At 34.2% G+C, this 72,089-nt stretch overlaps 2 protein-coding genes, 1 long non-coding RNA gene and 1 pseudogene across 3 annotated transcripts; all 4 read left to right on the top strand.

Moving 5' to 3' along the window:
- The first annotated feature begins 12,456 nt into the window (after positions 1–12,456).
- LOC125666267 (uncharacterized) lies at positions 12,457–24,099 on the top strand. The gene is made up of 6 exons (XR_008799102.1): positions 12,457–12,500; positions 13,373–13,426; positions 21,503–21,598; positions 21,709–21,765; positions 23,505–23,549; positions 24,066–24,099. It is a non-coding gene; the product is annotated as an uncharacterized LOC125666267 (long non-coding RNA).
- Positions 24,100–24,324: 225 nt separating this feature from the next.
- Positions 24,325–37,264, top strand: LOC130046309 (uncharacterized). Its single transcript, XM_048899473.2, has 5 exons — positions 24,325–24,496; positions 25,058–25,180; positions 25,317–25,391; positions 36,669–36,794; positions 36,977–37,264. Exons 1-5 carry the CDS (start codon positions 24,430–24,432, stop codon positions 36,988–36,990), a joined length of 405 nt encoding a protein of 134 aa, XP_048755430.2. The 5' UTR covers positions 24,325–24,429; the 3' UTR covers positions 36,991–37,264.
- On the top strand, positions 30,236–34,048 carry LOC125666258 (uncharacterized; annotated as a pseudogene).
- Positions 37,265–40,840: 3,576 nt separating the features above from the next.
- LOC125666255 (uncharacterized) lies at positions 40,841–47,884 on the top strand. Its single transcript, XM_056150970.1, has 4 exons — positions 40,841–41,163; positions 41,292–41,985; positions 42,217–42,340; positions 47,659–47,884. Exons 1-4 carry the CDS (start codon positions 40,841–40,843, stop codon positions 47,721–47,723), a joined length of 1,206 nt encoding a protein of 401 aa, XP_056006945.1. The 3' UTR covers positions 47,724–47,884.
- Positions 47,885–72,089: the final 24,205 nt, after the last annotated feature.

Genomic DNA, 72,089 nt, shown 5'->3' with positions numbered 1-72,089 from the left:
AAAATTCTGACGGTATCGCTTTAAACTATGTAAAACACTATTTTAATTCTCTAACAAGACGACTAAAGGGAATAAGCAAGTAAATATGCGCAGATATTGAGGTACCTCCCAAACTTCACCAAGTGAACGTTTGTTCCGTGACGGTCATTTTGAAAGTGGCGAATAATTATATCCTATGAATGTAATTTCCTAAATTCTAAAATAGGTATGGCGCTGCATAACCACAATTAATATGTAATTACTTCATTTGTTGGAATTCAAGACATTACGGAGACCGGTTGGTGCTTGATGATAAAAACATTTTAAGTGGCCACCACCAGATTATCCTGCATGGAATCATATGACGGCCGCAACATAAATATCTGGGGGCTGCCGCCAGATAAGATGTTTCCCATCTGGCATCGTAAGAACAGGACAGTGCTAATTATTTTTAAATTCCAGACGTCATTGAAGCTATTTAAATTTACAATTCATTGGAATTTAAATAACGACTTTGTAAAAACAGGGACATAATTACAAAGCTTGAGACTGGACGGTATCTGTGAACTAGACAACAATAAGAATCCATTGCCCATGACTTAGACAGGAATCAAATAATGCAGCGAGTCTGCAGTGTGTTTATCCTTAAAGTAGTTTTCTTCTGGACATTTCATTGGGTAAGTTGTATTCTGTTTCCTCTTCTTTGATTGAACCAAATCGCTAGAAAACAAGCTCTTTTCTATCCTATATAGAAGCAGGACAAAAAAGATCCAAACGGTATATATTAATTGAGGGGATACACATTTCAGCTGTGCTTTTATCTTGATTTGAAGAGGTATTTTTTTCTCGAAAGATCGCACTTAATAACATCACACAATTAAGTCCACCTTATACAAATGCACACAGGACCTTTTAGTTTTTTTTACCATGACTGTTTTAATCACATAAATCGGTTTAATACGATTTTAACAATATTTTGTAACTTTGAAATCAACCGCAAACACATAATGCCTTATTAAAAATGATAACCTACGCGCTTTGAATAAAACTCAGGTTTTATAAGTCAGTGGTGATTTTTTTAGATAAACGTATACTCCCACAATAAATAAAGCTATAGAAATACATTTTAGCACCTTTTATACAGTTTTCTTAACTTCATGCATACTCTCTAGCCCTTCGGGGTATGCTCTTTCCGCAAAGGAGGACAGTATACACATACAATATAACATACCTACTGTATGATCTATATGACAGTGTGTTTTAAATCAGGATCAACATGTTGGATGCCCTGTTATTATTGTTGGCAATTGTACGATATTCAATTTTACTAGGTTACCACGCAAACACCACGGAGTGATCTTGCGTGGATTGTATATGAAAGGTTCTGTGTTGGCTAATTTACTCCTGTAATTATATTAAACATCCGCCGTGTAAGTTTCCGTATCAATTTGATTTTGATAATTGGATTGGAAAAGAATGTTACTATTTCTATTCTGTTCATTTTGTGTGCTAGATTTAGATTTAGATTTTATTGATATAGGAACTGTCGTGACACCCAAACTTCATAGCATCGTCTGACGCGTAGTGAACAGTATATAGAAGTAGTTACAATTTAATTATTTTGTTTTTTTTTTCTTCAAAAGATTAAATGCTATTCTGTAGATTTCCTTATCTTTAGTCTCAAAGGCGATTAAAAATAAACAATGAAATATAGTTTTACTTGAGATTGACTTAAGATCCTCTGATGCTTTTATACGTTATAATAACGTGTGTACACCCCGAGAAAGAAGATAATTATACGTCTTTAGTGTAGTATATGTGGTTCATCAATCTTATTAGTACTCTTATTATTTGTACAGAGACGTCCTGGCATTGAAATTTTTTTCCGTGTGATCTTTTTTGTAAGTAAACCCGATTCAGTCAAAGATGCATTATTCATTTTTAAATCAAGCTAATGACAAAGACATGGCCAATCTTATTTCATCATATAAACAATACATTGAATTTTTTAAAAGAATTAACACACTGATTTTTTGATATGACGATTAAAGGTCCAAATAATTATGTGTTAGGTTGAATGCAATCATTGTATAGGGACACTGGTGTAGTCTTGCAAGGAGTTGACAATCATTTAAAAACATGACACCAAGGTATCATTCTTTTTAGAGATGCGTATGACAAGTGTAATGATTTAAAGGGGTATTGTAACCATTCCCAACACAATGCCACAACAATTGAGCAGATGTTTCATATGAATTTGAACGTGAAAATGCGAGGCTTCCTTTCCCGGGCATTACAAACTGTGCCATTGTGTTATACACAGTGACGGATTTAGAGGTTTTTTTTCAAATTTTCAAATGTAAGGTAAATCGCGGTATCTTATTTCGGAAAATGTACTAAACTATAAAAGAAGCAATAATTTCTTCCACTCCCGGAAAAATAAATGACAAAATCTTTTGATTTCTTGAATTACTTCATTGGGAGAACTTAATTTTTTCCAAAAAACCCTTCAAATTTGGGTCATTTTATTAATTTCACCTTATTAAAATGATAGAAAATAGTACAAATGACTTCATAGGAGAAATATTTCAAGCCCCATAAAATCTGTAAAATCCAGAATCTTCAGGGGGCTTCGCCCCCTGGACCCCCACCAGGGCTTCGCACTGGACCCACTATCTCATAAAGTGGCGACCCCGTAACCACAATTCCTGGATCCACCCCTGATACATATTGACAAGCAGTTATACATAAAAACCATTGTTCATAATTGGTTTGTGATAGGAAATCATACATCGACCGATTTATGAGAACATACGTAAATGCCCCTTTTTCGAGGACAGAACAATTATGAGCAATGGTTTTTATGTATAACTGCTTGCCAATATGTATCAGGGGCGGTTTATGGTTTCATAACAACATATGTTGAGTTAATACTTTTTTTTTACAGAATAATAAACCACACCTCGACAATTTTCTTGATATACAAGTGCCTATTTTATTGAATTCGAATTTACTAAGTAGTATTTAAACATTTTGAAATAATAAAAAAGACCAACAGAATTTTGACAAATACTTTGTTCAATTCTACTTGGGGATTTGTTCATATCTCTAAACGCTCGGCATCAGGTCTGAATGTCACGGGTCCTCGGAGATGACCTTAAAAACGGATGACCCGTGTCACAGTAGGTATGGTACGTTAAAGAACCCCCACTGCTCAATGACCGTAAGCGTCGAGCATAGACCTAAATTTGAAACTCTTCACCGGTCTTGGTGACGTCTCCATATTAGTGAAAAATTCTCCAGCGAGATAGTAAGCAAGATACAATCAATCACTCTTTAAAATTATGTTATTTAAGTCATACTGAAATTTAATAGTATTTTGTCTTTAAATATGTTTCAATGTATCAGCATTTTGAGGATCACTGTGCTTAATATTTCACAATTCAAATATAGAATACGACAAGAGTTCAAAAAAGTTCAGTCTAGTTCACAAACCATTTTTTTCAGCTACATTCTGAACTAATGATGCTGAGATTATCATTAGTAGTCGGTTTTTTTAATAACCGCAGTCATCTTCTGCACAAAGAAAGGTAAAGATAACAAAGAGTGATTGATATCATAACTCCTATAAGAATACAGAATGGAGAGTTTGACAAACATGGACCCTTGGACATGACAGAGGTAGGATCAAGTGTCTAGGATAAGTATGCATCCCTTGTCAACTGGTCACACCCACCGTGAGTCCTATATCTACGTCAAGTAAACGGAATATTCCATAGTTAATTTCAGTGTGCCACGAACGGCTGAACAATCGGTATGAAACATATCAGACAGTATTGGAATCAACGATATGTTGTACTCACAAACTAGATCGTTATATTAATGGACCATGGGATTTGCGAACAGCTGACTTTAAACGAGATTATTTAAACGTCTACACCATCAACTTGTTTTTCAGTAGCCTGTCTTGATTTGAAAACTGATCATACGCAGAACCGTTTCTTGTGTACTGAATCGGTTCAGATGTATACCCACATTATGCAGTTGATAATGGAATATTGCTACATAAATATCGAAGATTGACAATAGAGAAGCTAAAATCATTCCGTTTGTCATAAAGTTGAGTTGTTAGTTTGTTGTTGGTATCTATTTTCAATAAAATATCTAAGTGTGAAACAAAAATGGACGATTGTGTGATGCCATTTAGTTCGAGTTCACAGAGATTTATAAAATCATCATATGAATTGAAATCGTAATTGTTGATAGATAAAACATCGTAGATATATCAAAATATTGAACAGAATGCCACTGTGACAGTAAGATGGGGTTTTATTTTTGTCTTCTCGCGTAAAATGTTTTGAATGAATTCTGCTTCATAATAATATTAAAACAGGTCAGCAAACAATGGGATACAGTTCACGTCCACAGGAATTCTAGCGGACCCAGCTTAGTTTTTATTTCAACTTCAGAGTACTTGTGCGTACAGCCAGAGTTGTGTTTAACAAAGTAATTTTTTGATGACTGATCACTAGATATCAATATTTCCGATTTACGTTTTTGTTGAAGAAGCCACTGTCTATGATATTAAAAGTCTAGTCTTTAATTCATCGTAAGGAATGGTCGTGTAAAGTGTTGAAAGGTTTTGATGTTATTGATTTGCGAAAAGTTTTGCGATTTCAAGTTTACTAAAAGTTCTTTAGAATTTTTTTTAGAATTTACATTTGATTAACTGGCATGTGTGGTCGCACAGTAGGTTTAAAGCTTTTAATATTTTCGGGAGGAGGAAAGATAGGGGTTTAGTAGAGCACTTACTGGATCCAGCAATGTATCTTTCTTTGAAAGGGTTTTTATGTAGTTTAGGAATCCAGTATAGATACGGTATCTCATATTCATTCGACCCATTGGCTGGGATATTAAATGTGTCAAAAACTGAAGCATGGGTTTGAAGAATTTCATCTTTTGAAAGGGCAGTTGGAGCATAAATACAATTACCAAAAGTGGAATTAATACTAAATTTATTCTAAAATACAGTTGTAATAATGAGCCATACAAAGACAATGTAACCTATCTAATTCTTTTATCACGTCCGATTTACTAAAAGAGAAGGATATATGGTACGCACTTTTGTTTTAATATGACTAATGCGGGATTTTGATATTCCTCTTATGCTTTTAAACCATTCTGACAATGTATCAAGCTCTTCTTTTTCATATTTAACCCATCATCTGGCATAATCTTCGAAAAAAAATCATAATAGAGAGGAAGTTATGTCGCCAATTGAAAGAAAGAAGTTTTCTATATTTAGGTTTTTTTTAGAATAATTGATTTGAGGTCCTCAATTCAAACTATATAATATGTAAGAGTTCCTAATTGACAATATCTTCTTGGTCTTTGGTGATCGGGTCTTCCAACAGTCTGTTGGAAATCCCATGGTCACGAATTGTGCTCCTTTGTTAGTTTCTATTTTCATAGGAAGCAGAATTTATTCACAAACGTCTACGTGACAGGAAAACATCTCTTTGTGTGGCCTTCAACTCCAGATTTAGATAAATCGACGACGTTTTATCTATTAACAGTAATAACTTTCATCCATACGTCGATTCAATATATCCTTGTGAGCTCGAAATAAAAGACAACACAGACTCATCAACTTCTGTTCCATACTTAGTTATTTCATTGAAAGTAGACATGAATGGCAAATTGAAAACTCAACTCTATGACAAACAGGAGGATTTCAGCTTCTTCATCGTCAACTTCCCATATTTATGCAGCAATATTCCACTATCACCTGAATGTGGTGTTTATATATCTAAACTGATTCAATGCGCTAGAGCTTGTTCTGCGTATGGTAAGTTTTTAAATCGAGGCCAGCTACTGACAAACAAGTTGATGGTACATGGGTTACAACACTCAATTGAAGTCAGCATTTCGCAAACTTTATGATCGTTATAGCGATCTAGTACGTCAATACAACCTATCTGCTGTCTGAGTGACGTGTTTCATACCGGTAGTTAGGCCGTTCTTGTCACACTGATTTTGACGGATAACTTCGTTTATCTAATCAGGATATAGGGATAACGGTGGGTGTGACCGGTTGACAGGGGATGCTTACTCCTCCTAGGCACCTGATTCCACTCTGGTGTGTCAAGGGGTCCGTGTTTGCCCAACTATCTATTTTGTATTGCTTATAGGAGTTATGAGATTGATCGCTGTTCGTTATCCTCACCTTTACTCTCCTATGATTCACAATTGTAGGTTGGTTATGATGTTATTTTATTGTTAGGCTGAAGACAAGGTGTGTGTATGTTCTAAAGTTAGCTTGAGTTGGTTTGGTTATAAACTGTATTTTCTAACGTAAATGATGAGAAAATTAAAGTGTGGAGTGTTGTTATGTCGTGCAATAATGCTATGGAGACTTATACTGCAGGAATGTATGAGGAAACAATATTTCCGTCAACCATGTTTTGTCCCGTAACGTAAATGATGAATAAAGGATTTTTATTTGACTAAATACATAATACTTTTGCGCACAAGTATATGAGGTAGTGTTGTTGTGCTTCCGAAAATAAGTATTAAAAAACTGAAGTGTTATGTCGCATAATAATGCAATGCTTACATGACTGCGGTTGCTATACTTTATCAGTCCATGTGTATAAGCTAGTAACGAGACCATGTTTTGTTTCCTAATGGAAATGATGATAAACTTGATGTTTGAGGCGGTATTACCTCAAGAATAACACAACGTGAATGTCGTATTGATGTTGCGGTATATCGAGTGATTACATGAAAGGTGAAGATAACGAGCAATGATCAATTTCATAACTCCCACAAGTAATACAACATAGAGAGTTGGGCAAACACGGACCCTGGATAATAATGATTTTAAAAAATGTTGGGACATTGTTATAGTAATTAATTACAAAATGTTTACTCATCTCAGGGTGTGGTATTTTTTGCACATATATACTAAATAGTGGTGTAGCTATGAAATGCTTCCTAATATAAATCCTTTAAAACCTAAAGTGTGATAGGTTGCATAATATCGCTATAATTGGATGGCTGTGGTTTTGATGCTTGTTTCCCTGTTGTAAATGATCCGCATAAATTCATTCCAATTTCTTCCCAAGATCCGTGTGGCGGTTTCGCCATTTTTACAGTTCGATCCAGTTTTCATTTGCATACTAACTGGAGTGAGTGCTATGTTATCCCAAATCATTATAGGGTATCTATTGTTATGAGATTGATTATATTTGATTTATCTATGAGTTCGTTATCTTTACCTCTACCTCTTGGTATCTGGTGAAGAAACCTACCAATACCATTACTTGCTTTCCTGTTGTAAATTAGCCACATGAGTCCATTCAAAGGTTTTTCCCATTGTCCGTTCGGCTGTTTGCCATTTTTACGGTCCCTTGTTGATATGATTTGTATATCCACCGGCGGGAGCTGCATGTTAAGACTTTGTTTGCCACCTCTCCTTCCATTGTTTGGCATCATATGTTTTCCAATAGTAATGTTTTTGCTTGAACAACTCCTTGGTGAGTTCCATGGGCGTTTTCTGGTGTATCTGCCGACTCTGAGGTACTATAATTCGGTTCCTTTAAAACATTATTGACAATTTGCATGGATATTGCGATATGATTAAAATTGTTCTGATTTGTTCTAAGTTGCGGATATCATGTTATACCGGAATTGCTGCGGGATCTGACCTCTACTTCACTCCCCCATCATTTCCATCAGCGCCATTGCTCTAAGTACTGGATGTTCGATTAAAAACCTCATATATTCCTCGATTGTTGATTTTTCATTGTTTATGTTAACTGGGGGTTTCTATGTCTTGCGAGGACATTTGCCGCAATTAGTCTCACTGTCAGTTCGTGATTTGGTTTGAAAATTGATGTAAGTGGATTGTATTTTGTTAGATAGTAAAGTCAACTCCTTAGGCATACATTTGAAATACCTGATATGTCCAAACATTTCGACTTCGAGTTCCGTCTTGGAATGTCTCTCTTTGGTATTGTTAAGAATGCATTTTGCATAAGCAACTGATCTTAATTCTCCATCTGATTGGTTAGGGTTACGGTTACCTATTTACAATATGAAACTGTGTCCATGTGAGCTTCACTCTACTGTCAGTTTTGCTTTCGCTGCTGGTTGATAATATGATATGACTAACCTTAACCCTGTGAGAACGTTTCTGCCTTGTCATTTCTTCGTTCCCCTTTGTAGATGTGTGAGTGAGATTACGGATCGGCTCTGCTATAGTCGCTAAATATTGAATAAATACTCACAGTAATTTACAAGTTCGAGGAAAATAAATACATCTTCAACGTTCCCCAGCTGTACTGCATTTTGTAAAGGTTTGATTTTTTTTTTGGAATCAACTTTAATACCATCTATTAATATTATACATCCCATATAGTTTTGTTCTGCTTTGTAGAACTTGCATTGTTCGTGCTTACGAGTCAGATTGCTTTAAAGCAATTGTCATAATCTGATTTTGGTTTAACAGACACGATTACGAAAGACGAAGATAACGAACAGAGATCAATCTCATAACTACTACAAGGAATACAAAATAAAAAGCTGGGCAAACACGGACCTCGGGATATATCAGAGGTTCACTGGATATATATTATGCACGCAATTCAATAATGAATGGCGAAGATAACGAACAGTGATCAATCTTATAACTCCTATAAGCAATACAAAATAGAGTTCGGCAAACACGGACCCCTGGACACACATGTTATAGTTAGTCTTCGTAAGAAACAGCCTCGTTTATTATTGATTTTTTTCCACAATACATTTGTTCCTTTCTCTAAAGAAATATATCTCGGCTTTCAAGAGGTTTCTTTTATGTTATTAAGATAGTATGCCTTTGAACATTTAGACCTCTGCCACAATATGGATGTCTCTTCTCATCTTTCTCACTAGAATTTTAGATATTGCATCTCTGTCCACGAATTTGTCAATTTCATGATCACTCAAATGCTGTGAATGTATTCCTCTTCTTAGGAAATGTTGTACTTGACTTCTCAATAGATATGTTACAGGGGAAATAACAAATGCAATACTTTTATATCCTTTTAAATATATGGCACAAAACAAAAAGGATAGGATAACTATTAAACATTTCAACTTCCAATCAGGCGAGTTTTATTTGCCTTTTACTACTTTAGCGACATTTCCTATATCTTACAAAAAAGAAAAGAATTGTTTGTGTCCATTTTTACTAATGCAATGAAATTCAAGTTGTAATAAACTCTATACATACATACATACGAAAATACTTTTGGTGATTTCTTCCAATCTAAGATACAAAAAATCCAGAGGGAATTGTGTCAGGCATACAGCTTGATGTTGACCCACTATGTGTCGATCAAGAGTTTACCGGTGTGCATCTGAGAACTTTTGAACCAGCATCACAAGATGAAATCATTAAAGTCATTATGTCAGCACCTCCTAAATCCTTTGAATTTGATCCAATACCAACGTCCTTACTGAAAAAAATGCCTAGATAGCGCTCTTGCCCTAGTTACAAACATTATTAATCAATCACTCAGTCCGTCTCTGTTTCCATTATCCTTTAAACAAGCTGTTGTTCGTCCTCTCCTAAAAAAAATCTGGCCTAGATACACAGGAATTCCGGAATTACAGACCTGTTTCAAACCTCCCGTTTCTCTCCAAAAATTTTGAAAAGATTGTTGCGAAACGTTTGGATCATCACATAGAGTTGAATCATTTACACAACAATGTACAGTCAGCATACCGTGCCTGCCATTCAACGGAGACAGCTCTACTCCGTGTCCACCGCGACATTGTAGCAGCATTAGAAGGTGGTTCCAGCGTTGCATTAATCATGTTAGATCTTTCGGTGGCCTTTGATATCATTGATCATCCTAATCTGATAAGACGTTTTGAGTTTGCTTTTGGTATTTCTGGCTCGGTCCTTAATTGGATTAAGTCATATCTCTCAGAGAGGACCCAAAAGTAGCCATAGGATCTACCTTCTCCAATGATTTCCGTCTCAATTGCGGCGTACCACAAGGATCTGTCCTAGGACCTCGACTCTCTGCCATTTTCTCTAAACCTATTGGTGAAATATGTCGTAAAAACAATATTCTACATCACTGTTATGCAGATGACACACAAGCCTATCTAGTCTTCAAACTTAAACATGACTGGCAAAATACCGCTAGCCGCCTTGAGGCTTGTATGGACGAAATAAAGATGTGGATGTCCGCTAACATGTTAAAATTAAATCAGGACAAAACATAGTTCATTGTTTTTTCACCGAAAACCATAGTCACTGACTCACCATCGTACCATCTGAACTTTGCCGACACTATTATCAGTGAGACACCGTTTGTGAAGAACCTAGGTGTATGATTTGATAAGACACTTTGCATGAAAAAGCAAATCTCATCTGTGTCTCGTGCTTGCTATCATCAACTACGTAACATCGGACGAATACGGTCGCTCATAACAGAAGATGCGTGCAAGACCCTAGTATGTGCCCCCGTGACATCTCGGCTCGACTACGCCAATGCTCTTCTTTTTGGTATTAACACAACCGACTTGGCAAAACTGCAGCGGATACAGAATATGGCACCACGAATCATCACTCGTACGAAGAGAAGTGATCACATAACTCCAGTGCTCATTTCTTTACATTGGCTTCCTATTGACAGGCGCAGCCAATACAAAATTATCCTCTATGCATACAAGGTGATTCAGAAGATGGCACTAAAATACTTGGAGGAGGTGATCACTGTTTATCAACCGAATCGTTCGCTAAGATCTGAAAATTCACTGACATTAGTTAGACCTAGATGTCGAACCTCCACATTTGGAAACAGGCGCTTAGATGTGGCAGCAGCTACACTCTGGAACTCTCTGCCTGATACCCTCCGTCGTTGTCAGAATTTGAACATTTAAAAAAAAAAACATTTAAAAACGCATCTTTTTAGACTTGCATACTATTAGTATTATAGGTGGTTAGATTTTTATGGTTTCTTTACCATCATTTTAACATGACTTTTTCAAGTGTATAATTATATATTTATTTCAACTATTGTATTTTATAGCATTTGATTGTACGGCGTAAAACTTTTTTCATGCATATCATGTTTTAGATTTTAGTAATTTTACTTCACATTATTGATGTTTTTCTAGCATTGTTTTGATATTATCTGTCTTAGTATACAATTTCCTCTTACTACGTTTATAACATGCTGTATCATTTTTATTGTGCGCAGCGCTTTAAAGTGGTTATTTATAGTCATATAGGGCGCTATATAAATAAATATTATTATTATTATTATGCATCGCTTGTCAACTTACAAGTTTCAGCGACTTCTGCAGCGCTTGGCAGTAACATAATCTAACGTTATTTTCTGGTCTGAGAGGCTGTAATATCTATGCTTAATATTACAAAAAGATATAAAAGAGAGTAGATACATAAATTGATAGGAAAATTAGAGATTCGTTTTTTTTTTTATTAACTTCTATTGCAGACAAGTTTCATCCAATAGCACTCAGAATACCACAACAGAGGAAACGTTCACCGTGGATGTGAATACAACAGCATGGGTTATAGCTATAACAATATTAATTTCCGTCCTGGTTCTTCTGTCTCTAACAGCACTGGTTTATTATAAAGTCCAAACAACAAATAAAAGAACCAAACAGAGAAATGATGTTGGAGGTGAGACATCAATACTAACTTGCACCTGTACTTTGAAATGCATTGTATGTAATAGATTATTTGTGTTTAACGCATTCTATTTTTCATTTCGAAAATACAAACAGAATGGATGAAGAATAAAATAGATGTAAGAGAAATAATGCAGTTTTTTTTTATATTAATGACAAAGTTACCATCCCATGTTCATAAATACTGGGAATAATCTACATTAAATCTTATTCTACCAAGTTAGCTAGCATAAATCATAAAGTATGACTAGAAACACAGATAAAAAGATAGATACATATTGCAAAGGATTGAAAAATATCGTTTAAAGTTAGCATTTCAAATAGTATATGGGCGTTATAACACAATTTCATTAATAAATACAGTTTGTCATGAGTTTCAATATTGTCTGAGGCGTTATGTGAAGTATATGAGAATAATCGCTTTCTCCCTATATGTCCATCAATCAAAATTGCAAAAATAGTGAACAATAAACAATGATAAGGTGATAACGAACATTGATTAATTCGATACTTCCTATATAGAATACAAAATTAGGTATAGGGCAAAATAGGCCCGTGGACATATCAGAGGGGGGGGGGGGGGTCAAGTCCCTCGAAGGAGAAAACATCCCCTGCCGATCGAGCACATCCACTGAGAGCCCTATACATCAGATGAACGGAGTAATAGATAGCCAAAATCAGTATGTAAAGCGTTTAATAATTTGTATGATTTTATTTTCTCAGAAAGATTTCAATAAATGTTTCTATTGTTCAATTCATAGAAATAGACAACCTTTTGGAAGACCAAGACTTCAAGGAAATTAGTAAGTTGTACCAATCTATGGAAGAAATCCACGTACAAAACTAATAAAAGATACACTAGCACGTAACTTCCATTATTATTTTTTTATCATTTACTTGCCATTCGAGAATTTTCCCGTTCGCAGCTTTACTTTAAGTGCCACACATTTTGACTTGTGCGTGCCTTTTCAGGCCATAACAGTGAAAATATCAATCATGATCAATTGTAACACGAAGACTCCATTGTTAACGTCTAAGGCAGCAGTGACTAATTCCGGGCGAACAGTCACTACCTATGCCAAACTTTTACCTTCCCGGCGCAACCAGCGTCAAATTATTTCCTCCTGATAGCAAAGAGAATGTTCTTAGTACTTGACTAAAACAACTGTTACTTGTAGATAATACACATTTCTGGAAAAGATAATGCAACTATCTATAGATGGCATTGAAGAGTTTACCCAGATATATCATAAAGTAATTTTTGTAGAAACAGATGCATCTAATATTTCTTCCAAAACACGTCAGAGTACAACCTATGAGTATTGCATATTGATTTCTTTTCTTTTTTTTTTTGATAATTTTCTCTGCAGGGGTATTTATGTACATTCCATTCCCAACAGCTGTCTGCAACCACAACAGTTGTATTTATTTTTAGCTTCATAATTTTGATAGAGATTGCAAGAAAATGAAATCTAGTAAATAAATACACGTGTACATTCCACATTCAAGTCGTTGATTCTCACTTAATGCGAATAGAAAATCTAAACAAACTAGATCACATATAATAATCTGTGGAAACGCTAGTCTCGTTAAATGCTGGTATGGCGGTATTATTGTATTGTTATCTATCAAAGTCTCTTTCCAAAATAACCTCGTTTCTTATCTATTTTTATAGGTAGCGCGGATGAAGAGTCATCATCTTTGAATCCTGGAGACACAAGAATCACTAGTAAGATTTCATAACTTAAGTGAATACCTTAATCAGCATTTATATCCAGAAAGTGTTTAATAATTCTGACAAAATCTCTTAAAGAAACACATCAATTCTATTATGAGTGCATATAGGGCTGATAAAAGTCCCTGCAATAAAAATATGGAAAGTAACATATTGTAATCTTTCAACAGTCTCGATTGAAGTCAGCATTTCGCAAATTCTATGGTCGTTATAACGATCTAGTTCGTCAATACAATCTCGCATTGGGTTAAATGCTGTCTGACGTGTTTCATACCGATTGTTAAGCCGTTCTTGGCACACTGATTTGACTGCGGATAACTCCGTTTACCTGATCAGGATATGGGGCTCACGACGGGTGTGACCGGTCAACAGGGGATGCTTACTCTTCCTAGGCACCTGATCCCACCTCTGGTGTGTCCAGGGGTCCGTGTTTGCCCAACTATCTATTTTGTATTGCTTGTAGGATTTATGAGATTGATCACTGTTCGTTATCTTCACCTTTCTTAACAATTCTATAAACAATACAACATTCAGAGCAGGTTGAAATTAGGTGTAGTGAAAACATTGACTTCCGGAAACACGAGAGGTAGTATATGTGATTGAGTAATTATCCGCTATTGGCAGGTCACATTTTCAATACTTCCTACAATTTCCCATTTCACTAAATGTATCATCTGCAGATTAACAAATCAATACTTCACTGTTTTCTGTTTTCTAAGTTTACTAAATATAAATTTTGCAGTAAAAGAAATTGGTAGTATATGATAAGGTGTAAATATCGAACTAAAGTACGGAATGAAACCCTAACCCTAACCATGAAAGTACGGAATGAAAGGTGAAGATAACGAACAATCTTATAAGCAATGTTGAGAATTGAACAAACACGGATTCCTGAACATACCAGAGGTGGGATCAGGTGCCTAGGAGAAGTAAGCATCTTCTGTTGATCGGTCACACCCGCCGTGAGCTCTATATCTTGTAATACACATACACTCTTTGATTGTGGTTACTTGTTTGTATATTGTTTAATGCTAAGATGTTTAAAAGATTTTTCATTCTTATGGAGACGTCACCAACCTCGATGAAGGACTACAAAATTTAGGTCTTTCCTCGCGTTTACAGCCTTTGAGCAGGGACGGATCTTTATCGTGCCACACCTGCAGTGACACGGGTTTCGGTTTTTACGGTTTCATTAAAAATCAAAGTACTGAAAGACGGGGTCAAATTATTCAATGCATAACTTTCAGAAATGGTGCAGTTATGCTAATATGACAATTCACATGAAAACTCTCCAGACAAATACTTTAATCAGAGATAGGTCTTGAATTGCAAATTTACGTACAACTTTCTACTCGTGTTTTTGATATAAGAAAAGAAGTGTTAAAAATCGAAATTTCCTTGAAGTTTGTTCATTTTTATGGTTTTGAAGCCAAAACGAATATGTAAAGGAATGCTTGTATTGTGACCTCCTAGTCTTGTGGCCAGTTTTGTTTAATAACTATGATCCACAGCTCGATATTCTTGGTTATCATTTCGCCGAGATTGTTCCTTCCTTATTAAACCTCAATATTCTTGGTTTGTATCTTATAGTGAGGGTCATCATTTTAACTTGTGCACTTAGCTCTTCAGCTATTCATAGCTAAATCAGGTGCTGAACTCTTGTGAAAAAGCATGAATGCTATAATAAAGTAAATGAAAAAAAAATATAGATAAAGGTATGGAACAAAGTTTAATATGTCAACAGAACATAAAGATAGCATATGATAGGTTGACATATGACAATATATGTTTAATAGCTTATTTTTTATAGACCAACATAATGAAACCAAATGTTAAAGATAAAATTGATAATGGCATACTTTGGAATTGCATAATACAACCTGTCAATAACACATGTAAGGTTAAAATCAAATGGATATGTAAACACTCCAATTCTTTCTTTACTTAAGAAAATTTTCTAAACTACTGAAACTGTAAACAATAACATGTAAATTGTAAACATTGTAACAAAATGGTAACATAGTAATTTCAAATTTTTGACACACATTTGGGCTAGAAGTTTCCTATTCAATGAAAAATATTTACATCTACAGTCCAACATAAATAAACATGTCCACAAGCCAGAGAACCGTCTTCTCCAGTGAAACAATACAACATGAAATGCTGCAAATTCAGGCATTTTAGAATATTATGCATATACCAGTATCTGGAAATTAAAAATTGTAAACGCATTACTGTTGAATAGTAATAACATCGATACAGAACAGTGAACTATGATTGTGTAAAGAATATAATACTGTTGCAATGTGAGATTTTGAGTTAATGATACAAACTGATGCCTGGTCAGGGTTAAATCAATTGCAATGCTGGGTTGTCATCGCTATTTTCAGTATCACAGAAAAGGTTATAATTGGATGGACATGTAAACACTCCAAACTTGTATAAAGCAAGATATTTTTGTGAAAATGGGCAGGGTCACACAGGCAAATATCTTGGTACAAGTAGAAAGATCTTGTTACAAGAAATGCTCAAGTGCAATATGAAAGCTCAAATATTTACCATTTAGAAGTTATGACCTATGTCAATCATTTTAAAAGTAGGTCAAATGTCAAGGTCAAAAGTTTTAGTACCCACGGAAAGGTTTTTTCTCAAGGAATACTTAAATGAAATAGCAAAGCTTTAGTTCTTACTTTTCAAAAGTTATTGACAAAAAGTTTTCAAATGGGTCAAACTCCAAGTTCAAGGCCACAGGGTAAAATAAAAAAAATGTTGGTACAAACGGAAAGATCTTGTCATAAGGAATACTCATGTGAAATATTAAAGCTCTATCACTTCCTGTTCAAATTTTATTTGCAAAAAATGCATATGGCCGAGTTGCAGTTTGGAAAATTATGCACGCTTGCATTCACAAAGTAAAAACATGCACGTATTTTATATAGTTTATTAGTATGAAGCTTTGAATGCTCGCAATAGGTATTTAGTGTGATAATGACCTTGACCTGTGAATTTCAAAAGCATCATGAATCTTGAATGTCATCAGGATTTGAAGTATGATAAACATGCACCAGCAAGTACATGTATAAAAGTTAGAGGCAAGCTCAAATCCACAGTATATAGTGATAAAAAGATTGTGGCCTCAAAATAAATAAGACAAACGTCCAAAAGAACTCGCCTGTACAGTTGTCAGGGGTAATAGTGTGGTCTTGCATTAAAACTATTTTTAGCGTGCATAGAATAGATAACACGACAAACTTCGGATACATTCGCATATTATCGGTTTCTTCAGAAATAAAAAGGCCGGATGTAATCACAGTCAGAATATTTGCTCATGAAAACAACAATCGTTTCTGTTTGAAAGATAATTGAATGATAATTCAAATTAATCTAATAAATCAATGAAAAATAAAATGATTGGTTTTTTTTTTGTGCAAAATATTGATCTTATATTTTTCAAATCTGTGTACAAAATGATCAGCGAAATTTATGCACTCTTTTCTTCCACATAGATTGAATTCATGTGTTCTCGGTACGGCTTCCGTTTTGAGGCCTCGACTGACAGTAAACTAATAGACGGGGTCACGTGACCCCGTCTAAAACCCGTCCCAGACATTCAGTAGCCTCTTTCGACAACAATGGGTACTGTGGTCCTATTCTATCTCGGATCTTCACAGAAGAAAATAACCGAAATGGAACAGTGATATTAATATCAAAGGTAGTATAGCTCCGTATACCTATCGTAGAACACCCCTCTCTATAAAAGAAACACAAAGATCCACCTAACAATAAAATCATCAAAATCCGTTTCCATAAAATGGTATCAATGCTGACGTCATACTAACCTCACATTGCATCATGTTCAACATGCATTGCGACGCACTGTGCGTATTCAAAATATCTCATTATCACTGAAATAATCTACTTTATATTGGATGGTCAAGGCATAGATGTAATTATCATTATAATGCAAATCTGTGTTTCGAAATATTGCATGTGTAGCGATGACGATTGATGTCCTGATTAGAAAGGGGGTATAGAGTGTGTGTACTTACAGTCCTATTGTACCAGGATATTCTAGCACTCTTTGATTCTGGATCATATTGAAAGATGTTTTTTTTCCCTTAAGTTGTTGATTGATTGATGTTTTCCGCCACATTCAACAATTTTTATTTCAGTTATCTGGTCGCGCCCAGTTTTTGTTGGTGGAAGAGAGAACCCAGATACAATGTACCTGGGAAGAGACCACTGACCTTCCGAAAGTAAACTGTGAAACTTTCTCACTTACCGGCGTGAGCGGGATTCGAACCAGCGCCGACCAGAGCTGAGGGGCGGTGTGATTTTGAGCGCAATGCTCTAACCACTTATTGAATACACCGCGGAATATACATACAAACTTAAAGTATCTACACTCTGTACAACAATCAATTCAAAAACCCATCTGGCAAAGAAGGAAGTACGCTGAGCATACATGTATAAGTTTGGCCTAGTAAAATCAAGAAAAAAGTACCTTTTACCTATCAAAGTAATTTGGTGGAAGCACCCTCTCTTTCATTATACAAACGAAATGGCGCCAAAACATCTGGTAATAAAATAACACAATCCCGATTTTACCAGGATCGCTATCTTTAAACAAAAACTTTAAAATTTTACTTACATTTGTCAATATTTTGATATGTACACATACCAAGCGATGGTGATATCTGCGTGTATTAAATGAAATACTTCGATTAACAATAAAAAAACGGGCCTTGCATCAATCGCCTTCCTTGGGCACAAAGGGAAATTATAAAATTTCCGTAAAATTCCCCGCATCGCCCACATTACATATATGCGCGAAAAATCATCACCTAAGTAGTGTGTTACCTTTTTGTAGTACAGATATGATTTATGGAAGTATAATAGCCTTTTTATTAAATCATGTGATCATTATACATGTAATTCGGATTTTCAATTTCATCCGGTGTTTTAGTTGACTGTAAGATTATGGCTTGTTACATGAACTAACCTCGTGTGAAAGTGTTTGTAATACGACAAATATAATGTTTCTCGAGCAACAAACATCATATTTATATCAATAGCATGTAAAGTGTCTTCTAGATATGTATAACTAGGTGGGTGAACAGCAGTATGTGGAAGGACAGTTCAACCATTTACGGTTCTGGCCAGGCTTCGATAAACCGGGTAAAGAACCGAATTGGAACCAATACAAATCGATCATATTTCCACAAGTCATCTCAAAATTAAGTTTGATAAACTACCATGAACAGCGATGTTTTGGTGTATGTCCATATTAATGTTAGCATACCCCACATCAACGTTTACTTGTGGCATTTACGTTAAGAAAGGGGATATATACTTGGAAAAAGCATACACTAATTGCACTGTAATAAAATCAACAAAAACAATCCATATCTTTCATAATTATATAATCCCGTGGGATCCGGGTTAGAATAAGTCCTCAGTAGTCCCTTGCTTGTCGTAAGAGGCGACTAAATGGGGCGGTCCTTCGGTAGGACCCCCAAAACCGAGGTCCTGTATCACATCAGGTGTGGCACGATAAAGATTCCTCCCTGCTCAAAGCCCACAATCATCGAACATAGGCCTAAATTTTACAGCCTTTCACCAGCAGTGGTAACGTCTCCGTATGCGTGAAATATTCTCGAGCGGGACGTTAAACAATATTCAATAAAACATTCAATCAATCAATCAGAATTATAGACATCTTGAGATTCTGGAAATTGTAATATAACATTAACATACACAAGTATAATACTAATGTTCTGCTTCCTAAATAAGAATTAACCGATACTTATTTAACTATTGTTTTTCGATGTGATTTATATTTAAATGTGTAAATGCAATCAGGTTTTTTTTATTCAAATCAATTTCATATTGTTTTACTAATAAAGGTTTTTACTGTGCCAAAGCTACCCAGAACTATATTTGTAAAAATGACTTCACAAATCTGGCAAGATTGTGATTTGAATCTATGCCAAGTTGTTTTTCTTTTTTAAGTTACAATGTACTGGTCTTTATGCAATATTTACATTTTCAGCTGAGAGTGCTAAAAATTATTTGTACACACTATATTCATTACACATTATTAATCCACAAAGGTATAAATTCAACATAAATAATTAAAACGGAAACTATGAAAACACGGACGGAAAATAATTTCGTCTTAGCTCTTAATTATTAGAAAGGCAAAAGAAAAGAAAACCTAACCCGTAGAAAGGATAAAGGAATAAATTAATTTCAGGAAAAGTAACTTTAATGATAATAACTTGGTAAAGTTTAGTTCGATTTCAATGATAATTGTGTAACTGATGTTATACAAAAGGATGAAAGGTCCGGTTAACCCATCACATAGGAAATTACAAATAATAATTCATAAATGATTAAGAGGAAAAGGGGTTTTAACCATCCAAAACCCTCACCTTAAAGCTTTTAAGGTAAGGAGAAACTATGTTTACATGATATACCACTGGAGTCAGGATTTACGCGATGCTTGTCCGCAATGCTTACCTGTTATGTTGCAGAGCTTACTTTTCATCGTAGAAACATATGATTATAACGGAAGTGAGTTTTGTCGGAATTACCGGAACATATTCGATTGTGTTTTGGAGATGATTGTGTTCAATCGTTTCCATTCTTTTTAAAATTTCTTATTCAATACGCTACATATATTGCTAATTTCGATTTTTAAAAGAAATGTGTTAACTGTTTAAATATTTAAATGATTTACATTTATATCATAATTACGGATACCATAAAAACTTGTAAGCACCTTTTCTATTTACACTTCGTTGATGAAAATTTGAACAATGATAGAATATATAAATAATAGTACTTTATATAGAGAAGATAGCCCTATTAATAGAAGGCATTGTTCTTCCTCGGAGCCTTTCAAAATACAAACAATATTCATATAGCGATACCTACAATTAAACATGAGCATATCAAGATAGATTCCGTGATTATATAAAATGTATAACAAAGTGGTATTTATTACGAAAATGCATACATATATTTTCACCTGCATACACATGTATATAGAACATATATTTAAAAATAACGATGGCTAAATATATATTTTTCCCCATTTCTTTTAAAAACATTAAGAGAAGGTGAAAATTTTATATTTAATGGTAGCTCAATTATCAATACATGTACGCCCGAGTGTTGGAGAGCGTTTTTGAGCAAAAGTGTTCAATGCTTTGTAAACGAAGATTTTAATTCAAATCGGAACGCAGGGAATATGAATCACGAGTTTGATAAAAAAAAACAACTATCCGATATATACAAAGTCCATACCTTTAAAAGTTGTGTATAGTATAATACACGTGTGTTAATGAAATCACATTTAACCATCCTAACTTTTCTAACAAGGGTTATGAAGCTATGGCCATGGTTTGTTAAAAGCCACGTTATTTGTAAATAGGGTTTGATTATGATATTTCTATAATGTTCGTGAAAAAGAATTTTTGAGTGTGTGTCAATAACTTATTAAAAAATTGTCCAAAGCATTTTAATTAACAAGGTATATTGAACTATTTTTGTCAGTATAAGAATTGAGAAAACGTCATCAGACAAATAATAATGCGCGGCATTTCTATAGCGCATTATATATTTTGTAATTACTCTAAGCGCTTTAACAGTATAAAACGTAAAACATGATAAGATGAATCAGAGCATAAAATATAACATCCAAAAAAATAAAACAATTTAAACATTACGAATTCATGCGACAAACCAGCCTATACTTTAAAAAAGAATATATTACAAAATATGGTTATAAGATTTCATGAAAAGATATGTTTTGAGGTTTGTCTTAAAACTTTTGACAGTGCCACACGAACGGATGTCTATCGGTAAACTGTTCCATAGTGTGGTAGCTGTTACATCAAACCTTCGAAACAACCAAGCTGTAAATCTTGCAGTCGCAAAACATGCCAACTTATATCACAAAAATAAGCGTAAAATATGGATATAATTACTATACATGTACATAGAAAGTAGACACCCTACAGATTTTTAGGGCATAAAATTACCAACTTCTTTATCGTCTTCAAGGAAGAAGTCAGGAAGAAATAGATCATATACAATCAACAAAAGGCATAGACTGCCACACACAAAAATTCGGATTCATTGTAACTAATGACCAACTTGGTAAATATTTTTCTTAATGCTTGTTCTTATTTACCAAATACAAATGTATTTCGAGAACAGTATGAAACAGCGAACACATTTAACTATATTATTTTGTTTCTCCTTCTCAGAGATGAATAAAGAAGGAAAAAGCAATATGGCAGTGCCACCAGAAAACGTGCTAGCAGGTAAATACAAATTCAATACGTCTAGGAATTTTGCATTTGATGATGACTGAATGAATAACTGTACAGAAAATTTTGACGTGTAATGCAGAAATTACAAAGAGAACAGGAAGTCATCATTAGAATCCACTATTTCATATTATGTATTTCAAAACGGTGTATTTTATGGATGAATGTACCAACAGGTGCTTGCTTAATATTTTGCATACTAATTTTTAATAAAAATATAAATCAATCGCCTATTTTTACCATCCTTTTTCCTGGCTTTTACATACCCCCACTCCCCGATTTTGACAACATGTTGTTTCAGAAATGAGGAAAAAAAAAATAACATAAACATACTGAAAAAGACTTGAATTTTAATTGAATCACTTTCAAATTCTATTACTTTGTTCTGGCTGATTTTATGAGCCTATCCAATAAATAAAACTTGCATCCTCCCCCCGAAAACAACATTGTAAAAGATAAAATAGTTTGTTGTACAATTTCCCCAAACATCACCTTTTTAAATCAAACGTGCTTTTAATACAACTAGATATGTTGAAAATAACTGACCTTAAATTCAGTTTTGCACCTGTTACAATATACATTTATGTGTCACATCAAATTTCAAAGCGAACGAGTCCGGTATGGAAAAAAGTTTGCCTTATTTGGGATGAATCTATGTGAAAGTTCGTACATTTACCGATATGCTGTGGGAAAGTTTTGAAACTGAAGGGATACAGCAAAAAAGACAAATTTAAACAGAACAAATATAAACTAGGGTGAAGTTTACGACCCATAGTAAGAAGGATATTAACAGATTTATTTCATAACATATGAAATAGCTATTTTAAAAGTCTAACACAGAATTTATGCTTGGATGGAATTAAAATTCATCTCAATATTAATCTAAATGCTAAGCTATATAAATACATGTATTTAGTTTAGAAATGAACTACCAGAAGTCCTCCCTATTTAGGATTGAAGTGTTGTGGTCACTACTTGTTTGTTAGTCAACAAATGATAAATCAAACACAAGATGTTTGACTTCTTGACTTAATAAGATCATGAATTATCTTTGTTTTATTGATACCACGCTCCCTGTACAGACACATACTCGGTATTATACGTGAATACGTGTACATGTGCGTTAATGACGTTTTGCCACGGGGGGAGGTATGTAAACCACGTGTTTTCTTTTCATTCTCTACCCATAGGTGTCACTGCTCGCTAACACCTCTGCCAATGGCAAAATTTCAAAAATTCTTGTAAAACGCTTTGTAAATTTTTATACAAACGTATATCTTAGTTCGCTTAATCAATTTATTATGCAAAATTTTAAGAGTTGTTTTATCACTTGTAAACACTATTCAAATTGTTGATTTTAATCAAAATGAATCATGTCCCAGCGATTGTTGACGTTAATTTACCTAATCAATTTAATTCTTAAATTCCGTTCCGTTCTGTTTTCCGTTCCGTGTTTTAATAACACCCTATCCGATGGTCCGTGTTTGAGCAACTCCCTATTTTGTATTACTTATAGGAGTTATCTTCACCTTTCATATAATAAACATGGCTCATTCTGAAATACTTGATGATGCTAAATAAATCAAGTTTGTTGATTATGAAGAGCTCTGCAAATTCTGTACTGTGAAATGTGTATAGATAATTCATTAAAAAGTATCCCAATGAGATAAGGAAATGTTGAAAATGAATAAACATGGACTCTTTTTATGCATTTTTGGGTGGACGTTCTACAGGAATCGAGAAAGAAGTAACAATCCTAAATGGGAACAAGAAAGAAGGTAAGAAATTCGGTAAGACCCCTACCTTGGAGTTAGGAGTATGTCGAATACCTCTCATATATTGCTTTTTCATTCAGTAACTGATTGAGTTTGTTAAAGATAAGGTTTGTAAAGCACCAAAGAATCACAACGATCGTATCGTATCTTAGAATTATTTTTCTCATCAACGACAATGAAAATCACTTTATCTTTAATATATATTTATCATTAATATCTATTTCAAACTACATATCAAATTATAAAACTTGTTAACAATCTTATTTATTTCTAAATATTGAATTTAGCATTTGATTCAGTAAAAAAGATACATCATTTGCATTATGTATATTGTTTTTGATGCGTTTCTTACCGTTGATCTACAATTCCACATGTTGAACTGTTTGGAAACTATAATCATGTAATTACTCAATTCTAATTCTGTTTTCTGCATCAGCTGAATGATTGATTTGAAATTTGATGTTCTGTTCGTTTTTCAATTGATAATATCGCAATATTTTGAACATTTTTCTTAAAAAGGTATTTTGGATGGACGTTCTACAGGAATCAAGAAAGAAGTAACAATAGCAAATGAGGATCAGAAAGAAGGTAAACAATTTTGTAAGATCCCTACCCCGAAGTTAGAAAAACACAATGGCAAAATCCTTGATGACCAGTATATGGATTTAAGTAGATTTTTGAACGGAGAACTGTATACATTTATAATCCCCGTTTACCCATTCGTTGATGATTCTGAAAGTAATATTATTGAAATCGTACTTTTTATCAATTGATTAGCTAATATATTCTAATAACGAAACTAAGGATTATCTTTTATGAGATTCACCAATTTCTTGCTTAATGTCTTTTCATTGATACATATATTATTGGCCTTTACCTAAAGATGGAATTTCAGAGTTCGAAGGAGGAACAACTCATCAAGGAAGACGACACAGAGAAACAGGATGATGGTAGAACTTATTTAATTTAGGAATGTATAGGTCTAGTTATAAAGATGTGTTATGAGAAGTCACTGTTATTTTCACTTTTCTAAAGATATTGAGGATCTTGAAATGAGTTGACCAATCTTAATATTTCCCGAGTCTTGCCGAGGGAAATATTTAATCCCGGCAACATATCTTGAAAACGCTAAACTAATAATTGGTGGGGGTTAAGGTATATATTGACAGAAACTAACGCATGTTTGTACATGTACCAGCTCTCGGCATTGAATATGTAAATAAGTTCAATTCATAGTGAATGACAATGCAAATGTGAACGCACTGTGAACGAATAGAAAATAGAAAAATAGAACGTTTCAGGGACTGTAGTAAATTAATAAACGAACACACGAATAACTTGGGAAAATCGATGTTTCATGTAATGTACCTAGACAAAGCGTGATCTACCTTCCATTATGTTCAGAGGTACGGCTTTGTCTTATTCGCAATTTTGTACTTATTATAGGATGTATGAGATTGGTCACCGTTTTTATATCCTTTTTCCTCCTCTTAAAGTATAGTGTATTGTAGTGAGGAAAAGTGGAGATAATGAAGATGCTTCGTCCAAATCAAATACGAGACATGATATGAGTGTAGAAGAACAAATTACACGTGACAAGAGAAAGGCTACAGAAGAAGTTGACACTTTACAAGGTATTAAGATGTCAAATTGTTTCTAATTTGCTAAAATGAAAACGATGGACAAATTCATTTAAGGAGAAACGTCAGACTCATAAATTCTGAAAAACATATAAAATTTGAAATCACAAATCTTGCCTGAATTTAACAGCATCAGCACGTAGGACAGAAGAAACTATGCCTGACGGGAGAAGAACCGCAACAGAAGTAGCTGGAACTATAGAAGGTATAACACTGTAACTCTGTCGAACGCATACATTTCGTTAGAAATTTGTAACTGCTTTGATTATAATGATAAGATATTCCTTCAGATATGTAGATTCGAGGTAATATAATCCCACACAAAACAATTCTTTATCATTTTATAGACATATTATATGGTCGTTATAACGATCTAGCACTGCATGAAAAAATAACTTTACAAAACTTTACTTCGGAAGTAATTCTCCTAAAGGTGAACCAAAAATCAAGGTTACCTTTGCGTCAACTTTACTTTAATTAAAGAAGCAATGGTTATCTTTAAGTAAGTTTACGCGAAATTAAACCTATAAAGATCACCTTTAAACTCCTTTACTTTCAACATTTGGCTAAAGATGACCTTTTACGATTTACTTCGCATTAAATATATTCTTTAAGTTCCTTTACTTCTAACAAATTAAAAAAAAATGTAGCGAAAAGGGGGGGGGGGGGGGGCTCTTAATCTGCCATTGTTAGCACATTAAAAATTAGTTTTAACAAAAGGCATAGTGCTTCAGATATTGACTTTTTGTACAAACAAAAATGTTTATGGATTGGAGATCTTAAATGTTATATGTAGATATATATTGTATATATTTAACTTGAACACATCAGATCAGAAAACAATGAACAGATTTTCTCCCATGCCCCACAAAAACATATTTTGAAGTGAGATGAGATAAACACAACATAGGAGCTTGCAAATCTTTTCATCGCTTAAAGGGTTTTGTTCTAGAACTTGTGTAAATTATTATATTGTCTTCCGAGGTTGGATATCACCTATGGAGCACATTCCTTATTTACATAGTTTTCGATTATATTGTCTCCATTCAGTTTTGGCCTCATATTTTAATCGGAAGATCTAATTTCCATACTGAGGGTATATCCAAAGATTGTTTTCCTTGGTTATCACAGCAAAACCATTTGCAATTGTAAATTGAAATATAATGAATAAATTGTTCGTTCCTTGCACTTTCAAATTCATTTCATGATGTACAACACTTTTCTTTAAATTAATATACTTTTTAATTACAAAATAAATAAAAAAAAAACTGCTTCCTGTACATAATAAATACCATCCTAATGTAACACTTTACAGTCAATAAATAATAAGTACAAAAATACTTATAAGATCAGGAAAATAAACACTTCAAATTAGATTGAAAACGTATACATTGCAAGAATATTATCACCCTTCCTGAATAGTATTTGCTATGCAAACATTTTTCTGTAATGTGCAGACTAAAATGATCATAGAGTGTATGTATGTATAGATGTAGACCTATGTGTCCGGTTTCACAAGTAATATGCAGACTTATGTAATCAGATAGTGGTGTACATACATACAAATATATGTAGACCTATGTGTCCGGCTTCACACATCAGCTGCATGTGCCCGACTTCACCAGTTTTTGTAATGTGCAGACTGATGTAATCATATAGTGGATGTACATACATGTATATGTAGACCTATGTGTCCGGCTTCACACATCAGCTGCATGTGCCCGACTTCACAAGTTTTTGTAATGTGCAGACTGATGTAGTCAAATAGTGGATGTACATACATGTATATGTAGACCTATGTGTCCGGCTTCACACATCAGCTGCATGTGCCCGACTTCACAAGTTGTTGTAATGTGCAGACTGATGTAATCAAATAGTTGATGTACATACATGTATGTGTAGACCAATGCGTCCGGTTTCACACATCAGCTGCATATGCCCGACTTCACAAGTTTTTGTAATGTGCAGACTGATGTAATCAAATAGTGGATGTACATGCATGTATATGTAGACCTATGTGTCCGGCTTCACACATCAGCTGCATGTGCCCGACTTCACAAGTTTTTGTAATGTGCAGACTGATGTAGTCAAATAGTGGATGTACATGCATGTATATGTAGACCTATGTGTCCGGCTTCACACATCAGCTGCATGTGCCCGACTTCACAAGTTTTTGTAATGAGCAGACTTGGGTAGTCAAATTGTGTCTGTATATATCCAGATCAACATATGTGTCCGGCTTCATATCATGCATATCAAGGTCACAAGAATCTTTCACGTGGTATAACAACGATTGTGTTAATTCCTTGAAAGTTCTCAAAAGCATATACAAATTTGGATTTTATTCTTTGAATGGGAATAAAACTAGCAGGTCCTTCACATCCATACATATTGGCCTTCCAAACTTCAACTGGTTTACCAAAATAATTTCAAACTGTTTCGTTTACTTTGCATAACCATTTCACCCTGGCAAGGCAATGGACATGTGATTTTCCTTCAATGAGAATATTATGCAATACTATTTTTTCAACTTGACCAGGCCTGGGTTTGAGGTTCATGTTCTCAAATGAAGATATCTGTCCATTATCACGATATCAATGTGCAATTATCATGGAGGATTGGTTGCTTCGTCACTCTTTGCAGTGTTACTGCCTCTGCACTTCACAACGCATCTTGTGGAGTAGGTCTGGGTCTTCCTTATTGCTTTTGTCTTCCTCTCTAGGTGCCAGTGCTTCCAGTGGTCCAATGTAACGAAACTTGCACGGTTCACAGTTCATAGTTCACATCACAATCCTCAAGTCTTTCAACATCCTGGAAATCTAGTGCCTGTTTTGACAGTGTCTTCTCCAATTTTCGTGCATCACAGCTTTGAACTCTCTCGTACTTCTTCTTTGTTGATAAAGTTATTGATGGATCTTGTTCCACAGGTCCTAACTAAGAGAGGGTGCCCAGTCAGGTTTTAAATAGTCTTGTCATAGAGTTCAGCCTTTGTTCCTGAAACATGAATTACAATATAATGCTATATCAATCTACTTAAATGATACATATATTTCATTAAGAATATAATAGGTGACTCCCGGCCTTTAAATTGAACCTGACAGGCAGCGAAATTAAGGGGAAATACTCGCTAAATGCGAGTTAAAAATTGAAATTGCGAGTGAAAAATCACAAGCGATTGCAACTTTTTGTGAGTGAAAAAACCCGGATGATTTTTTTTCGGATTTCCTCGGTTTATTGGCTGTACTTTGAAGTTTACAATAATTTTGTCTTGTGCGTAGAAACGCTTTACAAAATGAATATACAAGTATTGAAAAGTAAACGTGGATCGAATAAATAGCTAAGGCCAAGGTCATCTCAGTCAGTGATGTCGAAGATGGCCTACTTCATGCATACTTCGGGCGTCTCAGAGACATCTGATTTAAGTAGCAAGCATGTTGATCTCGTCCGTGTTTACATGAAACAACACATGAAAGTGTTGGTGTCACCGCTTCACGCGATGTCCTTCTGTAGTCTATAGTCAAACACTTAGAGTTCGCGGTTTTTTTTTTCAACTAGAATTTTTTAGATGAAATTTCCAAACGTTTTGAACATATAGTGTGAATTGACGCAAACAGTCTTTAAGATTTCAAACCACATGATGTTGTAAATAGGTGGTAGATCTCTGGACATCGAGTTCGCTGCACAAGTGTACCCTAAGACCCTCACCATACACCGATGATACTTGTATGTTGTCTGATATTCATTAAATTTTAAATGAAAGAATTCTCAATATTATTTTTATTATTGCACTTTACAGAAGATTTTAAAAGATTTTCCCTATCTTTTGATATAGATACATGCTTGTTTTCTTAAATTCCTGTAAAACAACAATCGACTGAAAAATGCTAGTAAAAGCTCAATTTTGCTAGTTGGAAAATAATCCACTAGCTAAAATTTGCTAGTAGTGAAAAAAATTCATTTCGATCCCTGCCTGATCAAAGCATGACCATTACAAAATATGTGCATGCATGAAGCTGCGCTCGCTCAGACGGTACTAGCAGCATCAACATATTAAAATAAGACAAACAATTTTTGATTTATTATAAATTAACAAAATATATAACCTAATTAAAACTATTACCTGAAACGAAGTGATCTGAACAGACTTTAAAATGACGTTTCTCGGGTTGAAATCTGATCTGTTGATCCGCGTCAGCCAAAGTGTTCTCCTCTCAGCTGACAACTCTTCCGTCTGCTTTCCTTGATGTTTTACAATTTTAGGAATGTCATAAAAGCGTCTGTTTTCATCTCCACTCACTGACCGGTTGTTACAACCCCACACAACACAAGTATTAACCATATCCTTGCTGAAACTTGAATAACCCTCTCTTGTTTACGCTTCCACGCTTCAATCTGTTGCCCTACAATATGGCCGCCGAGTGCATTATGGGTATAATCGTGACGTCAAAGATCAACAGATCGTATTACTCCATCTCAAGGCGCGGCTAGTTTCTTTGTTTTACACAGAGTTTAAAATGGACTTGGACCCAAGGCTTTTTAACATTTGCCGATGGATTGGATTCAGAGGCGACAGATTTAGAGGTTCAGGATGAAAGTTTACATCTTCATTTTTCATCAGGAGGCGAATCAGAGCAAGAATCTGTGTTATCAGCAACACCCAAGACAAAGGTTTGATCATGTTTACATAGATTTCTTTTCTTACATAGACCTATGAATTTTTTTGTTGTTGTTGTAATTCTAGATCTAGGCCTATAGTTGTTTTATCTTTTACTTTAACAACATAACACCCCAACACCCAACACCCCCCACCTATACACTGTATCAGTCACTTTGATTAAACATTGTATTTGTGCACAGGTACATGCATGTAATATACATATACATGCGCGGATCTAGAAGGGGGAGGGGTCCGGAACCCCCCCCCCCCCCCCCTGGAATTTGCAAAGATAAAAAATATTACAATATAACGATTTATAAGAAAAATGAGTTGACTGTTATTATATTATAAATATGTTTTTGTGAAAAGGTTCGACCCCCCCCCCCCCCGGAAAAAAAATTCTGGATCCGCGCCTGCATATACATATATATGCTATATCTACTTCCTTGATCTCACTTTTTCTGAATTATTATAGTTACATGTATATGTTGGGAGGGGGGTCTGGCATCTTCTGATTGCAAACTTGAGTCGTAAAAGATGCTGACTTTTACAGTCAGTTTAATTTGTAATATATTAGTGTGATTAGAGCAGATTATTTTTTATGATTTGGCTTCCAATTTTTACTTTCAGAATTTTTAGATTAAATTCTATGGTTTGTAAATAGATATTTGGTTTTTAAAATGGATGTATTATATTTATCAAGATCCATATGTGCATTGTGTACAACTGCAACACATTCATGAGGAAATGGCATTCAATAATACAATTTTTGATATCAGATATATTAGGCAAAAACAATGAAATTGTAATTGATATATATTGCAAGTAGTGTGTCTGACTGACTGATTAAACGTGCATGTATTTATGAAGTTTGATATATCATCCATATAAAAATTGTGTAGGTTATTGTACTAACTTAAGACATTATCTTTAAGTAGTTTATTATAGGCATTAACTTTTAGTAGTTTTAGACAGAAATTTGGCTATTTTTCTGCATTTGTTTAATTTCCACATGTAATTTCCTTTTTGTACAAAGTAAGGAATCGGTTATGTTTTACACTATTGTTTTCTTCTCGTTTAGAAAAGAACAGCCACATCATTGCAATCTACAGCTTTAAGGAAATCTCCTAGAAAACCTGCCAAAGACAGGCTCTATGAAACCCTGCAGCTTTCTTGATGCGACTCTGGAGATGAAGATGAACCCCAACATGATCCTCCAGCACAAAAGGGTAAGAGTCAATTTTCAATGCAGTTCCAATGCTTTAATAAATATTATAAATTGTATGCCTTTTTGACTATAGTCTATATAATTTAATATTGTGTCTGTCCTTCCATGTGTGAAATTGTTGAAAATGTGTAAAATCACCTATACGAAACATACACATAACCAATTCCAGAGGAATATGAATTTAGAATACTCTTTCGGTTCTTTGCCAGAAAAAGAAAAGTATTGAGTGTACAACAGCAGTCTGAAGGTCTCCAAGAAAACATTTGAAGGACAAGAGTGCATCATGGATGAGGCATCTCTCCCCATCAGAATTAGATTACTCAAATTACCTCCCTGTTTCCCATATATATATATCATTATTGTTTTCTCTTTCATTCAGAGTGCAGTGAAGGACTCTTATTTAAATGGTCAACAGACGGATTTGAAATGGAACTATGATACAGCAAAAGGTATTTTTGCATACATATATAATGAGACAATATTTCTTGCAAATGTTGAATTTATAAATGCTTTGTCAGTTTTTTTGTTATTATGAATTAATGAAATTACTTGTAAGGCCATCACACACTGTGCACATGAATGCATTGGTTAGGACATTCGTGTGGGTCTCTTCACATCTTTGTTTTGTTTTGAAATAATGGATGTTCCTGAAAACATTCTCCAAACAATAAACCAGATTTGCAGTCCATAAATGTATAAATAAATCATTAACCAATGTTAATTGTGCAAATCTAGTAAACATATTTCAAAATATTAAATTAAAAAAATAACCCAGCTGAATTACTTTGAATTTTATACACTAATTAATTTTTGGGGTAAAAGTTTAACTCCCAGGAGTACATTAACTACTTTAAAGTAATTTGTAACCAAGTAACAATCTTGTTATTTTGTAGATTCATGGAATGAAAAAAATGTACCACTGACATTATTTATGAGAAACGTTGTACAAGGGATTGCGCCAGATGAAAGAATTGATGTCATAGATGGTACTAATGAAAATGTTGTTATAAATGTTGCTAAATCTAACAGATTTCAATTTATATTTAATCTGAAAAGCATTACATTATGGTTCAACAGTTATTACCAATGAGAAAGCAAACGTTGATTATAAGTTTATTTATTTGTCCTAATTTAGAATTAAAAAGAGGTACTGTGAGCAATGCTCACTAAGAATACCCCCCGCTTACCCCAATCTCCCAAAGGGTGTTGGTAATAGGTATAAACTACCTCTTTTCTGAGTGTAAAAACCAAATGGCATGACAAACCAAACCATGCATATTGCTACTTCGATGTCCAGTGCGCATGACCTTTGACCTTTTGACCCCAAAATCGACAGGGAACATCTTCATCCCATGGGTAGTCCATATGTATGATATGGTGACTGTAGGTGGAAAGGATAACACTTTAGAGCCCGGAAACCATATTGCTAGTTCGATGTCCAGTGTGCTTGACCTTTGACCCCAAAATCGATAGAGAACATCTTCATCCCATGGGTAGTCCATATATATGATATGGTGACGGTAGGTGGAAAGGATAATGCTTTAGAGCCCGGAAACCATTGCGTCTACAGACGGACGGACGGACGGACAGACAGACGGACAACCCGATTCCAGTATACCCCCACAACTTGTTGCGGGGGGTATAATTACAAAGAAATCGTAGGTTGGACTAAGGCTATAATTAGTTATTTTGAAACATATTTACATTATTTTGTGCAAGATCTTTTATTCAGCATCTTTTATTTTCTAGCTGCCATTAAAAGATAGTTTACATCCAAAAAGGAGGCAAACAATAGACACAATAAGAATAAAGAAGAGTTAAATAAAAAGAGGCAAGCAACATATGAAAGAAAGAAAGAGGTAAACTTGAAATTCAATTTAGCTCAGTAATCATACAGTATTACTTAAAGCTCATCTTAGAACATTATTATTGATTTTGATGACACTGGATGAAGATTATCGAAATGGTTTAGGTCACTTGAGGAAAGAAAAGGAAGTTGATGAAAGGGTGTCTATATGAGTACTTGATTGTGTGCCCATGTATTTAAAAATATATTCAAAACAAATGTTTCATTGAAGTGATTTGGGTAAATATGGAAGGTAACTGCAATTATTTTTTTCCTTTAATTTAAAACATATCTTTTTGGACAGAAATTGAAGAGGAGACTTGTTGCGGTAGAGAAGAAGACGGGATGGACCGAGGAGAAGAAAAAGAAAGTTAGAACATTTTTCCAGCTACCATATGCTCACAAATATATGAGCAGTGATGAGGAGGGAGATGCTGGTTTTGTGTCCCATCCATATTCCTGGGAGAGTGAGGAATTGCAGAAAGTTAAAGGAAGTCTGGACAAAAAATATTTAGAGACATGTCCTCCACGTAGCAGAAGGTTATTGTCCAAAAAAGTAGGGGGTCTCTAAGAGAAGAAGAGCCTCCTAAATTGAACATTATTCATGCATGGACTTTAAACATGTTAATTGCATGTTAAAATATGTTCTTAACATATAATATTTATTTCATTTTTTGACTATGTGATGCATATGCAATTTCTTTTTTGTAACACCACTTTTTCATTTGTACACATATTTAGTCTTTGAATCTGAAGTGCCACAGGGATCTGTATTGAGACCATTGTTGTTTATATATATATGTGTGTTAATGATATTGCAGATATACAGATTATTTGCGGATGAAAGTTCTCTGCAGCAGTCATTCAAATCTGTTAAATTTTTCGAAGACAATTTCAATTATGATCTTTAGGTTCAGAAAATGACCTTTGTAGTTCAATTCTTTTAAAACAAAATTTGATACCATTGATACAATAAGAATTGTTCAAATTAAGCATAAATTTACACAAAATTCAAGATAATGCATTCTATCATAAAATATATCAAAAATATTTTGTTATGCATCGCAGCATGTTTGAAATATCAATGATTTATTGTGTACAATTTGTTTTATATTGTTATACATGTCCATGTATATTAACCACCGTTATTGCGGTATATAATCATACATTTGTGAAAAATAGAAATTAATAAATTGACTATTGATATTTAAATATGCAGTTTTTGTTATCTCAACAGATCATTTAAAACGTGATTCTACAAGAAATGTCTTGTACTAAGATATGAACTCCTCATTCACAATATATACTTTTGTATAAAGAAATTTATTGCAATTTGATAAAATCTGAAAAGGGGAGTATACAGATTTCCATATTAATGGTAAAAATTACACACCTTTAAATTTGATTAAATATGCTCTTTATTAAAAATTACTTAAATTAAAGTCATTGGTAAATACGACCTTTTACTTTTTGTAAACATAAATTTACTCTCGTAAATATTATATTTAAGTTCTTGTAAATTCATTGAAAAAGACAACCTTTAAATTTTTGTAAAGTTGCATTTACTTGAGCAAATATGGTCTTTAATTTTTTCGTAAAGGTATTGTAAATTGGGCCATTACAAAAATTTACTTCCCAGTAAAGGTAATTAAAGACCATATTTACCATCTTTTTCTTATTTAAGTAAATGTGATTAAATACACTTAAAGCTATTGTAAATAAAGTATTTACAATATCTTTACTCCCTTTGTAAAGGCAGTTTGCCAGTACAACCTAATATGTTGTCTGACATGTTCATGCCGATTGTTAGGCCGTTCTTGGGACACTGATTTTGACTACGTATAACTCGACAGGGGATGTTTACTCCTCCTAGGCACCTGATCCGTATTTGCCCAACTCTATATTTTGTATTGCTTACAGGAGTTATGAAATTGATCATTTTTCGTTATATTCACCTTTCATGGAACAAATACCATAGTTTGTTATCTTTTACTTTTTCACTTTTTAAAAATATTTCGACATAATTGCTGCAACAGGATTTCATATTTTGAAGAAGCGTACAATGTATCCCAAACTATTTACTGACAAGACACAAAGCAAGTTACAGAGGAATATATCGGAACTTTTTTGAGAAGGAAAACAGTCATTGGTCGTGTTTTGATAGCAAATTAGGAGAAAGAAAACAGTTTCTACTGCAGTTACATTGTTTATAAATATAATAGTGATGTCAAAACAGATGAAAATGCTTTAGAAAACAATTACGCTAAAACATCATTTACATGTGTTTCTTGTATGTTTTATCCCCGAGACACAAAAAAATAAGTGTATATTACACAAGTCATGCAAAGATTCAATTTCCCCATGCTTTCTTTTGTACTGATATTGTTCTTTCTTTGTCGACGTTGACCAAGCTATTGTCGATAAGGACTCTGTAATCAGAAGCCATTTCACAAAAATAATTACCACGCATGAACCAACTTATGTTTAGATAACAAGTGGACCCAGCTTAACCTCGTGCTTACCATAACGCGGGTACGTTAATGCAGATTATAAAAATCTTGCTTTGATAAAATCCCCGAAACAATGTGACGTCACTATTGAAATAAGTATATCGACAAGTAGCGCTCTTTATATATCTAATTCCGATTTTATTTTCATGTAAGTTTATTTGTGCATAAAATAAATCATACATGCAGCTACTAAGATGATAGGATCTAAAAGAAATGTGAAATGTTATATTATGTCTGTTCAATATGACAATAAACTGATGACCTCATAACTCTTCATCAACTGACGATGACACGTGTAAAGAATTTGTTAACTGTGTCATGTAAATATATCGTCGATATGTGGAGTATTTCAAATATTATCCAAGGGATAGCAGCTGTTTTATAGACTATGTATGTTTACCGTTAACATCGCCAGTTACATAACTGATTCAGTCATGGTGTTGTGTGTTAATTTTTCATTGTTTAAGGTACATTCGTGATCTATTCATAACAAGCATGTACTGACGTCATACGGACGCGCATATTTGTTATGTTGTTATAATACAAAGTTTTCTCATGTAAACACTCAAAGTAGTTTTATAAAGTTAGTAGCTCTCTCCCTCTATGTAGGACATAATTTAGAAATTGTGCAGTTTACCTGCATTAATGGAGTATACCCTGCAGTGACATACCCGCGAACAATGATCAATCTCATAACTCCTTTTAGCAATACAATGTAGATAGTTGGGCAAACACGAACCCCTGGACACACCAGACGTGGGATAAGGTGCCTAGGAGGAGTAAGCATCCCCCTTTGAGGGTTAAAACTGATAAAACAACATCATGCAATCTCAATAAAATGATCGATCTAGATACACTGTTCGTTATCTTCACCTTGCATACACGCTATAAACACATCTTGATGACAGGGGGAACAGATGCACCCATTGCATTATATTAGTGGACACGTATTTTGATATCTAAACTGCCCTCTCCTTTTCAAGTCCTTTTCCCTGACGGAAGGTCGATGTTATCCGAAACTTTCCATTTTTTCCGTAGTGGTGTACTTGTATGTATATCGTTTGTTTAAACCCATCATAACATGTCGACTTGAAAACGAGTATTAATAACCGAAAGTTGGTGGTCAGAATGTAACATTTAAACCTAAAGTAGACAGAGACACGAGGTTTGGAGATAATATAACTTGAAACTTGACTTATAGGCGTTTTGAATTGCATAACAATTACATGCATATGTTGTAGTTGGAAATATGGATGAGGAAAGCACAAACTATAGCAGTCATAAACAACCTACACGTGACGAGAATACAGATGGGAACACAGAAGTTAAAACTACTGAAAGTGTTTGTGTTACCGGAGTCTCTGGGAGTAAGCGGAATTTTACAATGAATATATCATAATGAATACGTTATGCTGAATGTAAGTTAAAACTTCACACTATATGGACCCAGTTATCATGAAACACCCGCCATTATAAATGTAATATAGTAAGGCTTTCATTATGTAAACGATATCTACTTTCGTATTAACGGGTTATCTTCCTTTCAAAGAAAATTGGGTGTAGAAACTGATGCCAATCGTAAAATCCAAAGAACGAGGTATTGGGAAGCAGCTACGGAACAAAAATGATGTTGTGTTGAATGTCTTAGATTTCGCTGGTCAAGGTGCATATTATGCCTCACACCAGACACACATGCGCAAAGACGCAATTTATATAATTGTTTTCGACGTTTCGGGGGACTTAGCCGGGAGAAGGGGAGACGAAGAGTCTACGTTGTCTTCGGATAACAAAACACATCTTTGTGACAGACCTGATACATCATTCTCATGCTGGACTCAACAGGGCAAGTATTACATAACTTTGGCACATTTTAACATACATTTCTGTATGTTCCTAACGCAGGGAATTCATGAAAGAACATTTACTTTCTGTAGTTTGAACAAACTCCAGAACTTCCGTACAGTATACTTTGTTCTATCGGCAAATTTGTGAGAGTAGTTTTATCATAGAAGTGGGTAAGGGTAATACAACTCAACAAAGAAACAAATGAAAACGTAAACATAAAGTACAGTGATCAATCCCATAAACCTGGAAAAAATATACCACACTAACCCCAACTGATAAGTAATATCAAATTCAGTTTGCGATTTGGGCAAACAGACCCATGGGTATACCAAGTGGATCAGGTGCAAGCGCGGGAAATCGCAATACTCATAAATGATATTGCATGGAGGTTGGACTTTTAATGCATGTTTGAATTGTTGCACAAGAATTGAATAAACGGTATTTTTAATTCAAATGAATTTGAATAGATGTTTGCATAATTGCGTGTATTAGTTATATTTATTAAAATCACACACAGTAAATAAACTTGATTATTCGGAAGTCACTTGGAGCTTCAAATTAAATATTCCTTCTGTGACATAAATTATCTGTCTCCGTATTGAAAATTAGATAATGATATTTGAACAGAGACAAAGTGATCGGTCGTTCATAATTTTAGAATATGAAGCTCAATATTTTGAATATGTTTAAAATAGACGTTTTTGTTTATTGCGATACTTTCAGCGCAACTTCTGCATACACGTGGTTTCTTCTCGTGAAACGCAGCAGTCAAACCCCTAATGCACTATATCAATGTAAAACTTATACGGTACCAATTTTGATTCACCAGATGCACATTTCGACAAATAATGTATCTTCAGTGATGCTCAACCGAAATGTTTGAAATCCGAAATAACTATAAAGTTTTAGAGCTAAATATAGCCAAAAACAGCGTGCCAAAAAAGTGGAGCCAAATTCGTCCAAGGATAACAGCTATGCATGAGGGAGATAATCCTTAATTTTGAAATGAATTTCTAAATTTTATAACAGCAATTAAATATACATCCGTATTTTCAAGCTAGTAACGAAATACTTAGCTACTGGGCTGTAGAGACCCTCGGGGACTAACAGTCCACCAGCAGAGGCCTCTACCCAGGGGTCATAATGTAAAACTTATACGGTATCAATTTTGATTCACCAGATGCGCATTTCGACAAATAATGTCTCTTCAGTGATGCTCAACCGAAATGTTTGAAATCCGAAATAACAATGAAGTTATAGGGAAAACCAGTGTGCCAAAAAAGTGGAGCCAAATTCGTCTAAGGATGTACATATCAGTAATTGTTGATGCATTATTGCAAAACGTCGTAACACTGACTTCTATAATCACGGAAAAAATTAAGAACATCGAACATATATGAGTATCGTATTTAGAAATGTATCGGTGTGTCAGATCGTTGATCTTTGGAGGGGTGTCCTTCGTTGAATGAAATATATTTAAAATATTATAAATCTTCATAAAATGATAAGTATGAGTCTATTCAAAACTATTAATGTATAACTAACACTGAATACCTATACAATTGTATGGTAACCGATTTCAGCATTTATGATGCTTCCTCGTTCTGGGCGCTTTGTTCTGCAAATTTTCATAGGCTGATTCACAACTAAAATCACGGATTGAAGAAGAATCGAACAGGCATATTTTATTTATTCAACAATTATCAAAACGTACTTCTTCTGTAAGATCAAAATCAAGTATCGATAAACAATGGATTTTCTTCACATCGTATTGTTCTAAGTTGCAAATTGGCTTAGATGCGCCAAAGTGTGTCCACCATTTTACTTTCATTATTGCTATTTCAGGACAGTTTTTAGAAAACAAAGGCATGTTTTAAAGATTATATTACAGCTTACGAACCTCACCTCACATATGACACAGTATTAAATGTGTAAGCAGTAACTCTGGAACAAGCGTTTCGGAGTTTTTTGGCAAAAGTTATTGATTCATAAGTATAGATTTATGAACGTGATCACTGATCATTATCGTGACCTTCCTTTCTCACAAAGAATTCCCATCGAATATGATCATGAGTATTCAGTTGGTAATTATTGCATTGATCACTTTTTCTGGAATCTAAATGCTATTCATATTTAGAGTTTTGTATTGTTTTTCATGAGAAAATTTATACCATTAAATTATATTTAGTTTAGATGTTTATAATGAAATATTTTATGGATTTATGTTGTTTTGATTTAGATTACATTCATTACTGGTTGAATACGATTCGAGTTCACGGAGGAAACTGTGAAAACATCATTCTAGTAGGGACTCACGGAGACAAGGAAAGGTCGTATAATATATACATTCTGTAAACGTAGTAACCCTAATTCCGATACCTATTATATTTCTACTTTAGTACTTACAATATGTAAGACACTCGAAATATTCCAGTATTTTATATGAAGATTTCATTTCCTAACCACCAAATTGAGGTGGGTGCGGTACACGGTGGTGTAGAAAACTGAAGATAATGAACAGTGATTCCTAAAAGGAATACAAATTTTAAAAAACGGAAAACATTAACCCGAGGAATTTTTCTCGAGGAAGAATTCATTCAAAAACTTCGACATGAGAAAAACAATTTTCTTGTATTGAAAATAGACGTTCACAGCAAACCAATAAGTCAAATTTAGGACAAATGGGTGACTTCAACCTCGCATAGTCAACTTCCCATCGTTATATTTCTATTATGTAATACTCCATTATCACCTGCATATACATGTACACAGTGGATTTAAAGTGTCCCGGGTAAAGTAACACGTAATAAGAGCATATTAACATTTTCTTCATAGCGTCGCATATTCTAGCAAACATCATTTATCAATGCATACGCAAGCATCCTATCATGTGAGAAAATCCCTCGATTAACTACGTCATCATTGGGCTTGATGTGTCGACATTGCTATGGTAAATTTAAAAAAAAATGATACGGACAGGTACAATATCCTCTCATTTATAGCAATTTGTAGAATCTCGACTAAAATGATGGGTGTTTCCCATATTTGCTGCTAAATCTTATCCAAAACGAGGCAAAACATCCTACCTTCTCTATCAAAATCCTAAATCTGCAGCTAGTTACCTTTAGGAATATGCCTTGATCGAAACAAGATGTCGTCATCTTTCACCTGTACCCAGTCGATATGTACACATACTTTATTTTCTTTATTCTCAATGACTATGCATATCGGGACAATTTCAAGCTGAGATTGTAATTCAAAGATCACTTTAGCGTACACTTTATATAAAACAGGAGACATATATTATGAATGAAAACTGAAAAAAAAAATCATTTGATAAATATATTTACACATATACAGCTTGAACACTGGATAACGGTAATTGATAGCGAGAAAATATGACATTTTCCCCGCGATACAACTATAGACCAATACATCGTAGCGTACGTTTATATTGTGACGTCATATACTGTGATATACATATTTCAGGAGGGACTTCGAGGAAAAATACAAAGAATTACTGAAAACTATTCACGGCCTCTTACCAGAGAAGAGATGTGAAGTCATAATGGATCTGTCCAGAAAAAGTGAAGAGGAGGATTTCAAACTAAAGCACATTAAAGCGTACATTTGCAAACCAGTTTCAAGTTCAATGAGAAAATTTATTCCGGCAAAGTGGATGGAGTATGAAGAAATCTTTGAGATCATAAAATCAAAAGAGAAAACACCTGTGATTAGTATAGACGATCTTCTGGAAATGATTGATCACATGCAGACAGAAATGGTGGATGTTGAAATTCACGACATGCTGCATTATTTTCATAAAAATGGAAGCATTCTTTTCTTCAATATGGACAGATTGCGAGAAATTATCATTTTAGATATCCAGTGGTTTGTTGACTGTTTTAAGCATATAATAACTGATCGGGAACACGCCAAAGAAGAGAATGGAATCGTAAACAAAGATGTCCAGGAAAAATGGAATCTTTTTTTTTTGAAAGAGGTTTGATGGATTCCAGCCTTTATAACAATCTGTTAAACGCCAAAGCTGCCAATTTGCCACAGGGACATCGAGAAATACTGGGAGAATATCTACAGAAATTGGGAATGATGCATCACATCGAGGGATTTGAAATTTCGGAACACAAGAAGATCAATGCTTGGTACGTTCCTTGTGTAAACACCAAAACATTTACCCCAAAGAAAGAGAAATACGGGAACAGCAAGTCATCACCCATTTTATGTTTCCGATTTGAAGATTATTTGCCTATAGATTTCTTTGGAAGGATGATTGTTCTCTGCTTGGGTTCAGGAAAATGGTGTACTGTTAGTGGTCATCTCTACAAGGAAGGTGCGCACATGCTTTATCGGGAAACAGATGAAAGCAAAATCGATCCATTACAGGTTTATTTGTTCACAGCAAGAGAAATTATTACGGTCCAAGTAATCAACCGATCAACAACAAAATTACAAGGAACGGGAGTTAGAAAGGAAATCCAAAATACCATTCAAGAACTTCTAGCAAATTTCTATGCATGCTCAATGAATTGCAAAATTGGATTGTTGTGCAGTAAAAAGGAAGGTTACAAAGAATCGTCCGGGAAACATTTCATATCAATGAACTCCAAAGACAAATATTGTCATGTCTGTGAAAATGATGTCAAGCGTGAGGCGGATCAAGCATGGGGATTCTGGAATTTTTTACACAAGGAAGTAAGTAAACCGAGCAAGGACTTCCAATGTAAAAAAAACCTTTCTTATTTCCAATTTGGCGCCAAAATGGTGAATAATCTATTGAAAACAAGAAGTTAGGTACTGAAAATTATAAATATATGTCAAGGGAAAGGTAGAAGAAATATGAAGTGAGCTGAACATTTGTAGTTAGAGTTATGGTACCTTCCATTCATCGAAGTACAAAACTTAACTTAATGAATTTCATTTCAGGACTATACCTTAAATAAAATGGAATCAGTGGAAGGAGAAAGACACTGGATTATCGTTTGTTGCCAGGCCTATCGAAAGGTCCGGGGGAAAATACTCTTTGATTTCAATGCAGCAAAAGACATGGGTATATTTTCTTTTTCTCCCTGTCAGAGTTATGACATTAAATTTTCTCCTCAGATGCAATAAATCTAAAAATAATCCTTTCTCATCAAGCAGATTATTGATATATATTATATTCTTGTTAAACCATTTACGGGAAAAATTTACTTTTTTCCAATTAAGTGTTTTTATTAAACCAAATTGACTGGGATATAAAATATTCTTATGTATATAACTTCAGGTTATCTTGAATATTTTGAAAGGCAAAGAATGTGTCTATCCAAGTGGACTTTTTTCATAGCTGTATTTTTTCTTGATGTAATCTGACCTGCTTTTTAAAATCATGTCAGTATTAATACGCCGGTTTCGAGATACGTCCTAGTTAATTCTCTTGTACATAGTAAGGGGCGAAATAATTTGTTTACCTGCGGGAGTGGGACAAATATTCAATATTGCATCGGTGAATGTACTCAGTAAGTTTTTCATACGTTGTTTGATCACCCGGATTTGACTGCTACACAGACTAAGTAAATGATAAGTATTCATGGAGTAATCAAATACATGAAATTCTTATATCACGGATATTTCGTTGGTCATAAGTACCATATCTAGGGTTTTACTTGCCAATATGACATTGTGTTTATGTTTCCACTTTAGTACAGCATTTCTTTCGATAGTATTTTGCATTTCCCACATTTACATATTTAAAGAAAAGCCACTTTTAAATAATTTTATCGTCTTTCTCACTGACTGTAGGTCCACACTTGTCCACTTAGGAATTTCAATGTTCCACTAAATGCACCTCATACACAGAAATGTTCGTATCTCGAAACTGGCGTATTGATTTACTCAATAGTTCTGTTCCAATTTGCAGTTTTCACGATTCATTAATCTTTTAATCCAGGAGGATTTAAGACCTGGTATATACTTATTGATTCAATCATATTTAATCTACCAGGTGAATATTCTTGTGGGATTCCTTTCTCTTGATTTTGTCAATGATAAAATTCCAGAGATTTATACAATATATTATATTTAGATCTTTTATGAATTTAATGATGGTGTAGGTATTGAGGTAAATAAATGGTTAATTTGGGAGATGATAAGGGATTTTATTAGGGTAATCCTACCTATAGGAGTGATATGTCTTTTGTTTCACTAGTTGGTAATTTCTTTGATTTTAACTAACTTTTTATCATAATTGAATTTGAGGATGTTACTTGGGTCAACATTAAAATGGATACCTAGAAGCTTAAATTGATTTTTCCAATAAAACTTCATTTCTTGACATAAAATTTCATTGGATATTTTTATACAAATCCATACTAATTTTGCTTTCGACATATTAATTTTAAGTCCAGAGAGTGCATTGAAATTGTTCAGTTCATCTATGGTGACTTTAAGAGACTTTTCAGAGCCATCTAGAATTACTACTGCATATTGAGACATTAAGTATTCGATACCATTTATTTTAATACCATGAATGCTTTTTCTTATTTTATTTATAAGCCAACATTTCATAATAAAAATGAATAAGAAGGGTCACCATGGCGACAACCTCGATCCTATTTAACAAAAGGCCCACAGGCCTTATCGTTCACCTGAGTATTAGTGAAAAATTATCGGTACTCCCAAGGGCTATGAAATTTAGGGAAAAAAATTCCTGTTCTGGATATTTAAGCTAAATTTTAATCTTCAGCAAAAGTATAAAACAAACTTACACATAAACACTGTATACTAAGTTTGGGGTCAAAATCGTTACCCCGGGATCATGGAATTTACAATTTGGGTAGAAAACTTTCTGCTTTACATCACAATGTATTCAGTTTTTATTAACCATTTGCGAATCAATAATTTTTTTGCGTGGAAAATTTATCAATTTTGGCCAGTTTTTGTTCCGCCTCTAAGGTCCCAGGGGTGCATGAATCCTGAAATTTACAATTTATGTCCGCCTTGTTCCAAAAAGGCTTTATACCAAATTTGAAAACAATTGGTATAGTAGTTATCAAGACGAAGTTTAAAATGTCTATACTTCACACATTTAATAACTGACTATTTTGGTTTTGGCCCCACCCTAATACGAAAACTCCTACCCTTGTGATCATCAAATGTACAATTTTAATAAAGGACTACCCGTTCTTTCTAAATATCCATTTAGTTTCAATTTAGTATCAATAGTACTAAACAGGATGTTATTGAAGTGTTTTACACATAAACACTATATAGTACGTTTGTCCTCACATTGGGGTCAGTACCCCTACCCCGGGAATCGTGAATTTACATTATCTGGTAGAAGTCCTCCTACTCTACATCACCATGCATTTAGTTTTTCTTAAACAAATGTGGTTCTAGAGAAGAAGATGTTTGAAAATTGGTCAATTTTGGGTAGTTTTGCCCCACCCCAAGGCCAAAGGGATGCAGGAATCCAAAGATGCTTCAAATCAAATAAAATTGGTATAGTAGTTATCAAGAAGAAATTGAAAATGTCTATTGTACACACATTTAATAACTGACCATTTTGGCCCCACCCTGATACAAAAACTCCTACCCCTGGGATCATCAAATTTTCAACTTCGGTAAAAGACTACATTTTCTTTCGAAATGTTCATGTAGTTTCAATTTAGTATCAATAGCACTAAAGATTTTATCTAAGTGTTTTACAAAGAGACAATATATACCAAGTTTGGCCCCACAATGGGGTCAGAACCCTAACCCCGTTGATTTTGAAATTTACAATTGTGGTAGAGGCTTTCCTGCTCTACATCACCATATTGTTAGTTTTTCTTATACAAGTGCAGTTTTTGAGGAGACGGTTTTTGAAAATCGATCAATTTGGGGCAGTGTTTGCCCCGTCCCTAGTGCCCCAGCGGTGCTGGAGTTCTGAAATTTACAATGTATGCCCTAATTCTCCCAAAGATGCTCTATACTAAAGATGAAAAGCATAGACTGTTAGTTACCAAGAAGAAGTTTAGATTGTTCAAGTGTTAACGCACGACAGACGATGCACGATGCACGACGACGGACGATCAACAATTGCAATAGGTCACCTGAGTTTACACAGGTGACCTAGAAATATAAAAAGGAATCCATCTTGAGCGAGTGTAGATTCTATATGATATTGGAAAATTACAATCCATAGTTGAATGGTTGGCCCAAAGTTTAAAAATGCTAAACATTTATGAATAAATTCTCAAGAATCAGTGTCAAATGATTTCTCACAGTCAGTCATCAAGAGAACCCCGGGAATGTCATTTTCCTCTGTATGATACATAAGATCATAAATCAGACTAGTATTCTCGCCCATGTATCTGCCAAGTTTGAAGCCCGTATTACCAGGGCTGATGCTACCAAATACATATTATAATTTCTTAGCAATACATCCAGAGCCAATTTTATAAACAACATTAAGGATGTTCTTTCCTGGTTTGATTTTTTTCATTTCAAAATTAAGGTTTATCTCCCTCATGCAAAGCTCTTATCCTTAGACAAATTTTACTGCACTTTCTGGCACTCTGTTTTCCCCTAAAATAGCTCTAGCAAGTTTTTCGTTATTTCGGAATTCAATCATTTCGGTTGGGCATCACTGAAGAGACATTAATTGTCGAAATGCGCATCTGGTGCATCAAAATTGGTACCGTATAAGAGTTTTTAGATGTACTGTGCCACCATATGTGTGGTTGTGCCTGCTTGTCTGTAATTTTGGTTATCTCCCTTCTGAGAATACCGGATGCCTCCTGATTTATAACTGTCCTTTTACTTATAATGAATCGCCTGTGTATGTACTGCTTTAAAATGGACTAAATGCGACATCGTACAGTCCACGTATCTTCGAGCTCGCGTTTGTGTACAATCTAACGCCATCATGAATGTCGTAAAATGAGAGAAAAAGTAAACAATTATCATGTTTTTATTAATTTTTCTTAGTTTATTAACATTATTAACAAAAGAATCCACATGATAATGTTCTACTCTGTGCATACAAAATAAAGCAAACGCATTCCCATATTTACGACTTTAAAAAGTATGGAAACTCACTTGCGGTAAAATCATCCTTAAGTAACGTTTTTGGTCTCCAGTTTTTCAGGAAATATTTACTTTTACCCTCTTTCGGGACACAAGTGATAAATCAATAACAGCTAACAGGGAAAGTCAGAGAATTTCAAAGGAAGAAGTGAACCCTTTCATATCAAACTCTTTTATTCATCCAAAAAGGTAATAGGACTATGTATTATAACTTAAACTTGGATTAAAATATAACATCATTTTACAAACCAAAAAGGGGCAAATATCTTATTTTATCAGAATCAGATTGGGAACTATTTTTCAGTTACCTTTCATCCATACTAAGAATACCAAACTACAATGTCTACAGTATAGAATCAACCATCAACTAACAACGAATAGCCTTTTGTTTAAAAGAGGATTGAACGAAAGTAGATAATGCAAGTTTTGTAATACATATGAAGAGGCAATTTGTCATATACTTTGGGGGTGTCCTGTTGTCCAAGACTTAATAAATATATTTTATTAATATTGTCAGACAATAAGAATCATTATTCCAAGAAATCCATTAACTTTTATCTTTGGACTTAACATCGATTCTAAAACCAGTGAAACATACTTAATCTTTCTGATTTTTAAATCATACTTTTTTAAGAAGCGTTGCTTGAATGAAAACCTATCTATTGACGGATTACTTATAGATATAAATCTTATACGGTACCAATTTTGATGCACCAGATGCGTATTTCGACAAATGATGTCTCTTCAGTGATGCTCAACCGAAATGTTTCAAATCCGCAATAACATTGAACTTGTTACAGCTATTTTAAGGAAAAACAGGGTGCCAAAAGATATCAATACACACATATTAAGTTTGTAATATATGGTTCCAAAAAACTTTGAACTTGAAAATTTCAAAAAGAAATGAGAAACTTGTACCAATATCATGAACACAAAGCACTAATAGTATTTTACATCAGGTACCCTAACCCTAACCCTTACATCAAAACTTGCAGACACTGACATTTGAATTTCGGACATGAGGGATATATTTAAGATAATCACAATGCTCCCAATTATGACAACTTTATTACTTAAATGCTGCACGCATTGACAGCCTTATGTTTACTCACTCTCTCCAATCATGACAACAGTATGCTCTCTCTCTCTCTCTCTCTCTCTCTCTCTCTCTCTCTCTCTCTCTGTCTCTCTTGTATACTGTGATTTATATTGCTTGGTTTCATTTATTAACTATAATGTAAATATCAACAATAATTAAATATTTTTCACAGAAAAACAGAATAGTCGTATTGTTCTTAAATGTGTCTATGTTTTGAAAAGAATTTGGAACTTTCTACACTTCTCTGCTGAAGAAAAGGGGCTCAATTACAACTACAACCGGATAACACGCTATAGATCAAGAGACCAACATGAAAAGTCTTGACAGTTTTGTTGATATTGGTGTGAAGTTAAAACATCTTAGCGATGCTTTCTATACAAGTAAAAGGAATAAGGAAAAAAACATGGCATCCATGAAGGAAATTGCGCACACTTTGAAAAAAGTGAGTATGACAAACTTAGATTCTTCATTGCTAGCCTTGCTTATTCACCTAGCAGTTTTCCATTATCACCTGCATATGTTATACTATTTCGTATGTATGTTCTGTGTGTGATAAATTATCAAATCGAAGCAGCCTACCAACAAATAAGTTGATATTACAACGGTTTCAACAGTCTCAAATAGCATATTTTTATCTTTATTGATCTCCTTCACCAATATCATTTGTCGTTAGGTTGAATGTTATCTAATGTTTCAGACGGTTCCTTGCATACTTATTTTGACTGGGCTTCATATCAGGAGCTCACAACGGGTGGGACATATTGCACGGTATGTTTACTCCTCCTAACCACCTAATCCAATCTCTGGTATTTCCAGGGGACCGTGTATACCATAGTCTTAGTTTTGCCGTGTTTGCCGAACTATTTATTTTGTATGTTTTCCTTAGAGATTGATAAATGTTCGTTATCTTCATCTTTCTTTGGATTATTTTGGAATTTAGTACATTGATCAGCTTGTTATCTTCACCTTTATTTGTATGTATTTCCTCTCGTGCTAATGTTGTATCTAGAGCTTAGATGGCTGTTTCACAACTAAATGAATCCTTGCGCACCTTAAGTCATTTGCATGTATCGACAATTATGTAGTTTTGTCTATTTGCGATTCAGATCAAATTATCCGATATAGACAAAGGAGACATCACCATTGCCGGTGAGAGGTTGCGGCGAAACTTAATATACATAGTGTATATGTGTTAAGGTAATTCCACACATCTAGAGTGATAGATTTGAGCTTATATTGAGCTTATAATGGATTGTTGATTTTTCAACAAATATATCTTATTAAGAAATGAAAATGATAAAATAAGTATCTTGTGGTATTCATATATATTTTTTTATCAGTTATCACACATATGTTTGTTATCAACTTCAGAAAATGGCATAAAAAATCCTTCAACAGCATTATTAAAATTTCACAAAAAATGGTTAAAACGATACAATAGTATTCATAACAATTTCATGAAACTGTTTCTTTGAAAAATATACAAAATGTTTGTGAAAAACAAAGGAAATATATCGCATAATGGACTTGATAATTATTTTAATAAAAACTGCGTTATTGCTCTTGGATTCAATATTTTGAAACAGAATTGATTATTCATAACTTAGAGCTTTGAAATAGTTAATGGTCAATAAGGTTTTTACAATAACTATTTAAAAAAAATCAAAGAAAAACTTATGTTCCTGTCAGGCATAATTTACAGTTTATAAAATATAAGTTAACGTTTATAAAATATCTAAGATCTTTCATAACTTATATAAAATATTCCATAGGCTTTATAAGATATCGTGTATATTAAACAAGATATTTTATAATTATTATGGGATATCTTATAAAAAGTAGAAGATATCGTAAATTTACTCTAATAAGATGTTTGATAAAATTTAAGATATCTTAATGTTTTACGAGCTTTCTCATAACGTTTATAAGTTATCTTACAATATGCTTCATATGTTTGATGAGATATCTTGTAAAAAGTAATTTTATACATGATATATTATTAAGTTAAAAAAATATCTTATAAGAATTCATTTATGAAATATCGTGTAAGATATGAGATGCCATATAAATTTTGAGATACATTATAACACATATATCTTTAAATAATTTATAAGATATCTTAGAAAAATATATGAGACACATTGTGTAGAAAAATATCTCACATCTTGTAAAAGATATAACAAGATATTTCATAAAATTCTTAAAACGTTTATAATGTAAAACTTATACGGTGCCAATTTTGATGCACCAGATGTGCATTTCGACAAATAATGTCTCTTCACCGATGCCCAAGCCGAAAGTTTGGAAATTCGAAATAACTTGTAAGAGCTAAAAGACAAACTAGAGTGCCGAAAAACTGGAACCAAATTTGTCCAAGGATAAGAGCTATCCATGAGGGAGATCATCTTTAATATCAGATATATTACAATATTGATGAGATATCTTTAAAGAATAAATCAAAAAATGGCTTGCCATGGAAGTGTAGTAATAGTGTCTAACAATAACCTCAATTCCATTTTTTTCTGTGACGTTGAATATTTACTTATAATGTGCTATATCAGTTTGTGCAGCTTTTAGCCATCGCAATCATACTATAAGTGGAACAATCACACATTTTTCAACAAGGTTATTTCGAATTAGAAATATTCAATGTTTGAAACCAATGCTTAATATTATTAATTAAATTTGTCAAAAATTCTTGACAAGAGAAAAAACGGTTGTTTTGTCACGTCACTTGCCCACTCTTCAAAATCCTAATTCGGGATTGGAAATGTTTCTCTTGCAAGGCATAAGTTCGAAAACAATTCTTGCTTTATCAATTCAGAGGAGTTGAAAACTTACTACTAAATCTCCATTCCCCCTACCTTTCATTTCTTAATTCAGGGAGAGGTGCATTGACATACGAATTATCCTAGAATGCATGTTCCAGTTCTATCTTCACCCTAACTACCACTATAAACACAAGTGGAGGAGGACAGTCACCTCAATATCTGTGTTTGCATCTGTTATAAGCAACTGAAATGTTACTATTATTAAAAAAAATAAGGAAATATAGATCCTCCATGACTCAACAATAAAACTGAACGTCAGTTAAACTGCTTTTCATTGATATATAATTTATATATTTAATTGACTTTTTAAAAGTTCCTGAAATTTTCCTTTTGTCACAATCATCGCCTGTAATGCCGGTACCCAAATGAACTTTGTACGCACTTGTAGTGTATTGATGATACATACATATCATATAGAAAATGAATATAGCTCTGACAGATTTATTTCCGGTTTCCTTCAAACCTTTAACCTTTAATGGGTCCCGAAAAAAACCCACTTAGATCACAATAACGTTAGTAAGGATTCACAGTATTTAAATGCACAACTTATTGAGAATCAAAACGCGGTTCCATTAACACAAACCGGATTTATCTGTGATGAGAATGTGTTGTCTCTGACTAAGGGATGGGACTATACAATGAAGCCAGTCTGCAGTGTTTTGATCCTCCAAGTAATTTTTCTATGGATATTTCATTGTCACTGGGTAAGCTGTATTCTGTTTAGATTTATGAATTCATCAAAACGCTAAATAACGATCTTTAGTCTACCCATATAAGTTTGTTATGTTGTAGAAGTATTATTCTAAGATCAATGACGCTCGATGTACAGCAGTATGCATGGTGATCTATACGACAGGGTACACGTTTAGATGTGTAATACTTTGACATTCCTTGCTCTATCGTTATCTTCACTATTTGCTATACTTGTTTTATTGGTGCCTATCAATTTCATTGCGAAATACAAACAGATGCATCAACATCATAAAGATAAAAATATGTTTCCTAATTTGTTTACTTCATGCCATGAAACTGAAAGGGTGTTGTAATGTATGCCGTGTCATGTTAAACTTCCTCTATGCGTGCGCTACTCGAAATATACCTCTGTCAACGGTTGATTTACAGAAATCTTGTAAAAGTTTTAGTATTCAACATTTATGTTTTGGAATTAATATTTAATCATAGTTTGAAATGCTTTTGGTGTAATTAAATTGATGATATAAATTGTTTAAGACCGTTGTTTTCTTATCCTAAATTTAGAACTATTTCGTAATATTAGTAAGAATCTTGGGCCTTTACGTGGTGGGACTATAATGTGATTTAAACTTTAAATCAAAAGTAGGAAAGTCTGTGCAAAAATACGATACAGCTTGCAAAATAAGATATAAATACCTTAAAGGTAAAAATGTACTTATCGAAGTACCAGTGGGCTATGAAAAGAGCCTGACGTATCACATGTCAGAGATTTTAAAAGGAAAGGGAATGAGAATTATTCTTTATATCATGTGATTATAGTCACGCGATTCCAGGCGTTGTCAGATGCGTTACCTGTGTAGTGTGCTTTCTAGTGAGATAATGCATATTACACTCTGTGTGGGTGACTGTTGATAAATAGGTTGACTTATTTAAACGTTTTATTGATCTTTTTGGGATTTAAATATATTGCGTTTTAAACTTGATTTTGAAATGTTCAGGAGTAGATGATGTGAAACGCGTCGAATTACTCATATCGTAATCAGTATCTACATGTACATGACTCTCAAAAATGTTTAAGCTACAGCCAGGAATGCACGAAAGTCACCTGTTATTAGGCATTGTTTCGTAGACAAAATTACACATGCAGATCTGTTCATGATTTTGTTCATTTGATTTTCCCTGCTGGTACAGAACCTTTCTTAATGAATCGCAGCTGTATAGATTATTTTGAAAGTAGTTTTATCGTCAACAGGGAATTTAAATTTCAATCAATTTGTGCAATACGGTATGATCTGTCATTAAGAGCCAATAAGGTGTTACACATAACTTCATATATGTTTTCAAAGGTGCATTTGCGAGGAATGACACACCTGATCAATCTGATATGGATGGATGGGAAGTAGAGATATATACAATATCATTTTGAAATTAAAACATTTGTATTTGTGGAGCTTTACCTAAAGATAGCTGATGACTATTATGCATTGTTGAAAAAATTTTCGAATAAGAAATGAACTAGAATATGCAAAAAACAAAACAAACATCGACATGTGTATTTCAAATACCTTGTGATATATGCATATATAGTAGCTCATAACTGTCAGCCACCCAGGCGAACCATTGTAAATAGTGAAATGACTCTTCGGATACACGTCCACATGGTGGGCCAGCTTAAATTGCCAACACCCACCCGTTGTTTCCAGTTGATGATATTCCCAGGCCTCCATTGTGCAGATATCAAAAATGAAAGTGATCCCGACAGATGTGTTCAGTGATGACTGCTTTCTCTGTTCTGAATATGTTGTGTTCTATAGAAGTTATGAATTTGATCAATGTTCGTTATTTTCCTTTTTATGCAGGGGATAACAGAATATCGTAAAATGTAATATATGGTAAAGAGTTTGCTATACGTTGTTACTTAAGGCTTATTTGCTAATTACGCAAATGCAACGGACATCATATTTAATGGTAAACACTTGATTGAGGGTGGCACTGTCTTACCACAGCTTCTAGTTCTATTTGTTAGAATAAAAAGGTTATGCATGTTTTTAACGTTCAACACCGGTCAATGATATCCAAAGAATTGCATGCACCAATGCCGATCTTTTGTATGCGCTTACAGAGGATTTAGGCATTTAAAAGATAACATTGAGATATTGTAATTGTTATCCATGGAATAATGGCCCTGAATGATATCTAGACTTGATAGATTGTGATTTGTACGACTCCTGGGGATAATGAAAAGGCTGATCGTATGGTGATCTGTGCGACAAGGTTAGATAATGATATGTATGACAGGGTGCTCTGATGTAATTTACAAAATACCCTGGGCTATTATTTATGAAATCAATACTCTGGTACGCCTCTATATTTCTATATGTGCTTGCCTTGTCAGAAATCAATCTCACAGCAGAATGCAAACAGATTAATCATTGTGAACTTTCCAAAATATCTTTTTTTAATTCTACGTATTTTCTTATTTTACGTATTTTAGCTTTAAGGTAGCAAGTGATACCTATCCCTTAAAACATGCTCACTGAAGTGTTCTCAGTTTTATTTATTTTAATATTTGAATTTTATCCTAAACATATTGAAAAAATCAACAAAAATAATCAAGTTAATTTTAGACGACAACAAGATTGAAATCCCCTATTTTTAACCTCCAAGACCAAAAAAAAAAAAAAAAAAGTGCCGAAAGTGGGGAAAATAACACAGAAGTCAATAAAAACATATTGGCACCAGAAATACTGATTGTCAGATATAGTGATGCAAATTAAACAGACAGAGTTAAAAACTCAGCATTGATTAGAAACTCAAAATGCATCTAAGAAAACATTAGAATGATCTTGCTCTGTATTTGGTCAAATCTACTCTAAATATGGCGTTTCTCAGACACTATCAGACATACATTTTCTGACAACAACAAAACCTGCTCATAAATATTGAATGGAAAATAATATATCAAATGATGTTAAATCTGAAACAATGGCGAAGTTTGTAACTCTACCCCCCCCCCCTTCCAGAAATGAATTTTAAGAGATACTGTAGGCAGAGACAAACTACTAACCTATCTTTAACTTACATCTTTAGGCATTCCATAATTACCTCTGTGAGGTTTCAACATCACATCAGTAGACTTATCTACAGGATGTGCTCTTGTAGTTTACCCTTTCTCACTCCCTCTGATTGCATAAATATTTAGTCATTCTTCATACAATTTCTTTTAATAAATGGATACACTATTTTACCTATGCACATTATTTTGATAGAATTTTATATCAGTATACTGTGTAATACACCAAATATGTTTGAATAACAATGTTTCAATAGATAATTAATACCAACAGTCGACAGGGGGTATTACATACGAATGTGTAGGGAAATATTTAAACATGGGTCAATTTGACGTAGGTGAGCGATGTAGCCCATTGACCTCTTGTTTAATTTTATCATTGTCATGCTAGAATATATTTTTAGAGATATACATAAATTACAGATTTTTAGGTCACCTAAGTACTTCAGGTGACCCGTTGCAATTGGGGTGGGGGAAAACAGCCAAAAACTGCCCAATTTTCAACATTTTTCTACTCTGCAGCTGCACATCAGTATCAAAACTTAAATTCATTCTCAAGTAAAGCAGGGAGGCCTCTGCCAAAATTGTATATTTTATAATCAATGGGATAGAGGTTCTGTCTCCAGAGTGGGACCAAATTCGTTTTATGGTGTTTATGTGATTAATTTTATATTCCTAAACGTCCCTCGTGAAAAATTGTCACTTAATGGATACGTCATCATTGCCGGTGAAGGTATGCACACTTTAGGTCTACACTTGATACTTATGCCTTTAAGCAAGGAGGAATCTTTATACCATATGTGACAATGGGCCACAGATTCTACGGTCTCATCTGAAGGAGAACCCCATTTAGTCGCCTCATATGACAGACAAGTTGTATCGAGGACCTGATACATCTTGTTTAATAATATTGATGCTAAATTAAATATAAATAGATTTTTAGGATGAGCAGGTAGGCCTCTACCATAATTGAAATTTTCATGATCACGGGGTAGGGTTTTCAATCGGACTAAGCTCTCTGTTGTTTGAACTGCGTAGTACTATTTGAATTTTGTCTAGTTTTTATATGACACAGGTGAGCATTACTGTCTATGATAGTTTCTCTTTATAATACAATTGTTTTAAATTATGTTGATAAATGACTAATGTAGTTTGATTCACGCATATTATCTGAGTTCAGAATGTTCTCTTGTGTTTTAGCTAATTGAATGATATGTTGTGCGCTTTGACTGAATGATGCTGCTTTCAGGCAAAATTGTTGGACCCAGTGTATTCATCTTCAATTTAGAAATATGATTTTTTTTGTGTGTTATACTTGTTAGGGTGGTAATGTACTGGTAATTCAAATGTACACTAATGGGTATTATCCGAATGTTTTTGTTGGGTTATTTTTGTTAGTTTTTTTTTTGCTACAAGTTCGTTTTTTTAATAAGAATTCCTAGGTCACATGGGTGTTCCCCAGTGATCTGTCTTCTGAGTAACCCAGGTAACCATTGAACATTTTGACTTCCTGATAAATAGCCTTCCAGTATTTATTTTTTTGTCGATTTTGGTATGAAGCATTTTGGGGTAAAAACTGCCCTTCGCAAAGAAACGCTAAATGCATATTGGTGTACAACAGGAATATCTTTACCAAAATTGTAAAAATGATCCTCGGGTTACAAGTTCTGCATCAGGGCAGGGTCAATCTTGGTACAAATGTATGTAGCACCCAACTCTTCTTTAATGCTTTTAATACCGACTAGGAGTTTGGCATCAGAATGGTGCCAAAATGGTCAGTGATTGAATTTGTTAACAATTGAGCATTTTAGATATTCTTGACAACTACAAGTTGTTCCCAGGGCTTCTGCACCCCAAGGCGTTAAGGGCAGGGAAAATTGTCATACTTTGACTAATATAACATCCCCTTATATGTACAAAAACTTAATGCATAGTCAGGTAGAGGAGGAAAGTGTGTACTACAAATATAGATTTAATAATCCAAGGAGTAGGGGTTCTGACTCTAAGGTGCGATCAAACTTAATATATATAGTGTATATGTGTTAAAGACCCAACTTTAAGTTAACGCCCCCAAATTTTACCTGTGTCGTGATCATTGATAAGCCGCCGGTCAATCAAACTTTTAACAATAGAGTTCAGGTTGATTGACGTTTGCAGAGACCGTGGTCTACAGCTACCTGAGAAAGATGTTTTGATAACAATCACGGTTAATGATGACCGGCAGTCTTTAGATCTCAGGGAAAGCCCCGGTATACCTGAGTTTTGATAGCATTGACTCACACCTAGGAAATTGATCACTGCCGTCTTCCACATCGAACGAAAATGACCTCCAAAATTTCTGCAAGTCTCTCTGAGGAAAAATTAGCGGCAATCCGTGCATTATTTGCATATATGATAAATTACTCAATATTTGAATGGCTAACGTCCCCTACACAAAGCAATTTATCATTGTATTTTGTCTCTCGATCTATATACCTGTATTATAGATTATTAAACAATCAGAAATCAAACAATAATGATAAAAAAAAACAAACAAACATAAGTTATTGGAATATTGTCTATTAATGATTTATTAGGACTTGATATTTATATAAAAAAAAGGAACAATTCTTTATTGGCACAGCACATCAACATGGTTATATTGCCCATGTGTAAAACTGTTACAGTAGTAAAAAAATGCTTCTGTTCGAGATACCACATGAATTATAAATGACACAATCAGAAATCAAACAATAGTAAAAAAAAAAGAAAAAAAAAAAAGCATAAATAAGATATTTCTATTTATAATTTATCACGGAATTATATTTATAAAGAGAGAGAGAGAGAGAGAGAGAGAGAGAGAGAGAGAGAGAGAGAGAGAGAGAGAGAGATTTCTATTTATAATTTATCATGGCTTTATATTTATAGAGAGAGAGAGAGAGAGAGAGAGAGAGAGAGAGAGAGAGAGAGAGAGAGCTATTAAAAATTTATCACGGTTTTATATTTATAAAGAGAGAGAGAGAGAAAAATGTGTAAAAATGTAGCAATAATAAAGATAAATGAAATAATATGGGATGGCAATAGTGTTGCATACGTATGGCAATAATTATTCATTTAGTCAATGATTGAGAGTAAGGGAGAGATAAACGGGGGTGGGGGGTAGACTAGATATGTGTCAGCTACTGTTTGGGATACCATCATTACACAAACATTACGTCCACAGAAACCGTAAAGAGAGAGAGAGGAGGGGTGTAGACTTCGTGTCAGCTTCTGTTTGGGATACCATCATTACACAAACACTACGTCCACAGAAACCCTAATGAGAGAGAGAGGAGGGGGCTGTAGACTTCGTGTCAGCTTCTGTTTGGGATACCACCTTTACACAAACACTACAGCCACATAAACCCTACAGACGGCCCATATTAAGGGGTATCTTGATCATTCTTCATTTGGTTGTACATGTACACAATTCTATTTGGATTCATTCATTCTCTCGAAACATGGATATTTTACCTACTACACCCATGACACTGCGAACTCCCAGGACACCAGGAAGTGCCCGGAAACGCCGGGTAATATTATATTTAGGAAATTATTTATATACGATATATAACAGTTTAATTAGAAGTTTTAAAAAGCACAGGTTTAGAAATGGGCTAAACCTGTTATCTGCAATACATAAATATGACCAAGTTTGAAGGTTTACGGGAAATAGAAATGCGGTATGCATGTAGGTAGATTTTGTTTTGCACAAATCAAGACACTAAGCATAATTTTTGATAACCTGAGAAGTTTCCTGTGTATATCATAAAAATATACACAACAGCCGATCTCTTGGCCAGGTAAATTCCAGGTAAATAACATTGACCATGGATAAGCTCCGCCCACATTCAGTGATCCGTGGAGAAACCGTACGGTGTTTTTGGGGGGTCTTTAAGGTAATTCCACCCGTCTAGAGTGATAGATTGTTGATTCTTCAAAAAATATATCTTATTAAGAAATAAAAATGATAAAATAAGTATATTGCGGTATTCATATATTTCTTTTATGAGTTACCACACATATATTTGTTATCAACGTTAGAAAATTGCAACAAAAAAGAAAGAAATCCTTAAACAGCATTATCAAAATTTCACAAAAACTGGTTAAAGCGATGCAATAGTATTTATAACAATTTCATGAAACTGTTTCTTTGAAAAATATACATAATGTTTGTGAAAAACAAAGGACATCTATCGCATAATATTTATATTACAAATCGCATTTCCCTCTATGAACCAACCAATTTCAGCGCGCGACACAATCTGTTCAAATTGACTATGAACGGATTATGCACTAGCTTAAACCACGCGACTGAGAGAGTGTAATGGTTTGAAAAAATAGAATATCTGTTACAAAGATCTCGTAAGTCACACCTTTGGATTAAGATTGTAAACTTATGTGGATTATCAACCCATTCGTATGGTCTCGTACCTCCAAAAAACAGTGCACCTTGCAATGTTGATAAAAGGCAGGGTGAGACGAAGTGTGACGTCATGTCAATGTGTTTACGTACGTTACAATAACTACTGTGACAGAGGCTAGTCCGGGGTTCGTTTTATGCAACAAAATAGAAGCAATGTAAACAAACGGTGTTTTAGTAAATGAATATAAATATAAGGAATGAACATCACTTTTGAGCCTCAAATCCAAATCCGTTCATACTGACCATGAACAGCTCAAAAGTGATGTTCATTTCTTAAACGGACTTGATAATTATTTTAATGAAGACAGCGTGATTGCTCTTCCCTTCAATTATTTGAAACATGCAATGGATTTTTCATAACTTAAAGCTTTGGAATAGTTTATGGTCAACAAGGTTTTTTTTACAATAACTATTGAGAAAAACTCAAAGAAAAAGTATGTTCCTGTCAGGTATAAGTTACAGTTTATAAAATATCTAAGATATTTCATAAATTATATAAAATACCCGATAGGCTTTATAAGATATCGTGTATATTCAACAAGCTATTTCATAATTATTATGGAATATCTTATAGAAAGTAGAAGATATCGTAGATTTACTTTAATAAGATGTTTTATAAAATTTAAGATATCTTAATGTTTTACAAGATTTCTCATAACCTTTATAAGTTATCTTACAATATACCTTATATGTTTGATGAGATATCTTGTAAAATGTAATTTTATATATGATATATTATTAAGTTCCAAATATATCTTATGAGGATTAATTTATGAAATATCGTGTAAGATATGAGATGCCATATACATTTTGAGATACATTATAACACATATATCTTTAAATAATTTATAAACTATCTTAGAAAAATATATAAGACACATTGTGAAGAAAAAATATCTCACATCTTGTAAAAGATATAACAAGATATTTCATAAAATTCTTAAAACTTTTATAATGTAAAACTTATATGGTACCAATTTTGATGCACCAGATGCGCATTTCGACAAATAATGTCTCTTCACCGATGTTCAAGCCGAAAGTTTGGAAATTCGAAATAACTATAAACTTGTAAGAGCTAAAAGAAAAACTAGAGTGCCGAAAAACTGGAGCCAAATTCGTCCAAGGATAAGAGCTATGCATGAAGAAGATAATCCTTAATATAAGATATATTATAAGATTTATGACATGTCTTTAAAGAAGAATAAATTTAAAGATGGCTTGCCATGGAAGTGTAGTAATAGTGTCTAACAATAACCTCAATTCCATTTTTTTCTGTGACGTTGATTATTTACTTATAATGTGCTATATCACTGTGTGCAGCTTTTAGCCATCGCAATCATACTATAAGTGGAACAATCACACATTTTTCGACAAGTTTATTCTAATTAAAAACATTCAATGTTTGCAACCAAAGCTTAATATTATTAATTAAATTTGTCAAAAATTCTTGACAAGAGAAAAAACGGTTCTTTTGTCCTGTGACTTGCCCACTCTTCAAAATCCTAAATCGGGTGGGAAATTGTGCTCTTAAGTTCGAAAAGAATTATGGATTTCTTAATTCGGATGTGTTAAAAACTTACTACTAAACCTCCATTTTGCCCTACCTTTCATTTCTTAATTCAGGGAGAAGGGTGTTGGCATTCGCATTATCCTACGATGCATGTTTCCAGTTCTATCTTCACCCTAACTACCACTATAAACACAAGTGGAGGAGGACAGTGACCTCAACATATATGTTTGCATATGTTATAAACCTTTAACCTTTAATGGGTCCCAACAAATCACTTAGATAACAATAACGTTAGTAGGGTTTCACAGTATTTAAATGCACAACTTATTGGGAATCAAGACGCGGTTTCATTAACACAAACTGAATTTATCTGTGATAAGAATGCATTGTCCCTGACTAAGGGATGGGACTTCAAAATGCATCTAGTTTGCAGTGTGTTGGTCCTTCGAGTAGTTTTCCTATGGTTGTTTCATGGTCACTGGGTAAGTTGTACTCTGTTTACTTTTATGAATTCATCAAAACGCTAAATAACGAATTCTATTCTACCCCATATAAGTTTGTTATGTTGTAGAAGTATTATTCTAAGATCAATGACGCTCGATGTACAGCAGTATGCATGGTGATCTATACGACAGGATACACGTTTAGATTTGTAATGCTTTGACATTCCTTCCTCTATCGTTATCTTCACTATTTGCTATACCTTGTTTTATTGGTGCCTATCAATTTTATAACGAAATACAAACAGATGCATCAACATCATAAAGATAAAAATATGTCTCCTAATTTGTTTACTTAATGCCATGAAACTGAAAGGGTGTTGTAATGTATGCCGCATCATGTTAAACTTCCTCTATGCGTGCGCTACTCGAAATATACCTCTGTCAAAGGTTGATTTACAGAAATCTTGCAAAAGTTTTTTTTATACAACATTTATGTTTTGGAATTAATATTTAGTCATATTATGAAATGCTTTTGGTGTAATTAAAGTGATGATGTAAATTGTTTAAGACCGTTGTTTTCTTATTCTAAATTTAGAACTACTTCGTAATATTAGTAAGAATGTTGGGCATTCAGGTGGTGGGACTATAATGTAATGTAAACTTGGAATCGAAGGTAGGGAAGTCTGTGCAAAAATACAACACAGGTTGTAAAATGAGATATAAACCCCTTAAAGGTAAAATGTACTTATCAAAGTACCAGTGGGCTATGAAAAGAGCCTGACGTATCACATGCATAGCTCTTATCCTTAGACGAATTTGACTTCACTTTTTTGGCACACTGTTTTTGGCTATAATAGCTCTAAAATGTCATTGTTATTTCGGATTTCAAACATTTCGGTTGAGCATCACTGAAGAGACATTATTTGTTGAAATGCGCATCTGGTGCATCAAAATTGGTACCGTTTAAGTTATACATATTATCAGAGATTCTAAAGGGAAAGGAAACGAGAATGATTCTTCATATCATGTGATTATAGTCACGCGATTTCAGGCATTGTCAGATGTGTAACCTGCGTAGTGTGCTTTCTGGTCAGAGAATGCATATTACACTCCGTGTGGGTGACTGTTGATAAATAGGTTGACTTATTTAGATGTTTTATTGATCTTTTGGGGATTTAAATATGTTCCGTTTTAAACTTGACTTTTTAAAATGTTCAGGAGTAGATGATGTGAAACGAGTCGAATTACCCATATCGTAATCAGTATCTACATGTACATGACTCTCAAAAATGTTTAAACGACAGCCAGGAATGCACAAAAGTCACCTGTTATTAGGCATTGTTTCGTAAACAAAATTAGATATGCAGATCTGTTCATAATTTTGTTCATTTGATTTTCCCTGCTGGTACAGGACCTTTCTTAATGAATCGCAGCTGTATAGATTATTTGAAAGTAGTTTTGCCGTCAACAGGGAATTCAAGCCTCAATCAATGTTAAAACATGGTATCAACATGGTGTGAAAATAATTGGAGACTTTTTAGATGAAGATGGAAATTTTTTATTACTACAAGATTTTTCACAAAAATTTAGACTAGCAAATGTATGTGCAATGCAATACAACAGTATTACCAGTACTATATCTAAGTTTTTAAAGACTTTGTCTCTTAAGAGATCAGATGTTAAAAACAATTGTACACCATTTATTCCTTTTTACTTTGAATTTATACTGTTGAATGATAAATGTTCCAGAGTGTTATATAATATGATAAATAGTAATGATCTCATACCCAAATCAATTCAAAAATGGAACACTGAATTATCTGTACATTTAGAAGGCAATGTTTCTGTCAAAGAGCTGTTTAAAGTTTGTTTTAAAACAAGTATTGATACCCAAGTTCAGTGGTTGCAGTACCGAATTCTTTACAAGCTTCTTCCTACGAAATATTACCTCAAAAAAATCAGTATAATTTCAGATGACTGTTGTTCATTTTGTAAAGATAATGAAGAAACAATGCAACATATGTTTATGTCTTGTTCTTATACTTTAGCACTTTGGAATAATCTTAGCATGCATATTTTCAGAAAAACATCAAAAAGAATGGTTTTAATGTTAGTAATGTTATTTTTGGTGAAACACCTTTCAGTTTGTGTAATAAAGTTGTTAATTTCATAATTCTGTATACCAAACAATATGTTTTCAATTGTTCAAAACAAAACAAAATTCCTCATATTACTGGGCTGATACATTATCTTTCTTTCAAATACAAAGTTGAAAAATTTGTAGCAATTAAATCTTATGAAGTTTTGAAATTCGACAGACTTTGGGAAAACTGGAAAATTATTTTTGATCTGTAACCTAGAATAAGAAGTATTCTACCAATAATGCTGAACTAGTAGTGTGAAAGAGTGTGAGAATGTATAAAATGATTAATATGTATCTTCATTACTATTACTGATGATTATGTGAATATGAAAAAAGAATAAATTATAAAAAAAAAATATTATAACCACTCAAGTATTTTCAATGTCTCTCAAAATTATTAGTGACCTGAGCATGTTTATAAATTGACCGATTATTTGTAGAGTACAAATTGAAAAAAAAGTGATGTTTAAAAATTAATAAATCTGAAAATTTCTAGTGTCTACCATAAAATTTATATTTAAGAAATTGAACAATGATTTGTGAATTAGAGATTTACAACCAAAAAAAAAAAAAAAAAAACTATTGTTTAGAAAATTAATTTACAAACTTTTGACAAAAATAATAATATTACATCACCCAAGTATTTCCAATGTCTGTCATGATTAATACTGATCTGAACTTGTTTATAAATTGACTGATGATTTGTAGAGTACAAATCTAAAAAAAAAAATGATGGTGTTTAGAAAATTAATACATCTGAGAATATTTAATGTCCACCACAAAATTCATATTTCATAAATTGAACAACGATTTGCGAATTACAAAAATGTTTAGAATATTAATTGTCAATCTGTTGACAAAAATAATAATATTATAACCACTCAGGTATTTTCAATGTCTGTCATATAAAGGTGCTTGAAGCGTACGTCGAATACAATGTATTTCAAAATAATAAATTACAACAACTTACTTTAATTTAAACACATGAAAAATAATTCTAAATCCATTTATTTTTGGCAAAGTAAACTTTACACATCTTTGCACATCATCTGTTAAAATATCAGAGAGAGAGAGAGAGAGAGAGAGAGAGAGAGAGAGAGAGAGAGAGAGAGAGAGAGAGATTCTAGAATACGATGAACTTTGGAAATTTTCATTCCTAGCGATAAATAAAGTTGCAAGCTACGATAGTGTAACACATATTTTTTTTTGTTTTCTAAAGTAGGCAAATTGTCTAGCTATGTGAAAATGAAGCCATCTACATTTGCAGAGAAGTCCAAAAATGTGCAAAAGAAAAAATGGTTAACATTTGATATATGAGTATGTTACATGTTTATTACAAACCCACTCAATGTTTATAAATCTCGAGGCATTCAATGACTTTTAAATCTCGAGGGATTTACCTTTGTGATACCGTCTTTCGATGACCTACACTAAAGTTTGAAAATATGATAATCTTTTTTTTTTCATAATAATTGTGTTGGTTGTGTTTGATATTTATTATTTCATCAATGAAAATAGACTTGGCTGGATCATTCGTTTTTGCTCACTATGAATTCTTAAAACGTCTGGCCATAACACCAACAACACCTACGAAAAGTTACAAGAAAGGACTCAAAATGAAAAATCCAGGCACCGTTCCTTTCCTTTATCTACTGTACCTCCTTACAAAGAACAGCACAAGATGGAATGATTATGTAAATGACTTTATTTCATCTTTAGGTATAAGCAAAGTAAAAATTTTCTATGGTGGTCGAGAGGTTAGAGCGTTTGCCCCGCATGCGGAAAGCCCAGGGTTCGAATCCCGGCCGCGACACACTTGTCGTTAAAACAGGTAGTGACAGTTCCATCGCCAAACGTTCAGCATTAGGTGTGAATGTCACGGGTCCTCGGAGATGACCTTAAAAACGGATGACCCGTGTCACAGTAGGTGTGGCACGCTAAAGAACCCTCACTGCTCAATGACAGTAAGCGCCTAGCATAAGCCTAAATTTGAAGCCCTTCACCGGTCTTTGTGACGTCTCCATATGAGTGAAAAATTCTCGAGTGAGACGTTAAGCAAGATACAATCAATCAATACAATCTATGGTAATAATTCTTCAATGCATTCATCTTTTTTCCCACAAGTACAAAGCAAATTAGAATTATATTGATCATTTAAACAATTCATGTATATTTTACCACTGAGTAAATTATTTAATTTTTTTAGAGTCTCTATATCACAATGCCCATAGGCTAGAGTTTCAACACCACACGATTTAACATAACGTTTATCATCGAAACAGGATAAAGAAGTTTTCTTTATTTTGTCACAAAAAAGTTCATGATTATGACTGCGAACAAGAGTAATGCCGTGGTTATATCTGAATCGGTTGAGTAAACAGTCTTTATACATGGAATGTTTCAAATGATTTTTGATGACGGGTTTTGAAGCACCCTTTGCTGTGTTCTTCTCACTGCCATCGCATAACTGTAGGGAATACATCTTTGCACGCAAAGCCACAAACTCGTACATTGGAATACCTTGAGAAAAAAAGCACTTAAATTTTATAAATTTGAAAACAAAGTCTGGAAAATGATCTTATTGCAATAAATGCAGAAACATTAGAAAATGATCTTTTTTTTTAAACAAAAAAGGTCTTGTTGGTGCCTTTATGGAAGGGATGGTGAACAGGATAGTTGGAGAAGTCCTTGTATCTAGCGATATCCTCGTCCAGGTTCGGAGTTTCAATATCATACATCAGACTGCCCGTGTCCGTAAATAAAAGACGAATGTGATCACCATACATTTTTTTCATATAATTGTAATGAAAGTTGTACATGACGAGTTTCGACAAATCTAGTATGTTTTGGCCAATATAGACAGGTTTGTTCAGGAGGAGTTTCACCTTTTTGTTTTCCACTCCGACTAAGTCTTCGGTGAAAATCTTGAATCGATTGAAAGAGGGTTTGATGCATAATTTCTTCAGCTTTTTTTCTGCATGAACTAATTAAATATCAACACGATTTCGAAGGTTTTCCATGGTTTTCCCCAAAACGGCATTGTTCATTAAGTTAAAGAAATATTTTTTCAAAGTCGTTTTGAGCGTTTCTTCTTTTGTTGGAATTGAAATAAATTTATTTCATCATCCAGGGTTCTTGTCAAAATTCTAAAATTCGATGGATTTGATAAATTTTCATTCCCAGCGACAAATATAGCTGCAAGTTTCTGTAATGGGGGACGTAATGTTTCTTATTTTCTAGCGTGTGAATTAATTTAGAAGTTTTGTTGCGTTTCTGACAGTGGAGCCCATCCGTAGCATGTAATTCCTCCCATAGTTCTTGACTGTCAGGGGAAAGTTACTCATCTCGCACGATCTTATGTCCAGGGGCGAGGGGATAACAGTTGTGATCATTATGCAGTTCAACTTCTAATGGGTATCCTAGTCGACCGTCTGAAGGGATCTCGGCGAAATTCAACTTGTTGATTTCTTCGTTCGCAAACCAGCGCATGAATCCAATGGGGAGGGGGAAACGCATGACACCCCCTATAGATTGTTTGCATCCAAGTAAATGAGATTTTTGATAGGTTTTGAAGGATCATAATTTTCCAGATCAGGGTGATTGGCTGTGCTAAATTTCTTAGTAATCGTAGACACTCCACCACGTAATCCCAGTTCAAATAAATTGTACATCAGGGGATCTGTGATGAGGTCCAGGGAAATTCCCGTCATTTTCAATGCTGCATCCCAAGCGAGTCCCGGAGACGTGAAATAATGACAGCCATCGAGTTTGTAGTTATTTAGGGTAATATCGCGAAAGCGTTCGAAGACGTCGGCTAATAGGAGTCAGTCAGAACGCAAATCCCCTAACGTTTTCATGTTAAATTTCTGCAACTCTTCTTGAAATGAGAGTAATATTTCTCTGGAATATTTTCTTTTTTAAGTCGATTGTAAAAAGCTTCTCAGGAGGGGGGGGGGTAAATTCGGTTCCACAAATCGTTCGTATGAATCTATGTAATCATAACAATAGACGTTTATTCTTAATAAAATTTGACAGTGTCTTGGTCCTTAAGTATATGATTAAAATGTTTGAAATGAAAAAGTCCTTCACCGGCTAAATTGTTCACTAGCGTTTCCATGGAGATGGTCATGAATTGAAACGAATCAATGAAGCGCAAATCACCCACGGAAAAGCTGACAAAACGCTCCATATTTTAGCTATAACTTTTAATTTCTTCTCTTTGAGTTTTTCAATACACTGATAGAGGAGATGGCCATCATATCATCTCAGATTATGAAAAATGGCAGGGATGAATTTAGGTTCTCAAAAATTAAAGTCAGAGTTGCAGGCTGTGCCTCGGAAATTGCTATATTCCGGGGAATGGGGGTCACCCTCCACTCCCACATAATAATGGTATCGAACTGTTTTTGTCTTTTCACCGAAATGTTTCTCGCATATGTGGCAATGACTTGCGTTTCGAAATAATTTTTCTGTTTCCTTATTCATGACGAGGGGCTCATCATCTGAAAGGCCATCTTTTATGTATTCTTCCTCTCGTAGTAAGCTATCGAGAAAATGCTCGACTACATTTCCTCCTAATTGTCCTCTTTGTACACGGGGTTTCGTGTACTTTGAATTGGTACATATGACTTGATAAGCATAGCCACAGGGATCGAAGTGGGCCCCATGGGTAGTGTTGGATATCCCGGGGTTGGGGGAGAATGTATCCACTTTCTGGACAAGTGTTTCAAAATTACAATAAATGACAAAAGGTACTCTCATTTTTTCTGAAAGCTTTCAAACTTCAAAATGTTATATTTGCCTTCAATAGGGTATTTTACTTTCTGACAGTCAAATTGTTTACAGTATGGCGTGTGCTCATTCAATATATCTTCTCGAATGAAACCATGCAAACAGCGACGACAGAAATAGTGCCTATTCTTGCAACGATTGGTGGACCCCAATACACGATTTAAATCTTTAATTAAACAATAGTGGCTATTCCCATTCTGTCGAATGTGCAAGAGATCGATTGTTGCAGTATCAAATCTAGTTGTGAAATGTATAAAGGATTTTTTTTGTTTTTCAAATTCGAACACGTTGATGGAAATATTGTTTTGTTTCTCAAACTTTTGGATTTGTGAAATGGGTGTCGGAAAGCTGATACCTTCCAAATCAAGCTCGTTTTCAAACGTGATATAATGCCGAACTCTCTCAGTGTTTTTTCCACGGGATGTAGAGCTGCTAAAACACTCCACAAAAAGCACTTTTTATCATCGTTCTGAATGTTGACAATTCCTTTGAGATGCTGAATTTCTAGAGGGAGTTTTAAGTATTTCTTAGACGAGAGAGGTTTGTAAGGCACTATGTTTAGTTCTAAGCTAAACACAACATCTAGACGTCAGTGGGATCCGCGGTGTATAAACTCTTCCATGGCATTTTGCATCTGTTGAAAAGCCTCGTTTAAATCGTGTTCTTCGTCATCATTTTGAAGGGACGTGAAAGTGGGGCATGGTAGATTCTTCCTCACCCAATTCTGTCTGTCGCACCATCCTGACTCTAGTATTTAGGAAAAATTCAATGTCCCGAAATTTCTTTTTTTGTTGTTGTTGTTGTCAAGATGAGTTTTATTTTAGATTTTAAAGCGCTGTAAAAACGAAACACATATTTTTCAGCATCGTTTTCCGCACATAGAATGAATTGTTGCGCTGTGCCGTTGAATTTAGGTCTTCTCTCTACATTATTCAAAGGGTCTTTCTCTCGGTCGTTAGAAGAAGATGGCTGGTCTGGAGGTGAACCATCCTCTGCCGTTACAGGTGCTCTGCCTCCACGTTGGCGATGTTCAGTATCCACGTGTGATGATAAATGGAAAAATGAGTGAAAACTTTGATCACACTGATTGCAATTAAAAATGCACCCTCTGTTCGAGCATCGTTTATGATGTGTTGGAAGGTTTCTTTTGTATTTGAATGCATTTCCACATTTACAGGAAAAGTATGAAATATGGGACAGTAAATGATTGCGAAAACTTTGCTTATGTTTTAATTGTTTTACGCACACATCACACAAAAAATAATCCTCTGATTGTTTAAATGTCTTAAGTTTCCGTTCGGTAGAATCTAATTCGGCACTTAACACTTCATCATCACTACTATTAAAAACATCGATTTCATCTCTCTTCCTTTTTGATTTAGTTTTTCCTCCTGCATGACTTGATAACGCCATGATTGGCAACAAACTCCGAATAGCTATATATAATGTATGTACCGAATGTTGCATATGCGCAGCGAGAGTTTTTTTTTTTGGTTAAATATGCACCACATCCCAGCGCCAAAATGATTGGAAATGCCATGCATACCTTTACATGTTGCTATCACATTCCTTGTGATAGAAAAAAGGTCTTTTCACTCTAATCAAGAACACATTATTCAGTACCTGAAATAATTCTATCTAGATCATGTCGAGACTCTGTCTTAATACATGTAGACAAGTGTTTATAATGTAATGTTCACGAAGAAGTCTGGGAATCAGTTTGTTATATCTTCCCAGAGTCCTCTTCTTTCTCGAGAGGGGAATTATTGAGCTAATTATGCGTCGTAAAACATTGTGGTTTTCAGGGGAAAATTGATCGTAAGAGGGAGTAGCGACTGTGCTGTTTAGTATGAAGGCTATGACTTTAGACAGTGCTCTCATAGTATCTATATGTGGCTCTCGTATGAGCATTATTCTGCTGCGCTCGTTAGGTTCTCTCCCTAGACTTTTTAAGAATCCATAGTGAGCAAAAACGAATGATCCGGTCATGTCTACCTTCATCAGTGAAATAATAAATATTAAACACAATCAACACATTTATTGAGAAAAAAAAGAGTATTCCATTTTTAAACTTGAATGTAGGTCATTGAGAGATGACACCACAATCTTTACTGAATGTCTCGAGATTTAAAATATCCTGTAGTAAACATAACAATGTACAACTGTAACAGTCATATATCAAAAGTCAGCCATTTTTTATTTTGCACATTTTGGACTTCTTTGCAAATGTAGCTGGCTTCATTTTCACATAGCTAGATAGTTTGTTATCTTTCAGTTGGTTATCTTCCTTGTCAACGCATTTATTTTCCTCACTAACACGATACTTCGTTTTTGAAAAATTATCATATGACTTCTGTGTTGAAGTAATTGACTGGTCGTCTATCTGCAATCTTTCAGCATGCTGGGGTTCGTCCATAATTTGCTGGAGTAGCTCTTCATATTTTCTATTCGGAATCAACACGAGTTCGTTTGACATGTTTCAGGTAGCGTTGAAGAAGGATAGATATCAAGTGTCTGGTTTTCCACAATTGTTTCTTCCTCTTAAGTCCACCTAACGTCTGGTACGATGAATTTTCGCAGGATGGTTTTTAAATTTTTGCTTATCTTCATTAGAAATAGCAAGTACACCATTATCAATGTTATATAATATTTCAAGGATAATTTGAAGTTGGTCTTTCGTGATGGTTTTTTATATGTATGTGACTTGCTGCTTTGGACTCAACGTTAAATACAAAGATACTGTATTTTTTTCGTCACTCATTTTGGTTGAAAAACTTTAGTGACCTGTCCAGGTAAAATGTCAGTGCGGAGTTTGGCAGGGCTTTATTAAATTGAGCTTCGATGCATGCATTTCCTTGTTTTAATAAGGTGGTGTACTTTTCTTGAGAAGTGATCCGAGGCTCAATGTCGAAACAGTAGAGGGCATATCCCTGTGCAATATCATCTCGGTTTAAAGACCCAATTTTAAATTGACACCCCCAAATTGTAAGCTGCCTGTCAATCCAACATTTAACAATATATCTCAGGTGGAGTATCATCTGCAGACCCTGTGGTCTGGGGCTACCCCAGAGAGGTGTTTTGATAAAAATAACAGCCAGTATCTACAGGCATTCTTTAGATCTTGAGGAAGTCCAGTATACCTGAGTTTTGATAGCAATGACCTGTCCACAACTGCTATGTTCTTGTAATTCAATTGTTTTTAAAAAGGCTCCTGAAGAAAGCAATTTCAATATAATTTTAATTTTCCCCTATATACCTGTACAGGTATTATAAATTATACAATCAGAAATCAAACAATAATTTGCACAATAATTTCTAAAACTTGTAACCTATTGAAATAAGTTATGCCATCAATTGATGATACCTCTATATTTATAACAGAAATTATTCATTGAGTCAATGACAGAGAGAGAGAAAGGGTGTATGTCAGCTACCCTTAGGAATATCACCATTATTCAAACACTATGACCACAGAAACTCTGCAGAGGTCCCTGAGACAGGTCATGTGTATATCAAAACTATAAAAAAGCATGGACAGGTAGATTCCTACCTTGTTCTGTCTCTGTGTATTTCTTTGAGTGCCATGGGATATAGCAATTAACACCTTAGTATATCCTGCCCACTCCAGGTAAATACCATATGTTTAGATTAGGCTCCGCCTACATTTTCATTGACCGTACGGTCATGAGATGGGTCTTTAACTGGTTTCCCGAGTCTTCCATCCATTTCCCCATCACTTCCCCAGCACTTCCCCATCACTTCAAACATATTGTCAAAGGCGGGGAGAATGGTTCGTCCGCTAATATCGTCATAATTAAGCCTAAGGGGATTGCCTCCAACGGGGATGTTGTCATCGTATAGTCCTATCCGATTCAGCCCATAGTGCTTAAAATTAAATGGGTTGGTTGAGTAGGTCCCTGCCATTTGATTAGGTCTAATACCTCGAAACATGTTGTTCCAGGTGAATGTGTCTTGTCCTGTTGGAATGGTCATCATTTTGATTTCTGCTCTAGTGTAGGGGTATAAGGCAGGGCTTTTTTGTAGAATTTCAGCATGCCCATAGATGAGAGCGAGGTCGATTTGCAGTTTACAGACTCTCAAGAGGATTTCGTCTATGACAACTTGAAAGTCTGAATCCGTCTCGTTAGAAATGAGGCAAAATTCTTCCTTCGAACGATAGAGTCGCACACCAATGGACATTTGATTCAGTATGTAACGATCCATCTTGAATACGTCTAAATACAGGGGTCCTTCCAGTTCGACAGGTTTCGACCCTTGAAAATATATAGATCGAAAATACAACACGTCATCGTCCATTGCGCCGGGGTATCCTTGATAACGAGGTGAGAGGTTAGGTGGGATGTTTTTGCTTCCGATCCGTAAGAAAGTAGTTTCGAACATGCATTTGTAAGGGTAATGATTTGTTCTCGAGGTAACTGATTTTCCTTGAAGTGTGACATCTACATGAGAAAACATAGAACGTTCCAGTAAATTGACAGGGCCTACATACTCTACTCCGTTTAAATGGGATCCATTGCTGTGAACAATTCTACCTTTGATGTACAGTTTACGTATTCCATTCCATTCTGACCAGAAATGAGGAATTCTATCGAAGAATGTCCACTGATATGAGATATGAGTTTAACGTCTTGATAGTAACTTTTCGCAATGACAGTCTGGATAGGGGGTAGGGAAAATAAGTCTAGACGGCTTGGCTGGGCATC

This window comes from Ostrea edulis, chromosome 10 (assembly GCF_947568905.1).
Source record: "Ostrea edulis chromosome 10, xbOstEdul1.1, whole genome shotgun sequence".
NCBI classification, from domain to species: domain Eukaryota; kingdom Metazoa; phylum Mollusca; class Bivalvia; order Ostreida; family Ostreidae; genus Ostrea; species Ostrea edulis.
This window is presented reverse-complemented; position numbering and strand designations above follow the sequence as displayed.

What these genes read in the sequence shown, in the direction of transcription:
- LOC130046309 (XM_048899473.2), top strand. Translation starts at nt 24,430, where the DNA reads ATGGAATTTCAGAGTTCGAAGGAGGAACAACTCATCAAGGAAGACGAC. An exon ending in CACAGAGAAACAGGATGATG is followed by an intron (nt 24,497 to 25,057) that starts GTAGAACTTATT and finishes AGTGTATTGTAG; the next exon opens with TGAGGAAAAGTGGAGATAAT. An exon ending in AGAAGTTGACACTTTACAAG is followed by an intron (nt 25,181 to 25,316) that starts GTATTAAGATGT and finishes TGAATTTAACAG; the next exon opens with CATCAGCACGTAGGACAGAA.
- LOC125666255 (XM_056150970.1), top strand. Translation starts at nt 40,841, where the DNA reads ATGGATCTGTCCAGAAAAAGTGAAGAGGAGGATTTCAAACTAAAGCAC. An exon ending in ATCATTTTAGATATCCAGTG is followed by an intron (nt 41,164 to 41,291) that starts GTTTGTTGACTG and finishes GATGGATTCCAG; the next exon opens with CCTTTATAACAATCTGTTAA. An exon ending in GGAATTTTTTACACAAGGAA is followed by an intron (nt 41,986 to 42,216) that starts GTAAGTAAACCG and finishes ATTTCATTTCAG; the next exon opens with GACTATACCTTAAATAAAAT.